Source organism: Rhipicephalus sanguineus, chromosome 7 (genome assembly GCF_013339695.2).
Source record: "Rhipicephalus sanguineus isolate Rsan-2018 chromosome 7, BIME_Rsan_1.4, whole genome shotgun sequence".
Lineage (NCBI taxonomy): Eukaryota > Metazoa > Arthropoda > Arachnida > Ixodida > Ixodidae > Rhipicephalus > Rhipicephalus sanguineus.
Genome location: NC_051182.1, coordinates 65,089,179 through 65,161,267, shown reverse-complemented (window position 1 = coordinate 65,161,267; position 72,089 = coordinate 65,089,179). Strand labels below are relative to the sequence as shown.

The 72,089-nt window shown below is 47.3% G+C and overlaps 1 protein-coding gene across 1 annotated transcript; it reads left to right on the top strand.

Annotated features, from left to right (window-relative positions):
* Positions 1-42,306: 42,306 nt before the first annotated feature.
* Positions 42,307-67,852, top strand: LOC119399477 (cytochrome P450 3A19). The gene is made up of 8 exons (XM_037666278.2): positions 42,307-42,422; positions 49,219-49,315; positions 52,213-52,276; positions 52,347-52,455; positions 64,434-64,525; positions 65,365-65,505; positions 66,202-66,364; positions 67,729-67,852. The coding sequence occupies exons 1-8, from the start codon at positions 42,372-42,374 to the stop codon at positions 67,816-67,818; spliced, it is 807 nt and encodes a 268-aa protein (XP_037522206.2). The 5' UTR covers positions 42,307-42,371; the 3' UTR covers positions 67,819-67,852.
* Positions 67,853-72,089: the final 4,237 nt, after the last annotated feature.

Here is a 72,089-nt window from a genome sequence, read left to right as displayed (position 1 = left end):
TGACGTCGTCACTTCAGCGGTGTGGCGTCTTCCGTTACGGCGTCAGCGAGAAAGGTATGCAGGATGGGAAGTAACGCGTTGACAACAGAGATTTTCCTTGACGGGATCGGTAGAGTACAGACCACACATCTGTGTTTGTCACGTCTGATCACGACCGACTGGAGGCCGGGCGTGATGAGAATGGTGCATCCTTCGTTTCTCTATCGACGATGATAACCGACGAGAAACTGCTTCATTATTTGTTTCCCTCTTGTGCGATCGGCTCGAATTGAAACGCGATCGCGATAACGAGTATGGAGGATGCCATTGACTCGTAGCCTTCAAGTTTTCTCGCGTAAGGGCGCATCCCAGAATGAGATTTTTATTGCTGTTAGCTTTTGATTACTCGCTCTTGTCTAGCGGTCTGCTATATACCTAAACAGATGCTTCTCGTTTCTTGGCAGGGTGTGTTTGTAGGCAGCGCGGTACTTTGGCGATGTGGAGCATCATCTGCGCCCTGCTTGTCGTAGTGGTAGTGTTCGCTTGCCACAGCCTAAGCCGCTGGCTGATCAGGTAAGAAATATGTTACGCTCTTGCGCACTCTAGGGAAAAAACCGCGCATTTGGGGAGTATTTCCATTTTGCAATTTTTTAAGGCTATTGCTAAATACTGCAAAAAAGGGAAGTGCTCGACCGCAAGTGCTTGGAAAAGAAACCTGAATGTCACTCCTTGTTCATGCCATTAAGAACCAAACGCTGTCTAATATCCTCACTGCAACCAACATACCCTATCAAGGCCCCCCCCCCCATCAAAACAAAAAGAATAAAACAAAGAAAAACGGCTAGGTAGCCCCAAGTGTTCGAATGTGAGATTGTGTTAAAAATCGCCTACAATGGTTTGTGTGCACTTTTTTTCGTATAAACGTGCTACTTCCAGTATATATATATATATATATATGTACTGAAGAAGCTTTTTCAATGGGCCAAACGTACTTGGGAAGAGAAGAGAAACATCTTAGCGGTTATCTTGATTTTATTTGCCAAGGTTACGACCGGTGAACCGGTCTTAGTCAAGGCTTATGAACATTATATATACATACAGGGTATGTCCGAAAAGTAATGTCATTGCGTCGATTAAAGAATAAGTGAAGAAAAATTGGGGGACCCTTAAGCTTCGCCTTTAAGAGTTGAACGCGATAGCGAAATCCGGCCCCTAGTGCGCACTTCAACCACTAAGTGCATACTTATTAATGTGTATTGTTACACTCACACACGCACGCACGCGCGCGAATTTTACAGGCTTTCGATCTAAAGCAAGAGTCGCATGGCCTCCAAGATATACGCCGCGCGCCGGTCCTCTCGGATGCCATGAAAAGTCGAGACATATTTCTCACAATGCCTCACAGATGGCAGCACATTATCTAGCGTTTGCTGCGTTGGCTTGATATGTTTTCCTCTAGATGGACATAGTTGTCCATTTTTAGAGCTGTTTGAAAGTTCGTGTGTGTATTTAGCGGCGATGGCTGCACTATCCCGGCGTTTTTCGACGTAGTTTGATGGCCTCGCGAATGCGCCTACCGTATGGGCTCGTTTTCGTCGTGACACCTGCCGAACAAAATGCGTTAAGGAGACTCCTTCTACTACATGGCATTTATGTAGTGTTTTTGTCCGAAGCAGCTGCAAGCAACATCGTGGCTTTGTGGTAAGACACCTGCTTGCCACGCGAACGGCCTGGGTTCGATCCTCATTGGGACCGAAGATTTTATCGTTTGTTTTATTTGCTACTTTCTCGATTTTTCGCTCACGGATGATTTTTCGCTCACAACCAACGGTGCCGACGCCGACAGCGGAATTTTCTGCGACACGAGCTCTCTAACGCTACCGCGTTAATAGTGTGAACGCTGACTATATAGTTCATCTTCATCTGTACAGAAACCATTGTAATCATCATCTTCGTTTGTCACGCGGGCTGCGCCGCTTTGGACATTGAAAATATAACCTTTCGATTACTGAACTGGGCGTCGTCTCATAAGTGGTGGAGAGTGCTGTGGTTCCCACGTCCTCTTGCTCTACCGTTCACCCCTGGAGCTCCGGTCTGGTCGACGGTTGTGCTCGCAAACGACAGTGATGGCACAAAACAACGCCTCCGCTGCCGCAACCGCTTCTGCTCAGCCAGTTGGGCCTAACTACACAGTGAGTACGTCGCAACGAGACCCTCCGGTATTTTCCGGCCTTCGCGGTGAAGACGTCGAGGAGTGGCTCGACAATTATGACAGAACCAGTGTTTGTAATTATTGGGACGAGGCCCACAAACTACGCTACGTTCCTTTTTACCTCAGGGAAGTGGCTAAAACCTGGTTCTACAACCATGAAAGTGACTTTCCTGATTGGGCAGCCTTCACGGCGCAACTCCGTCAGATATTTGGTACATCTGCAGGACGCTCTGAGGTAGCGAAACAGAAGCTCGCAACCCGCATCCAAGGGCCCGACGAATCATATACGTCGTATATTGAAGACTTTCTGGCTCTCTGCCGCCGTGCCCAAAGTGACATGACGGAGGCCGATCGCATCCGTCACATACTAAAAGGCGTGAACTCTGTGGCCTTCAATGCTCTCGTCATTCAGAGCCCAAATACAGTTCAGGACATAATCACCACATGCCAACGCCTGGACGTGCTCTATTCGATGCGCCTTCCACACGCCTCCTCTGACGCTCGTTTTGCTGGCGAACACGAATTGCGAGCCCTGATCCGCACCATTGTCAGAGAGGAACTTCACGGTCTTGTTCCGGGCAACACAGCCACTTCGCCTGTCCGCTCTCCTCCTCCCAACCTGCGTGAAATTATCAAGGACGAACTGGCATCGATGACAAGCGTCGCACGTGCCCCGTCTCCTGTACCCTTTCGCGTGCCTTCGTACGCAGAAGTTGCATCCCGGGCCCCTGCACCAATCCCATCTGCGCCTGCGGACGTTGGGTGCGACCATTTGGCGTCGATGGCAGCACAGGCACCACTGCAGCCACACTACCCTACCTGGCGTCCTTCGCGCCCCGTCTGTTTCTACTGTGGCATACGGGGCCATATATCCCGTTTCTGCCGCCGCCGTCAGCAGGATGAACGACGTGGCTATTCTGCTTATGAAAGAGACTTTGCCCCAAGATCTGATGCCTACGCTCCAGCACCGTATCCATCCTCCTCACGTCGGTCGCCCTCACCTCCGCTGTCCCAAGCCATGCCTCGTCCTTCTCGTTCACCTCGCCGCCGTTCTCCGTCACCATTTCGGCGTACGACATCACCCTTGCGTCCTGCTCCGATCTCTCTGGACAGCCACTCGGAAAACTAGAAGCTGCAGTTTTTGGAGGGGAAACTGCTCGTTATCGAAACGTCACAACTCCTCCGTCTCGCCCAGCAAATTTACTGCCTGTTTGTGTGGAAGGTGTTTGTGTTGACGCCCTTGTAGACACTGGAGCCGCAATTTCAGTCATTAACCGCGAATTGTGTTTTCGTCTACGGAAAGTGCAAACTCCTTATGTCGGTCCCATGTTATACGGCGCTAATGACAATCCGATTTGCCCGACCGGACAGTGTACTGCGCGCGTTCTCATCGACGGAGTCCGCCATGATGTACAGCTGGCTGTGCTTTCTTCATGCGCTCATCAGATAATCTTAGGCTGGGACTTCCTATCGGCTTCGTCGGCTGTCATTTCGTGCGGTCAACCTCTCATTCGTATTACGGACACTGAGCTTTCTTCTGCTGCCGATTTTTCACCGCCCAACCTTGTCACAGCTGCGGATTTTCTCCTGCCTTCAGGGCAAGAACGTGTACTTACGATCAGGTCACGAGACATTATAGATGGCGACGCGGTGATTATACCTTGCCAGCGCTGTATTTCTCGAGGCATCGCCATCGCATCTTGTCTAGTGCGGTTCACACGTGGTTATGCAAGCATCACCGCCTACAACACGACGCCAGAAGCCCTACTGCTGCCAGAGGGGACTACTGTTGCCAGGATTTCCGAAGAAGCACCGGTATGTGTCGTCACTGTTTCAACTGACTCGTCATTTCCACAGTGTACGCCCGCGGAAGGTTCATCGCGTGCTCTAAAGGCCACTTTGAGTGCAGATCTCAATCCGACCCAGACTGATGCCTTGCTGACCCTATTAATGAAACACAACACTTGCTTTGACGTTTGTTCCGATGGCCTGGGTCAAACAACAGTGGCCGCTCATCGCATCGACACAGACGGATCCCGTGTCATTCGTCGCCGCCCTTACCGTGTATCAGCTTCTGAACGCAAAGTTATAGAAGAACAAGTCAACGACATGCTCGCACGCAACATTATCAGGCCTTCGGCAAGCCCGTGGTCTTCTCCTGTTGTGCTCGTTAAAAAAAAGGATGGCTCGGTGCGATTTTGTGTTGATTATAGAGCGCTGAACAATATTACTCGTAAGGACGTCTATCCTATGCCTCGGATCGACGACGCTCTTGATACTTTACAAGGTGCCGAGTACTTTTCGAGCCTCGACTTGCGCTCTGGTTATTGGCAGATCCCGATGCACGAGTCCGATAAAGAGAAGACTGCATTTGCCACACCTGATGGACTCTTTGAATTCAATGTAATGCCTTTTGGCCTCTGCAATGCCCCAGCCACATTCGAACGAATGATAGATACGGTACTGCGTGGATTAAAATGGAAGACCTGCCTTTGCTACCTGGACGACATCGTCATCTTTTCGTCCAGCTTCTCACAGCACCTGGAACGGCTAGACGAAGTTCTGACCTGTCTAGCTAAGGCCGGTCTCCAGCTAAACACTAAGAAGTGTCGGTTTGCCAGCCGCAGCATCAAGGTATTAGGTCACGTTGTCAGCAGACATGGCATTGAGCCCGATCCCGACAAGGTTGCTGCAGTACTGCACTTTCCTACACCAACCACACCTAAAGACCTTCGCAGCTTCCTCGGCTTAGCGTCGTACTTCCGCCGCTTTGTGCGTGATTTCGCCACTATTGCAGCTCCTTTGCACAAGCTTTTGACCGCGAGCGCACCTTTTGTCTGGTCGGATGAATGCGAAACCGCTTTTCACACTCTCAAGCGATGCCTCACATCGCGGCCAGTGCTTCGGCATTTCGACCCTGCAGCGTCTACTGTCCTACACACTGACGCAAGTGGACATGGCATCGGTGCCGTCCTGCTGCAGCGGAACCACGCTTCCGAAGAACAAGTCGTGGCCTACGCGAACCGCACTCTTTCTCCTGCTCAGCGAAATTACAGCATCACCGAACAAGAATGCCTCGCCGTCGTGTGGTCCGTGCAAAAGTTTCGTCCTTATTTATACGGCCGGCATTTCACAATCGTGACTGACCATCATGCTCTGTGTTGGTTATCGTCTCTCAAGAATTTGTCGGGACGCCTTGCCCGTTGGGTACTGCGTTTGCAAGAGTATGACTACAGTGTCACATATAGGTCGGGTCGGCAACACCAAGATGCTGACGCTTTGTCGCGGTGCCCGCTCTCGCCAAGCGCCCAAGTGTCGCCTTCAATCTGTTCATCACCGACCAGCCAAGTGACCAAGCAGACGGCCGGTAGTCCGAAAGAGTCCGTTGCCTCAGTGGACTTTCTTTCATCCACAGATCTCACCTCGCTCCAACATGCAGATACATACTGCCGCACAATCATCGATCGGCTTACTGGCTTATCCCGTGCCCCCAACAGCCGCTTAAGACGACAGCTTGAACGTTTTAAACTTCGAGATGGAACGTTATGTAGGCAAATTTACCACCCTCTCGGTAACCAGTGGGTTCCAGTCGTCCCTCGTTCACATCGTCTCCAGGTTTTACAAGCCCTGCACGACGACGCGACAGCTGGCCACCTGGGTTTTCACAAGACTTACGAGCGCATCAAAACTCGGTGCTTTTGGCCTGGCCTCTCAACAAGTGTGGCCAAGTACGTCAGTTCCTGCGCGTCATGCCAACACCGAAAACGTACCACATCTCTTCCCGCAGGCCCTTTACAACCTCTGCCGTGCCCGTCCGCTCCCTTTGACTTCGTGGGCATCGACTTATACGGACCCCTCCCGCTTACGCCAGCCGGTCACCGCTGGATTGTTACTGCCGTGGACCACCTAACTCGCTACGCGGAGACGGCAGCTCTTCCCTCTGGTGCTACCTCGGAAGTAGCCGATTTTGTCCTGCGCGCCATTATTTTGCGCCACGGCGCCCCTCGTGTTCTCCTTAGTGACCGTGGCAAGACATTTCTTTCCCATGTCCTTGCTGAAGTCCTCCAGGCCTCTAACACCGTCCATAAGACCACATCAGCATATCATCCGCAAACAAATGGTCTTACAGAGCGTTTCCACCGAACTCTGTCCGACATGATATCCATGTATGTTCAGCCAGATCACAAAAACTGGGACACTGTACTCCCTTTCGTCACGTTTGCATACAATACTGCCATACAACGCACGACGAATTACAGCCCGTTTTTCCTCGTGTTTGGCCGTGAACCGACTTTTGTTCTGGACACCACATTTTTATCCACGCCCTCTGTTCCATCTTCGTCCCTTCCAGAAGAGTTCGCTGCTCGCGTCGCCCGCTGCCGTGAAATTGCCCGCGCCAACACTGCTACCATTCAGGACAAGAGGAAAGTCGGTTTTGACGCGAAACGTCGAGTTGTTTCGTTCCGTCCAGGCGACGAAGTCCTCCTGTGGACACCTGTTCGTACCCCTGGGCTCTGTGAAAAATTTCTTCATAGATATCTCGGTCCATACACCGTGCTGGAAAGGACATCTGCCGTGAACTATCGCGTCGCTCCAGCCAGCGCGGCTACTGATCGTCGTCGCCGCAGCACCGAGATCGCTCATGTCTCTCGCCTGAAACCTTATATTCGGCGTTCCTACCCTTAACCTGCTGCCCGCTTTCGCGAAGGGGGAAAATAGTGTGAACGCTGACTATATAGTTCATCTTCATCTGTACAGAAACCATTGTAATCATCATCTTCGTTTGTCACGCGGGCTGCGCCGCTTTGGACATTGAAAATATAACCTTTCGATTACTGAACTGGGCGTCGTCTCATAATGTATTGATTAGATCCATACAACACATAAAAAGGTTTCAAAATAGGCTCCTGCACCCATTCATCGCTTCCAGCGATATTTGCAGGCATCGAAGACGTCACGGTAAGACTCCTTTGGAATGTCCTTTCAAGCCTTTGTGCAAGCCTCTTTGACTTTGTCAACTGTCTCTAAATGATGTCATTTCAAAGGAGTTTTCAAGCGTGGAAACCAAAGGAAGCCTGGAGGAGTCATGTCAGGTCTCCAGGGTGGCTGGGAAACCCTTGGCACCTTTGAATCGACGAGGGAGCGGGGTTAAGACGAAGGCCGTGTGGACTGGCACATTTTCATCGATGATGGTCTTTGACGGCCCTCCAGCGAGGGCTTCTACGCTGACCTATTTACGACCTTCTAGAAAGGCCTTGTGCCGCCCGTACACCTGACGTTCTGACTTAATCTACTTCTTCCCCGCGTTCGCAGAAATTACGGGAAAACTAACCGCCATCTTTTGAGGCATATAATTTTCGAATTCAATACCTTACGAAATTAAATCTTCGCCATCGACACATATATTTAAAAACCTTCACAAGAAATACCGTCTAGACCAATTATGTGAGTAATCAAGCTAGCTTACTAATCTGCCATTCTTTATTTATTTTGATATAGTTTGCTCTTTTTTAATATTGTGCATGCTTGATTCGCTATCATTACCTCTGAATACTTGTTATTGTTTCAAGATGAATTCACCTTGCTTTTGTTTTGTAGCGGCAATTTGTATGTCGTTTTGTGTTCATTGTTTTTGTATATTACTTTTGTGTTCGATTTTATTGTATTCACTTTGTTTCGATGACTTCTTGATGCCTGCATCACGAACATTTTCACTAGCATTTTTTTCTTCAGCCTATACTTGTCAATCTTGCGTTCTCGCTAGCTTTTCAGTAAATGTTTTATCAATGCATTCGTTTTTCTCGTGCTGCATAGGACACTTAACATGCATGTGTTTCAGTATTAGGACGTCCCCCCGTCAGTTCTCGAAACTATGGGACCTCCGAATGTAGTACATATCATTAGCTATGTTACATTGTATGGAAATAGAGTATTGTTGTAACAGTTATCACCAAAAGCCCGCCCTTGTCATACGAAGAGTTGCACCTTAGGAATGACACTGTATCACACAACACTTGACACCAATCCTTTGTGCCAACGAGCGCCGCATTGTGGCTTCCACGCCAAATGAAAACGAGGTTCACGGAAACGTCTGTGCTTACTCTCCAGATGGTAGCATATATATATATATATATATATATATATATATATATATATATATATATATATATATATATGATGCGCTTAGGAGATAGCTGACTTTCAAATCAGCGAGTCATGGAAGCGTTCATGTTTTCAAAATAGACGCTCACGTAGATGGTTATGGCATATGATGTGTAGCCACTGAAGTAGGCGAAAACATGCTGTATAACTCAAACTATATAGAAAGACGGGGAATTTATCTATTTCGTATGCATTCTACTTAGGAGAATCTAAGGCGAGCAACACAGACAAAATAGAGCGGTAGCGGCGTTTACGTAGCCTGTCTCTCCTCCTGCCGTGATTGCACGCCCGAATTGATTCTTCGATCAAATTCATTATTGTGTTCTCTGTCTGTATGACCGTTCACGGTTCTTAAATCATCATCAATGCGTCGAATGTATGCTTTATCGTAAAAAAAAAATATCGGTGCTACATGGTGTAAAAGCACGAATGAGTTCGTTGTAAACCTAGCAGAAGAAGCTTGCCCTGCACATCCGAACATAATGACAGATTTCTAGTGTGTTATTTCGGTGTCATTTACTGAACTTAGTGTACTCGCAGCCGACCGTTTTATAGCCTTCGGCACACGTGTCGTTACCTTCTTCTGAAGGTGTGTAGGCCTGACGGCCACAGCGAGCGCAGCTGGCGAGAGGCGCTGTTGAAGGTGAAAAACTTACTCGATATTGTTAAAGGGACCTGAGTGATGCGAAACTCGGAAGGGAAAAGAAATCTGGGCGAAATAACATCTGATGCAAGTTTCAGAAAGGCTGTGGTAGAGTATGCAGGGCGCCGTAGGAAGAGCACACGAGGGAGTATTGGTGGGCTACTTACTAAAGCACCCTAAATAGATTGCACAGCATCTTGACACCGACAGAGTGATGAAACACAGGATACAGCGCCAGGAAGAGCGCGCGGCGAATGGGAACACTTCAGCCTTTTGATGGACGTCAACATCCAGTAAATTTGCACAGGCGTTGTCGCGGTGGTTACGCCAAAGTTCGAAGCAGGGGTCTCAAACACGCGACCCACACATTTTTTTGCTAGCGGCCTGGCCCGCATAGGACTGTCATGGCCTCATATTTTTTCTTAATAAGTGTGTTCGCGAGCTCGACAGACGTGACTGCTCTGAAGCATAGTTTGTTTTCGAGAGGAGCACTATTCCGTCACCATGTGTTAAAACACACCCATAAAACAAATGCTCTACGCTGCAGAATCGGCGTCCAGATTTCAGTCCATATTCATGCTTAAGACCAGCATGGATATATTTCTCGGAAACTGACTTCACGTTCCCTTCAGAAATGGCTCATATATAAGATATCGGAAAGACCTTCTTTCAACTGGAAATGTTGGCTAACAATTTGCACGCAAGCTACAGTGACGGAATGCTAACATTCTTTCTTTTTTTTTTTTTTTTTGCAGCAAGCGGCGAAGATGTTTCGATGCTTTCCACGGTACGGGAGTGCCAACTGTGCCACTACGGAGCCTAATCAACGGGAATACCTATGAATTTTGGAAACCCGTAAGTAAACTATTAGTTCACATGCCGCGAAACACGCGTTCCTAAGCACCAAAATTATTTACACAAGCGAAACGTGAAAGACCAGGCGGGATTTAGGTCGATGTGATTGGTTTTTATGAGTCTCTTGTTCCATACAGTTATTCAAAAGTTTACGTTCAGGGGTCGCAACAGACTGCTTGTGAAAAATGAAATATAGAAACAACAAAGTACCAGCCAAGATTCTGAAAAAAATGAAACTTCGGTTCAACTTGGCATGCATTAATTCAGATAGTTTTCAAGGAAAATCGTTTAACCAATTTGTAGTTTAATTACTGTCTCACAAAAAAAACCTTGAACTTTTGCATAATCGTGGGCTTACTACTTCTGGCGATGCCGAATTTCAATGGCGGCTACCTTTAATGAACCTTGGCGAAGTTGTGATAGGGCTCGTCGATGTGACGCGCACTCAATGCAAAGCAGGTTTTATACGCAGCTCGCTTCTCTTTCTAATTTCCTTTTGATGAATGAAGATGAAGTTTAAGCGCTCTCTTGTACGTTTACGCGTTTCAGACTACCATAAAAAGGCTCGATGAGTGGCTGAAAGAATACGGCGATGTATTTGGGTAAGTGACTGTTACTCTTTATGTTGAGGTGCTTATGCGTGAACTGTATTTCTAAAGCTTACTTGATGGTTTTTCATGACTTCCGCTTACGTATTATTTATATGGAGTTTAAATACGACTGAAAATTTACTAATGCTTTCGCTAGAACTGACAAGCAGGACAGCCCGAAAAATTTTCATGAATCAACATGCTGGTGCTAAACCGATTAAACAATGAGTGAAATAATATTAGTGGAATTGCGGCATGTGATTGTTAAATTGAGCTTGGTAAAATTCATAGGTCATTGTCCAAATGACCTTGGCTGTCTTGAATTTCGGTGTTTCTCAGAAGAGCCGCGTTAAATAAAAATTATAACTAATCAAGCGGTTAGCGATAAGAAGGAGAGGCCTGAGCGAACAGAACCTGATAAGGCCAGCCCATGCATTCTTGTTATGCCATTTCACGTGCGTAGCGGAAATGCACGCCTGGAAGAGGGTAGATCGAGACATGTCAAATGTTACGATAAGGAGGAGATTAAGAGCGCGCTCGGGCTATCAAACTACACACTCACTGTCCGACTTCTGCAGTTGGGTATTCATAATACCATGGAAAAAATTGCGGAAGTGCAAGAAAGGGCCCGGTTTATCAGACTCTCCGCACCAGGGCGTGTAGAGGACTCCTAACAGAGATGGGTGTCCCGCCGGTCAACATCGAGGACGCCTACCAGGGCCTTCAGGAAGAGTAGAGAGACAACACCATCATCTCCCCAGCCCCGCACGATATGGATGTCCAGCGTAATTCGGAAAGAAGAAAAACGAGGGCAGCGGCGCTCCTCCTCCGGGCGACAGAAGTCCCTGGCGACGGCTGCTTGGTCGACATTGTCCAATATAACAACAGCGACAGTTTCTCAGTAGTCCTGATCAACCACATGGGTTCGACCGTTAACATCGCTTCGGTGCGAAGCTCGTCGTCGTGTGCGGAGAAGCAAGTTTCCTTGGCCGTCATGGCCGACAAACATGTCAGTATCTTCAAAGACTCCAGGGCCGCCATCCGCGCTTTCAGCGTTCGCACCGTGTGTAAGGAAGCCTGTCGAATTCCCAAAGGCAAAATCATCGCCACGCACACTTTCACGTGGTTTCCCGCTCACATAGGATCCATCGTTGGAGGCTCCACAAACCTCACCGAGCTTGCTCACTCCAAGGCGCGGGGTCTCGCTTTCCGCGACCATGAAGAACTCCCCCGCCGGCCCGCAGTGGGGGAGAACAGAGATCAACCGACACCACATAACGACGTTACGCAGCACTTTTATCTCGGCCAGAGAGACTTCTTCCTCACAAGAAGTTATTTAGAGCGCAGGCATTGACTCTCAAATTATCGTAAACGGGCTCGTATCGCAGCCCCATTTTATTACCCAAGATTTATACCGACATTTATCCCAGTAGCTCTTCAAGGCACTGCAATGACTTCCCAAGCCTAGACCACGTCCTCTGGCGTTGTGCCTCGTTACGACGCATGGACTAAATCAATCAGTACAAGTCGCTATCTGCTTCAAGCGCCGCGATGCCGGGGTTGAACTGTAGACTGTGCAGAGGGCCCACAATTCAGCGGTCGGGCTTGGCCTGACTGTCCCATTGTGGGAGCCGCCCTCTTCGCGCCGAGTCGCGCGCCCCACAACATTCAATAAAGATTTGCATCCATTCATTCATCCAACCCGAAGGTGCAGCATGCCTTAAGAAGATATATGCATTCTGCGCGAGCATAAAGCGCGTCTGTTTTGTTTTTATAAGCCTATTGTTAGATGCAGTTATTCAAAAGTTGTATTTAATTCTTGTTCGTTGGTTTTTATGCCATTGATATTCACAGGGCGCAACAGACTGCTCAATCCATGCCAGATCATGGTAGACAATACACAATGTCCACTGCTGTGAACATGTTTGCCTGACTTAGAACCGATATAACATTAATGTAGACTCCACCAAAACAAACGGTTTTCAATGGGACATTGCAACGTGAAATGAAGCTACAATTATCGAAATAGGACAACGTTATGCTATGCTCTGATTGTCTCCGAGGCGAAGCCTTCCGCAACAGTCGCTTTTATTCCTATTTAATGTAAGCATCACTCGCCGTAACAGCATTGGTCGAATTTCTCGGTGACGCATTGGAGTCCCCGAACACCTTTCCCTAATAAAAACAGCGGAAGTGCAGCTTCTGTTGCTTGGCAGTAGCCGCCAATTTGCTACTCGTGCACCATCTACAACGCTTACGTACCCACATGGTGACCACACTCTGTCTTCTTGCATCGCTCCAGAGCAACATTGCAGATATCCAAGCACAATAGCTAGAAAAGCCGGAGAGGGTGTGGAGGAATGGTCTAATTAAAATATTCCAACAAGCTGAACTCCTACAACTAACCGAAATGCGTGTCATTGTACCTTAAGGGAACTGTATAGACACGTGTTTCCAACCACGAGTAGAACTTGGTAAGGTGGGAGAATTTTGTAGACGACATTAAGAAGTGCTTCGGCGACACATACGATAAAACACTTATGGGATGCTAAGCTTCGCCCTCGATAGCAGAACGCGATAGCGCAATTGATCCCGTTCCCATAGCCTTCTCAATCGCTAGCGACGCTTCGCTTCCCGGTAGGCACCTCAATAGTGCCGCGAGGAAAGGAAAGTGTGTGTATGTAATATGGCTCGTTTTAAACTACCCTAGAATGCCTACTACATGTAAAGCTGCGAACTACTCACGACGCCATAATTCATCATTTTGCGGCTTAGCGATGTACCCACAACGCGTCCGCAAGGCAACGCGCGAAACTACGGAGCCACATGCTTGATTGATAGTGTTGGCGATAATAATGACTGTTTTTATGCCTGAGGGCTTTGTAATGGGTGGGACTTTAGACCATCGACTTGTTGCGCCATTCACATGGTGTGACGCCTGCTGCAATTCTATGCTTCTGCCACGGAATATTGCATGTGCTAACGCTACCATTCGCACTGTATAACACCTGCAAAGAGCTTTTTTTCTGAGGGAGTATCAAGCACTTGCGTGGCACTGCGGTAGAACGCCTGCTTGCCATGCAAAAGTCTTGGGTTTGATTCATGCGCGGCCCCATGATTTTCATTATTTGCATCCATCGTGACTTCTCACTCATGAAAAACGCCCATTTTTCGCTCACAACCAACGACGCCGACACCGAAATTTCTGCGAAACGAGCTCTTTCATACTGTCACGTTAAAAATGAATCGTACGTGACACACACTGGCGAAACGTGATCCGTCGCAGGCGATACATGTACAATTAACATCCAGTATGCCCTGAACCTTTATAAACGCGTGAACCCGCTTATGACAGCCTGGCACAATGTTGACGACTTCCCCAGGGAATAGCTGAGGAGCTATACCACTCCTTTACACGAAAGGACGACTTGAAATATACAAACAACAAAACGTCCGAGGTGTATCCACAGGATATTACCAGCTCTTAGTGGCGTAAGGATTGTCAAAATTTGTTCCACTTCTATCATCGTCATTACCGCGAGCATGGACGTGAACGCTCACCCCCCTCAAGGGATCACCAGTCAAAGATACGACAAATAGTTCGCGATTAACTTTACAAATGGGAGGCTGTTTCTACACAGATCGTGCCTGTCTCCGGTGCTTTTCTTTGTACGGTGCATCGTTTGCCCTTGCGTCCATCAAGTCTATGGGCTATATTATACAGGAGCGCCGGTGCAGCAACCATGTTCTAGTTATCGATATCAATTATGAAGCGGCTCCATCAACAGTTCACCTTTGAGCAAATATCTGCAGCAGGGCTCGGTGCGTGAAGTTCCTGTGTGATTCCAAAATCGTCTCAGTGGTCATATATTTCGCTTTCCTTGGAAGGCCATCGGGCTTCGCTAGCACAACATAAATGGTGTAGCCAGAGGGAGGTTGGAAAGGGGGTTACCACTCTCGCCCGCATTATACAGCCTTGACACACAAAATTAAAATGTAAACAAGGTCACCCCTCCGCCCCCTTCAAAGTGAGATCATCGATGCGCATCTGAACAGTATGATGCCTGAAGGGCCACCCTGTATTCTTCGGCTTACAACTAGAGATGGATGATATCGATCTGCTCCAAACCACTACTACGACAACGATTTCCAGATAACATGAACCCGGAGTTCGCTAAGCTCCATGCGGAGCTTAACACCACCGACTTTCCGCAATGTGCCCGCCAGCAACGCTAGGCCGCCCATCCATCACCCCTCCGAGGTGCCCCGGGTTACTAGATGACCCGGCCGATGCTGGTGAAGTCGTCGGATATATTTAGCTGCACACATGCAAACTCCACCATTTTCTGTGCAGCAGAATAGGATTCATGTTCTCATGCCCAGGAAATCATTATCAACTTAGTAGACACGTGAGAAAGTGTTTCTGTTACGAGTTCTGCTTTCATGAACCTAACGCAGAAAACTGGGCGAGTTGGTAGGTATTCATCTTCACAGGCTGGTGCTCCGTGGATTTCACAGGCACCGCAGTTTTATTCCGTCACAAGGAGAAGATTACAAGGGAAATATGTGAGGCCTTCCAAATCGAAAAAGAACGACATAAATGTGTGAGCCAGACGTCATTGGCACTAACAGATAGAGAACTGTCTTTTCTTGGCCACACTGATTAGCGCCTTGCAAGGGTCAACAGCTGTGTTATCACCTCGCCATGATGTTAGGCTTTGAAGTGATGTGTGACGTACAGTTTAGTTATGTTTTCTTCTGCCCAGTGACGCGTGCGCGGGACTGTGTTATTTTCTTTTCTTCCGTTTTTCCTTGAATAAACTATAGTTGAAAGTTAGCGCTTGTGTTGGTCGTGTTCTTCTCCCTGTGTCCCCGTTGTAAGTGCGCGCTAGCCAGTGAAGATGAATTTCATGAACCTACACGACCCGGCAGTAATGTTTTCTTCGGGCAATACATGCAATATTTCCTGCAGTAAGTGGGAAGTTGTGCCAAATGGGGCTGTTTTCAGGAAGTGCTACTTAGTGCGCTAAAATGTTCAAGGCAGCGCTTGGAGTTCTTGTGAATGCCTCCACACGTGACTTGATCTTCGGGGGTGCTCTTCTTAAAAGAGCGTGGAGCCACTAGGGACTGCGGTGTTGGCGAAGTTTTATTTTCTACGGTCTCTGAGGAGCATACGTGTTGCAAAGAGCTATACTTTTGCCTGGAGCAGTCCATCTCCTGAGTGCTTGTCGATGTACGTAGCGTCAACGCTGGTAATGTTGACTTAGTTGAGCGAATTCGTCCTATACAGAAGGAAGGCGTACTTATAGGGTGTTGCGTGAATACTGTGAAAGGTGCAAATCCATTTTGTGAGTGATAAACTGTTCTTATAAGCCTGTTGTGCTTATTTGTGCAATACGGCTGGCTGTGTATAAATGGGGATGTTGGCAGCAATGTGCGGTCATTAGATTTGATAGCGAAGATGCATGTACCTGATGAACTGCTGAGTGACGCCCTGATCCTGTATCTTTGGAACAAGTCACTATCAGCGATCAGAGAAGCGAAAAACATTGATTTGAAATTTTTCCAAGCCTGCACCTGTTCTTCATATCCAAGAGTGAATGCCAAATTTTCATACTACCTTTATGTACTCGCCATTTGATTGATGACGGTTCCCCACAAACCATATGGTAGAAAACATATAAAGTATCACCAATCTAGTGTAAAATTATTAAGAGGAAAAGTCTTAGGTGCCAAGTCAAACGCGAAAACTGACCAGGACCGGCGGTCCCCATCAGCAGCGTCAACTAAATTGATGCAAAAGATTATCATGTGTTGACGCTACCATATGACGTCATCAAATTTGTGACGTCAATATGACGTCTCCATGACATCACTGTGGCGTCACATGTGTGACGAGATCACATGATATCATGTGGTCATGACATCACATGACCACATCACATATGGTCAAAGGCGGCCGATCGCAGAGCCAGGTAGGTGCAGAAAACTTACAATGCCTCCGGTCATGGAGGCATGGCAAAACCTCGTTAGTTGCAGAAAACTTTCGGAGGGGGCCGTGGGAAAATTATTACATCGACTGAGAAACAAAAGAAGATGGCTTTCGCCTTTGAGTCGCCTTAGGCGGACGCATAAATGACTCTGTGAGTTTTGCTTAACAGGTACAGGAACCGTTAGCAATGAAGGTTCTCGACTACTCATCCAGTTTGCTTTGCACATGTTATCCTTGTCAAGAAGGGTGGCTCCTGGATATTGTCAGCATGCTGTCCGCGAGTCAACGCTAGTATACAAAAAAATGTATATCCGCTTCTACACATTGGCGATTTCATCATTTGTCTAAGCCCTGCTTTGCAATGCTCTCCCGTGGACCGAAGAAGCGGATATTGATAAACCCTCATGCATCCGTCAGAAAAGAATAACACAGCACCTATAGCTCTTGATTATCTGTGAGTTAACGGCTTATTGTTTGGTTGGTTAATGCTACAGCTACATTTCAGTGATTTTTGGAGATTCTTCTCTGCGGCTTGAGACATGAAATATGTTCCTGTGATCTTTACGAAGTTTTAGATTTTGCAACTCCATTTGACGGACAGAGTAGTCGTCTTGGCGTTTCCATGTGTAGGAAGTAGTCCGCACATAGTTTCAGTTTTAAAAAGGGTCATTTTGCGCAACGTGAAGCTCTAATTCTCGGTCATCTACTGTAAAAACATAGCTTTATTTTTGTTTAATTTATTTCTACATACTGCAGCCCATCATGGGCTGTGACAGGAATGGTGACAGCGTTACATGTCAATTGCAGGCAGAAAATCATTTATTGAAAGCGCGGGCAATTCCGGGCGATTCATTCGAGCGTTTGAAGGAAAGTAGCTATATTTGTGCAAGTCAGTTGTAGAATGGAATGGCAAAGATTAAGATTGTGCCAACTACGACTGCATGAAGGCCGAGCAATCTTAAAGTATTAACTTAAGCGGGAAAAGCGTGGGGAGCTAGGGCGCGCAGGGAGTTGTCGACGTGTTGCCAGAGCGATAATGCTACATAATGATGTTCCATATCACTCCCATATAGTTGATAATATTCGCTAATGAGATAATGTTCCATCTCACCCCGATAAAGTCGCGGCGGTCGCTGACTGCATGCAACCGCAGGAGCTACAACAGCTTCCATTATTTCGGGGCCTGTTCTCATACTTCCAGCGTTTTCTCTTCCGAAGTTTGCTGATTTCGCTCAACCTCCTACATGACTCCTCAAGTGGGATTCCAAGAACGGCATTCGACGTTTACAGAGTTGAAGACTATGCTCACATTGGGGCCTGTTCATGGCGATTTGGATGTATCAGCCACAACCAAGGCGCATAATGATGCTCGTGAAATTGGTCTAAGGGCCCTCTTAGCTAAGCGTCAAGGGTCCATGGAAGGCATCACAACCTACGCAAACCATTGTTTAATTGCGCTGAACGCAATTACACTGTCAGTGAGGAAGAATCTGTCGTGATCGTCTTTGTTGCACATGCACATGTTTCGGCCGTCCACTTACACAACATTTAGAGGGTGTGATACTAGGGTCTGCTTTAAAGGTGGCCTTCGTGAAGTGGAAGCTTATTAAGGCCAAGACTATAAATGTCTCACGAAACATAATAAGTGACCGTCGGCGTCAACACAAACCATGCAAAAGGCCATCATCACGTGATGACGCCACAAGGCCTCATTATATGACTTCGTCGCATGGTGAAAGGTGGGCCGATCTGGAGGGACTGCAAAACAACGTGAGTTGCGGAAAGCTTGCAATGTCTCCGATCCCGGAGACAGTATAAAACCACGTTTGGTGGAGAAAGCTTTGGGAGTAGGGGATCAGTACAGTCGACTGAAAGGAAAAAAGATGTCTTTCACCTTCAAGTCGCCCTAGGCCAAGTGAATGTGTGACTTTTAATGCGAAAGCCTTAGATGCCCCATCAAACACTAAATGTGTGCGTCGGCGTGAACACGAATGATGCAAAAAATAGTAGTGCGATGACGTCGCTATATGACATCACAGATCGCCGAATTACTCACGTCACAGTGTCGTCACTACAATGTCGCATGATAACATCATGACATGAGATCGCCGCTTAGTCACAGTGTCGTCACTACAATGTCGCATGATAACATCATGACATGAGATCGCCGCTTAGTCACAGGTGGGTCGATCGCGGAGGCACGTGAGGTGCAGAAACGTTGCGAAGCCTACGATCCCGGCGGCTTTGCAAAAGCAAATTAGGTGCAGAAAGATTTCGGAGCGGGGGGATAAATGCAATGGAATGAAAAGAGAAAGAAAAAAAGGGACGATAGGTTTTGCCTTCGAGTCATCTTAGGTCATGCATAAGGAACCCTTTGAGTTTTTGTGTATCGCCGGTTCCTGTTCCCAAGGGAAAATGTGACGCTGAAAAATTCGATGAACTGTATGGCCGAAGTTGCGTGGCCGTTTCACGATCCTTCCACTATTTGTGCGCAGAAACTGAAATACCGCTGTTTGGAACGTTTCTTTTTCATCCGCCGCCGAGAACCCGCGTCATTGCCATTTCGTTATAAAGGGGGGAAACCGTTTACGAGCCAATTTTATCCGCGCAGTTCAGACGACGTTTCACACAAAGTGGCATGACAGACGTGACTGAACAGTCCACAACAAATTCAATGGTGTTAAACCAATCATGAGAGAAAGGTCGCTGTATTGGAGAGATTTTATTGCACACTGTGTACAGGATACTACGCCTGACTCATATATCTTTAATGAAAAGACAACGAAAACCAGAGTGCAATAAGCGTAAATAATGTCTTTCTGAGTGTCACTTCGTATTGTCCGACATTAGAAAAAAGCAAAAATGCTTTCACGAAATATACAAAACACCAGCACCACTCGAGTAACATTCCGTACTGTGAGAACTTATACTAGTGCTCACAAGACGTTTTAAAGTATTTAGAAGGGAAAGTGTTTTAAATATTGCAGAAAATGTCCGACATTCGAAAACATCAGAAATGCTTGCACGAAATATACAAAACACCAGCACCCCTCGAGTAACATTCCATACTGTGAAAACATATACTAGTGCTCACAAGACGTTTTAAAGTAGTTAGAAGGGAAAGTGTTTTAAATATTGCAGGAAATTGTTTTTGTGGGGCTTTTTTTTCGATACCTTGTTTTATCTTGGTGTATCACGCTCTTTGTCGCTTTCCCGCTATAAACCTTGACATAACTAAAATTTTTGCCTATTTCACAGTCTAGAGTAAAACTAGTGCAACATTATGCTGCAAGTCCAAGTCCGAAGCTTCAACCATTCAGGCTTGCGGGACCCGGCCTCATTGGCACGCACATTAGTGCAGCTCCTTGCCCACTTGCAGAGAGCACCAATAGAACCTAAAGTCTTACTTCTCATCAAAACTACTCACGCCCTTATGTACAAACATGAGCATGCCGAATCCCGGTCACGACTACTGAAAGTTAATGGGGCGCTATGTGAGAAGGCGCTTATATCAATATCGAATACACAACGGAAAGAACCCTAGGTATTCCAACTAAGTGTGCTGACTTGTACTTTAGCATTATTATAACTTAAGGTTCATTCTCTGTACAACTCGCCCATTGTGTTTCTTAAAGTGGCTTACACTGAACGGAAATGTATATCTTACTGGAAGCGTGGTCGTTAGCCGTTTTGCGACGTTATTGAGCGAAAGGAACAATTCAGTTAAACTGAATGATATTACCGAACACTCTAAGACACCGTGCGGACTTGCGAAAAGTTGAAGTAAAGTACAACAAGGAACAAATGTGTCCAGTTAGCTTAGGAGCCGTGTCCAGTTAGATTTCTTAGTGCACAAGCGGTTCGCAATAGCACACGCGGAACACTGAGAAAGTTTTGACACGTTGCGTGCAAATGTCCATATTAAATAACGTGACAAATTTATGACACATTCTATCAGCCCTGGTGGTTGTAAATAACATTTCCTCGGGAAACGCTATATAACTTTTGTTTTAGTTCGGCTTATTCTTGGGCAACTACAGACATTGAGGTTAATGGTCGTATGACCACTTTTTTGGTTTAGTTTTTTTTGCAATACAAAAGAGCAAAATGTGCATTGCCCGTGTCTAAGCTGTGCCGCGTGGCTGAGTGGCTTACCCGGCTCCTTCCTTACCGTTGAACGTTTTTGTGACATCCGTGGTCACTTTTCAAATGCCCTAGGTCATGTCCATATCCCCTTTCCAATGATAGTGAATTTACTCCATAGCTTCTTCATTGGCGACGCACCATTCATGGTGGTCAAGGATCTGGACATGATAAGGGATATATTCGTCAAGCAGTCAAGCAAGTTTTCAGGGCGTGGGGTAAGTTCAAAATTTCTTTCCGGTGTGTGAGTGTGTGTGTGTGTGTGTGAGTGTGTGCATATTTCATGTTTGCTTTTGTTCTTGCTCGCCCTCTGAATGTATCCTTTCCGACATTATTGTCTCAAACCTGTGCAAAGTAGCAAACCAGTTACCGGTAGACGTTAACCTTTGTGCCACTACTTTTCATCTCTCTCTCTATTTTATGCTTCGGTACCTCCTCTTAAGAATATTAGATCTACGCCCTGGGGCACTTCTCCATAAGAGTCAACGTATGTGGCCTTTTTGAAGTACCGGCGAAGCCTCACACCCTTTCCCTCTATTATTAGAAATGGAATAGTGTAGAGGAATGAAGACGGGCGATTTCACGACAAGAAACAATAAAGTGTATCATTCAATCGTGTCTGATAAAAGCCGCTGATTCCTCGCAATACAACAACCAAGCCCATACCATTCCACGTGGGAATTCCACTAAGCGCCTGGCTTACCCAGAACACCAAGTCCCTCTTTCTCCTAGTGGGAACCCGCTCTTTCCAACGCAACTCTGGACAGCCGAAGAAGAGTGACCGACGTTACTAGAGGAATCGCGGCATCAAATCAAGCACTGAAATAAGCGATTCACTCTACGGGAGTTTCACAAGCAGAATAAAGAAAATAAAATTTTCTACTACTGATACTACTTGTGCAATAAGCATTTATTTGGATCTTACATTGCAACCCAGATGCCTTCACATTTCTATGCTATGATTTTATAAATGCATAATGATCTCTGAGCTACTTCATCGTTTATCTAAGGCATGTCGCATGCAACGTGAAAGTTCCAGGTGGTTCTGTAGAAGGCCTGTCAGTTAACACAGGATAATTTTGTATGGGAACTTTCAGGTTTCCGATGATACGAAATATAAGCGGCATGAGCAATGAGCTTGCAAGGAATTCTTCAGAGAAAACAAAATGAGCAGCGACATTTCGTTTTTTTTTCGCTCCAGTGCACGTTTAATGTAATGTTTTGATAGACAACGCCTCTAGCGTGGATAATTAAAGTGCGAATATCAGGAGGTAGAATAAGCCGACATCTATAGGTTGGTAAAATGGACCACCTCAATAGTTATATTTGTCTTTTGCTTTGGGCTCACCCGGACTCAGATCCGCGAAAACGTTACCGAGCGTAACTCACCAACACACACGCACAGCTATCTGCTCCGTCGGGCTCAGTGAGACTCAAACTCACCGAAGCTCTACTCACTTGCCTCAGTCAGACTCAAGCTCAATTAGTTTCTACAATGTCAGCCTCATCATCGTCATGATCGTCATTACCATCACCAATATCATCGTTATCAGCCTGACATCGGTCACTGCACGGCAATAGCCTCTAATTTGTTTCTCCAGTTAACCCTGTCATGCACTTGCTGCTACCAGGTTATAGCAGCAAACCTCATCTCATGTGCCGTCCCAATCGCTCGTCGGCCCAGAAGGCAGTTAAAGCATTTTCATGATTTTAAGGACTACGGGCCTTTGTGAACGCTTGTGACTATTGTACAGTGCCACCGCCACATATGTGTCATCGCATTTATTGATCATTTCCATTTTTTTCTCGTTCCTCTCTCTCTCTGTCTCTCCCATCTCTCCACTCCCTTTCCCTTACCCCCGGCGTAGAGTAGCTCAGCGCACTGCTATCTGGTTAACCTCCCTGCCTTCTCCCTTTTATATTCCTTCCTTCCTTCCTCATCTGATCTGCCTACCTAACTTTCTGCCTCGCCATCGCGTGCTTGCCTTCTCTTCTACCTAAGTCTGCTATTTTCAACGACCAGTGGTAATATTGCCCCTAGCTACGTGCACTGCCCATTTCTTCTTGAGTTCGACTAAGATGTCCGTAACAGTCGACCTCGCTCAGCGTTGGACTCGCCACAGTTGTACTCATTTGGCCTCACTTGGACTCAAACGTCCCGTCGCTCTATTCAGCCGGAATTACTCCAACTCAAACTCGCAGAAATTCTACTTAGTCATCCTCATTTGCTCGGAGTCACTCACCGCAATTAAATACAGGTAGGTGCATTTGTTCAACAGACCCTAACTCATCGAGACATTGCTTATCGTAAATTATTTACATGTAGTGTCGTATACAATCAAAAAGACTAGTTATGGCAAACGTGTGGAAGGTACCAATGAAAATATAACCAAAAAAATTAATCGCTACAGGGTTAATTTGACATCTGAGCGCATTTCGTGATTTCTGTGCTATACCTATAAATGAACGGATGCGCCTTCATTTGTGATCTGTGAATTCCTCATGCCTTGTTCTGGGACCCCTATAAGCGTACAAGGTGCTACGGTCGAACATTCTCCGAGGACGACTCGAAGTCGAAAGCCGTCTTCTGTTTGTTCGCAGTGGTCCGCCCTTGTGGTCGGAGATTCTAATTCATGGGCCCTATGCGCAGCTTTTCCACTAGAGTCTGCACGAACTCTATGATGAAAAACACGGCAGATCCCACGCAGTGTGGGAATCGATGTAATGCGAAGTAGCCGGAAGAGAGCTGCTCCATCGCCTTGTTTGTCTGTGAGACAAGTGAAGTCATTCATGCCATGGCGTCGAGTTCACTACATGTCGCATATTTGACATGCATGCATGCATGTACAATCCGGTATATACCATTCGACTGAAACGTATATTCTAGAATAGGCAGTGCATGATGTATCATTTATGTTCATCATGCAATAGTGTCATGCCATACCAATATTGGTATATATCCAGTTAATAAAACGGCCGAAAGCACACCATGATACTGTCATATAAATTATGTCGTACATGACGTGTGTCTTGGTTTTCATGTTACCACCTGTCACTTATGTCGGTCATACAATCACATCGCTCAATACCAATTTTGGTGTTATCAAGCGGGCGAAACGCCACGAGTCCACCGTGTGCGTGGCATGTAAATCATGCCATACATAACGTGTAAGTCATTGTTTTCATGTTGCCACCTCTCATTTACGTTCGTTATACAGTCGCGCAATGTCGATCTTGGTGTATATAAAGCCAGCTAAACGGCCGCGAGTGTGCCATGAGCATGGCTCGAAAATCATGTCGTACATGACATGTATTTCATGATATTCATGTTCCCACCTCTCATTTACGTTCTTCATACAGTCTCGTCGCGCAATACCAATTTTGGTGTATATCTAGCGAGCGAAATGGCTGAGAGTGCACCATGAGCGTAGCATATAAATCATGTCGTGCAGGACTTGCGTGTCAATATTTTCACGTTACCAGCTCTGATTTACGTTCACCATAGAGTATCGTCGCACAATACCAGTTTTGTTGTATATAAAGCCAGTGATACGGCCGCGAGTGGGACATGAGCGCGGTATGTAAATCATGTCGTACACGACATATGTCACGATTTTCATGTTACCATGTGTCAGTTATGTCCGTCATAAAGAAATGTCTCATCATACCAGTTTTGGTATGCACCCATTGAATTAAACAGCCACGAGCGCCCCGAGACCATGTAATGTAAATCATGCTGTGCATGACATGCGTGTCATCATTTCCAAATTAGGACCTGTCACTTGTGTTTGAAATACGCTATTGTCATGCCATCGCAATTTTCGTATATATCAAATTAACAAAAAGGTCCAAGCGCGCCAAGACCGTTCCATGTAAATCATGCTGTTCATGACATGCATATCATGATTTTCATGTTGTAGCCTGTCATTCAAGTTCGTCATTCATATTATGTTATTCATATTATGTCATTCATATCCATATTCTGTCATTCATATTATGTTATACCGGTTTTGCTATACATGCCATTAACGAAATGGCCCGGAGAGCTCAAAATCGTTGGCGGCTAGATAGATAGATAGATAGATAGATAGATAGATAGATAGATAGATAGAGAGATAGAGAGATAGATAGATAGATAGATAGATAGATAGATAGATAGATAGATAGATAGATAGATAGATAGATAGATAGATAGATAGATAGATACGCTCAATGTCGCTCATTTAAAAGATCGTACCACGACATGGCTACAAACGCGAAGGGAAACGAGACGCACGTCGTGTCTCCTCTAGCCTGGCCGTCATTTCTCACGGGCTGACCGGGGCACGCTGTGTGACAGCGTGGCGAGCGTCGCAGAGGTATTTTAGATGCGAAGCATCTTATGGCGGAGTTCAAACCGGTGGTGGTGGTGGTGGTGTGCGGCGTGACCACACTTACTGCGCATGCGCGAATCCTCTCCACACAACTCCTCTCCCACTTTAACCCTCTCCTCCCCCACTCTCTCTTCCCCCTCTCCCCTTCCCTTCTTCCACTTCCTCCCTCTCCACTTTGCCTCCCCCTCTCCATTTCCCCTCTGAAACGCGGGCTCAACATGCCGAAACGCTGCTTCGCTTCGCCTCATGGTCCCCTTTAGCGGATATGGTGTGATTTTTAGTATGGATGGATGCTATGTGCAAGGCTTAGCATAAGGCCGCCACCTCGCGGTTTGTAGGTGCTGACAAAATTGCACTTCTTTTGGGAACGGGGCGAATTGGACGGCTGTAGGAACGGAGGGTTGCCGGAGCAACTCTCGTAGCCCACGACCCTCAGTTGGCTCTTCTCGCTCTGCGTAGCACCACCAGTGAATGGTGCATATAAACAGCTCACCGATAGACAACCGGGCCTGGTTGTCTAACGCGCAGCGAGGGGACGTAGGTTCGAATTGCTGGTGGCGCTTTGATGAAATTTTTATGCTGCAATATATTTCTTTGTTATATATATATATATATATATATATATATATATATTGTATGTGTATGTGTGTATGTATATACATATGTATATATTTAGTTTTGTGAACAATTATGCATGCCCGTCCTGCAAGGACAACAATGTGGTCTGCAGTATGTAATAAATAAATAAATAAAATATATCAATACTATCGCCATAAAACTTCCTGGTGAGAAACGCTGAAATATGCAGCGGTATATTGCGTCAACAGTTAACAGTACGTACGTTTGCAAGTAGAATGTGTTAGGGAAAGATAGTGGGTTGCAAGCACTGGCATGGCACGCTTGCACGCCATTGTGATATGTTAATATGGCAGCTAACATCTGGAACGTTGCCTGTCTCTCAACCACTTCCCGCTTGTCTTTATCGTATTTTATGCTATCGGTATTCTCCATATCACAACACTCTTTGAAGCATTTCTTTTTTTTTCTTTCCGCAGCACATGTTTAACATGGATGAACAGCATCCAATCTTCGCCAGGTACATGATCTTTGCGAAAGGTTCTCTATGGAAGAGTACTCGAAACTGCATGTCGCAGTTTTTCACGTCCTACAAGCTGAGAGCGGTGAGTGAATGCGCTGAAGTCATGGTGCGCATATACTTTTGATGCAGTGAATTGCACTGTTTGTTTTTGAGGTCCGGGTTTGTGTGAAGCCAGAAATAGGAGCAAGGGGAATTTAAAAGACATTTGCACTATGCCCAGCTTGGAGAAGATTGCCGAGCGCAAGCCATTCTCCGAAGTCAAATCGTGTTCCGCAACGACGTTCTTTTTCTTTCAATATAATTATGCCGCGTATTCCAAGGAATGTGTCCAAAATTCTCGAAAATCAGGGAAATGCGATAGTTGTTCGATGCCTTCACAATTATTTGTTCTGTATTCGCAGGCATCCTAAGATGGTTAAAGACATCATTTGGGACGGTAATGAGGAAAATTAAAATAATCACATTCTTACTTAGTGGAGAGAGAGAGAGAGAGAGAGAGAGAGAGAAATGTTTTAATGCAAAGCTGGAGATGTTTGCCTGGCTATTCGCCTGACATGCTACTCCAGGTGCTGGGTGATGATTATGCACTGATAACCACACACACATACATTCACTACAGTGTCTACGAAGTTTCGGTCAGGCTTGTTGCCCGCTAGAAAATCAGCAGCGCTTTCGTGGCGCCGCACAGGTGCTGCTTTGCAATAACCCAGAATGTGCCACAGTTCTAAACACGAGTTCCGTTGAAGGTCCAAGGCCGCCTTCGGGGATCGTCTTTCTGATGCGTACCGCCTGACGTAGAGAAGAAGCGATATCTGATCATTATAGTGGCGTAATAAAATTCAACCAAATTCAACATAGAAACCGAAACTGAACCACCGATGACTGAGCGAAACAAGCTGACGACCAGTACTACATGACTGTTCAAGACAATGATTACAGAGGTGTTGTTCCGCATTCGATAGCGTATGTGTGTCATGCCTGCTATGATTGCAAGTGCAGCCCGCACACCCACACAACGAAGTCGATTGATGGTTGATATAAGGACGCTCACTCATTCTGGACGTCTCAGAAGAATATAGCAGTTGCGCTTTCCACGTTTTGGTTACGGTTTCGCCGCTGAATTTGAGTGAATTTCATTACTACGCAATAATTACTAGCGGCCGCTTTGTCAAAATCTCAAAGCTGCAATGGGTTCTTCACATGAAGGACTTCAAATCTCCTTTTTGACATAAGCCCCTAACTCCACTAATCAAAAATTTAATTAATTTAGCTTTCTGCATTACTGTCCCAAAGGATTTCTTAAGCCACCTGAAGGTGTCCGCGGCTACAGAAGATGTAATTGTGAAGGCATAGAACAAATATCGAATTTTCCTGAGTTTTGAGAATTTTGGACAGATTTCTAGAAACAGGTGATATAACAGAATTTGCACAAAAATAATATGCACATAAAGGTTTGACCATCAACAAACCATACCGCGGTTCCTTGTGTAGTATTGACGGAGAGAGATCACAAAATGAGCAGAAAATTAAAGATTCAAGTGAAATATAGTAAATAACCTAATGAAGTATTGCACCAATAGGGCGACACTGGCGCATCTTCTCTGCGAGTGTCCAGCACTAATTCGCAAAACTAGGGACGCGGCCTCCAATGAGTACGTTCGGGTGCGTTGGCGGGCCGCGCTGCTCCGCTCAGGACTAGACAACCAACCATGGGCGACCCAGCAGGCCAAGGAAGCTGCTGAGAGCCACGGTCTCTCGGGCGGCTCCTAGGCGGGAACCGAGCCCGGAAACCTGCAGGAACTGATTAAGTTATTCACTCACGGACCATTCAAAAATTAAGCTCAAGGAAAACATCGGCGAAAAAAGCCCTGTTATGCAAAGTACCAAATATGTAGAGGCGTACAATTTGATAAGGGAATCATAGGCGTGTGCATGACTTTCCATCTTTGGGGCGGTGTCATATTTCACCGCACCTGCCCCCCCCCCCCCCCCAATGATGGAGTTCAAAACAAAACAAGCGCCCCAATGGATGCAAAATTGGGAATGAAGCGATAACCTGCTTGTCACGGCAGCCTGCCACTTAACCCCGGCTTTCCGTGGCAACGACGGTACTTTGGATCTTTGGATGCAACATCAAGTGTCTTTGGTAGCCGTTATAGTAAAAAAAGATACAGAGCAGTAGCGTAGCCACAGGGGGGGGGGGTTGCCCCGCCACGGTTGCCCCGCCATGGTTGGTTGCCCCGCCACGGTTGCCCCGCCACAGTTGTCCCGCCACGGTTGCCCCGCCGCGGTTGTCTAGTGGTTATGGCTCTCGACTTCTGACCCGAAGCTCGCGGAAACGAATCGCGGCCGCGGCGGCTGCATTTTCGATGGAGGCCATACTGTTTGAGGCCCGTGTACTTAGACTTAGGTGCACGTTAAAGAACCCCAGGTGGTCGAAATTTCCGGAGCCCTCCACTACGGCGTCTCTCATAATTATATCGTGGTTTTGGGACGTTAAACCCCAGTTATCAAATGAATATCACTTCATGTCACTTGGCTGTCATCACAGGTAACTTTATCACATTTTAGTTGATACCAGCTCATTGCGGTATTCTGGCCAACAAAAAAAAGCGGATGAAGCGGCACGCAAAGGACTTCAAAACCAAAATATAGGCGAGCCCATTTCACTAAATATGATACTTCCCAGCTGGCTAAGAGACTTGCTTCCGAAGAGAACAAGAGGCTCTGGAACCTTTCGACACATCATTATGCTTTCCCCTACTCTATCGACACACATCTAAGAACAAGATTCCCATGCAGAATTCCTAGGCATCTCGAACCTTTGTACCATCGTCTTCGACTAAACAGTGCTTATGGAAACAGTTTACGACACCGCTTCGGTCAAACCAAAAGTCCATACTGTAATAACTGTGGCTTCGTAGAAACTGTCGAGCATATTTTGTTTTATTGCCGAGTGTATGCCGAAGAGCGTGTGCTCTATGAACATTGCATGCATATGCCGACCAAAATATCATTTACTGCGTCTTGGCCTTTTACCCTGCGCCACGCAACAGAGGCAAGCGATGAACCCACTACTCAGATATTTAGAGAGCATCGGTCAGCTCGACAAACTTTAATGGCACCCTGAAAGCACGTAATAAGTCACTGTCAGGAGACGTCCCCGCCCAATATACAAAAAAACTCAGTTTGTGTTTTTACCTCCTTTTTATACTATTTTAACATTTTCTATTTTTTTCTATCTCTCTCTCTCTCTTTGTGTCTTTCAGTCCCCAATCCCCTTCCCCACGCAGAGTAGCAAGTCAGCGAATATAAACACACCGGCTAAATTCTCTGCCTTTCAATAAAGACTTCTCTCTCTCTCTCTCTAAACCCCAGATATTACAAACATAACAAACGTTGCAGTTTTGGATTCCAAAACTACGATATGATTATGATAGAGTCCGTAGCGGAGGCCTCCTGAAACTTTGGCACTCTGGGATTCCTTAGTTTCCGGGGCCCTCCAACAAAATGAAGCCAGGGAAGGTATAGCGGCCATGATTTGTATTCTTCAACTGTAGTGCAGTAATTGCGATATAAATGTCAACAAATAAAGGTGGCCGAAAAGCCTACTTGGCACAGGTTGGGACCGAACATACAACCTTCGGATAACGCGTCCGTAACTGAGCTACAGCGGCGGTCGTCCACCCGTCCACATTTCTGGCTATTCCTGTGCACGTACACGTAGCAGTTTTAGCCAAGTAGCGGCGTAACTCAGCCGCTGAAATTTCTCGCTCATACATGCCACAGGTGATGCCGTCTCTGCTGCACGCCCAACAGCAGTTCATCGATATCCTCGGTGAGCACGCCGACAGGGGAGTCGAGGTGGACATCACCAGCCTCTGCGAGCGCTTCACCTTCGACGTGATCGGCAAAGCGGCTTTCGGCATCGACACGGACGTACAGCGGAATCCCGATAACCCTTTGTTCAAGGACGCACTCGCCGTCCTGCCGAACATCACTACCGGCTTCTTCTATCACCTTGGCCGTGAGTAAAGAGCACGCAGGGAATCAGCGGATACAGCTACAACGGAGCAGCCATGCCAAATTAAAATGAGACAACACAGCGAAATAATTTCGTGGATCAACAATCCTGCCAGTTTTTCACGAATACACTAAGAAAACACGCAGAAACCGTGCTAGCCAGGAAAAGAAAGTGGCGAAGTTATGCAGTCCTTCTCATGTCCCTGTGGACATGATGAGGACGTCCCCTTGGTATCTATATTCACGGGATGACTGTTAAGGCTGTTTGTTTTGCTGTTGTGAAACTTCATGATCGTATAATGAACAGGCGCTTTTGTGGCACATTAAAAGAGTAATACTGTCCAGCGAAATTGCCCCGTATAAAAATGAGAAAAGCACGCTTGCCGCCGCATCTCGCTTGCTACATTTGCAGGGACAGATATTTAGCGTTTCTCTAGCATATGTAAATATTGTCACGGGGTCGTGACGTCGACGAAGACAACAGCTGGCGTGGTCAAGATGAAACTCTTATTTGGCCGAACTTAAGAAAGGGAAAATAGACAACCACCCGTTTGTAGCACGAAGCCACAAGGAAATCCATACGGATTTCTCAGAAATAAAGCCTCTAAGTTGCCGAAAAATTCGTCCTGGTCCGTGGATCGAACCCGGGACCAACGCCTATCCGGGGCGGTCGCTCTACCAATTGAGCTAACCAGGAAGCTAGCAATTGGCAGCGCGAGGGCGAATCCATCGACAACTCGAAGCAACTGGACACATATTGCAAATCAGTTCTGCGGAAACCCGCAAGGTGTCGGAAGGGTTAAGAAAGGGAAAATAGACAACCACCCGTTTGTAGCACGAAGCCACAAGGAAATCCATACGGATTTCTCAGAAATAAAGCCTCTAAGTTGCCGAAAAATTCGTCTTGGTCCGGGGATCGAACCCGGGACCAACGCCTATCCGCGGCGGTCGCTCTACCAATTGAGCTAACCAGGAAGCTAGCAGTTGGCAGCGCGAGGGCGAATCCATCGACAACTCGAAGCAACTGGACACATATTGCAAATCAGTTCTGCGGAAACCCGCAAGGTGGCGGAAGGGTTAAGAAAGGGAAAATAGACAACCACCCGTTTGTAGCACGAAGCCACAAGGAAATCCATACGGATTTCTCAGAAATAAAGCCTCTAAGTTGCCGAAAAATTCGTCCTGGTCCGGGGATCGAACCCGGGACCAACGCCTATCCGGGGCGGTCGCTCTACCAATTGAGCTAACCAGGAAGCTAGCAATTGGCAGCGCGAGGGCGAATCCATCGACAACTCGAAGCAACTGGACACATATTGCAAATAAGTTCTGCGGAAACCCGCAAGGTGGCGGAAGGGTTGCAATATGTGTCCAGTTGCTTCGAGTTGTCGATGGATTCGCCCTCGCGCTGCCAATTGCTAGCTTCCTGGTTAGCTCAATTGGTAGAGCGACCGCCCCGGATAGGCGTTGGTCCCGGGTTCGATCCCCGGACCAGGACGAATTTTTCGGCAACTTAGAGGCTTTATTTCTGAGAAATCCGTATGGATTTCCTTGTGGCTTCGTGCTACAAACGGGTGGTTGTCTATTTTCCCTTTCTTAACCCTTCCGCCACCTTGCGGGTTTCCGCAGAACTGATTTGCAATATTGGCCGAACTTGTGGCCGGCAAATGGAAAACTACAGCAATACACGCTCTACACTGATAGCGGAAAACTGGGCGTCGGCCGTCTAAAAACTGACCAGCGGTGAAGCGCGTCAACATTTATACATGTTCCGTCAAATATTCTAGCATAATCGTTGGTTGTCGCGCAAGCTCTAGAATAAGCTCGAGTGTTCGCGTCTTGCGCGCAATCTTAACAAAACGATCTACAATAATCGCCAAGCTTCTCGAACAATGAGGCGCGGTTTGCGCTGAGCGTTGCTGACAGTCTTTGTCGGCGAAAGACCGGCGGTGGCCAACGTGACCGGCGGGGACGCCAGCCAGCCTGAACACGTGGTTTGGCCGCGAAGCAGAAGAAACGTCCGCACTCAACAAGTACTCTCCACGCACTCTTTTATTTACACATCGCCTGTGTAAAACAGGAATGCTAGAGCGGCTCCCCATGACATTCGTACAGTGCATTACTGAACAGAAACCGAAACACAACAATGAGCTCGTGCAGAGGGCACAAAGGAAGGCAAGTTTCGGCGCAGTCGCATTTTCAGCGCAGCTTAAGAAACTAGGGTATCTAGAATTACGTATCTATGTATTTTCTAATAAAGGAACACACCACCTAATATTTACCTAGTGATGTTGCGCCTCAGATATGCGTAATGTTTGCTTTTTGATCAACAATGTACACAAGTATGAACCTAGCCAGCCGTTCAAGATGACTGGCCCTTGGGCAAGTGGTTCAACTTTGGCTGGGTGGCTGAATCGAGCGACGTGCCGACAAACAGAAAGACAGACAGAAAGACAGACCAAAATTTCTGCGTTTAAGTTCCCCAAGAAAGACTATCGTCTTTAAAACTTTCCCACGCGCGTTAGACGGCTAGGCCACGAAGGGTGCCGTCTTTCAGCCTGCTAACGGGGAGCTATATATATACACCATTAACTTCAGCATGCTTTCTCGGTCACTACCGAGATGGCGCGAAGTGCGCGCTGGGCGCGCTTTAAAGGTCGTCGCCCCGCTCCTGCGACCGCCGTTCCTCTTCACCCTACAGGGCGTGGTCGCCTTCGTGCGCTTATCTAGGGGATAAAAGGAGGCGGGCAGGGGGTGGAGCGGGGGGTTGCTTGTCTTGTGCTTTCCCCGCAATGTCCGCGCTGAAGTCACAGAGCGTAAAGTCCCTGAAGTATATAAAGTAGCGCCAATTGCGTCCCTTCGCCTCTGCCTCCTCTCTTAGCAGCTGCACCAACGCCTCTAGGGTGTCCTCCGGGAAGCTAAATGTTTTACCCGCTGTAGTGAAAACCTCTTCTTTCTACTGTTGTACCGGTGGTTGGCGCCACTGGCACAGCAGTTCGGCATCCTGAAGCATCCAGAACCACCGTACGAACTGACTCAAGCGCGGTCGACCACGTACCGTGCATCGATGAAGTAAACAACCCAGACGAGGACAAACAAGATGGCGCTCGGACAACCATCTAAAAAACGCCAGGCCTGCGCTGAAACCGCAGCACAGTCACAGCGAAAGCTGGAAGAGCGGCGTTTCTAGAGCCCGTTAAAGGGTCCCTCACCAGGTTTGACAATTTTGAGCTAATGAGCGCAATGCATACACTGGGCGTTCACGATCACGTCTGCCAAAATTTGCAACGCTACGCGCCGCGGAAATGGGTCAAATTTCAAGGTGAACGCTGCTTGCCCTTCCTCTCGCGGGCGCGCGCTTTAGAGAATGAGGGGATGACGTACATGAGAAAATGGCCCTACGTAGATGGTAGTGCTGTGAGGTCGCTCCTCTACGTAGACGACTGTGCTCTGACGTCGCCATCAGCAGCACGTGACACTGCGATAATTATTTGACACGACATGTGCAGTTTGTGTAATTTGTTGCTTGAATAGATTAATAAAACTTGAGAGAAATAATGAGACACACAAAGGGAATCTGTGCGTCTTTTTTTTTTTTTTTTAATTTCGAGAGTTTGCCCAACGGCATACACAGTTAAATATACAGGTAGAGGCCGGCTTCCGCTATATACATCAACAATGCTCTATGGTGGGGCCCATAGAGCCACAAATCATAATCTGGTGGTCTTGTCGGATGAAGGCCCACTGTTCTCAGGTAGCGCCGCCGTATCTGATTCAGGCCAGGGCATGTCCACAACAGGTGCTTGATTGTAACCGCGGACGCTTCGGTGATACAGAATGGGCAAGTATCCCCAAATGGTCCATGCAGATGTTGTGGCCAGGCATATGTGACCGACGGAGTAAGTGCCGCCCCCACACGAAGTCTCCGCAACACCACCTCCTCCTGGCGGTAGCCCGCCTGGGAGGTTTGAACCACACGGTGGAATTAAATCTCGTGTGGTGCGGCGGAGAATCTCCTTGCGGTGGAGGAACTCACCCCGGGGATCACTCGGAAAGGCGCTTCTAGAGTACGTGGCAGCTCACTGTGGGTGGCGGTGTCAGCTTGTATGTGAGCAGAAATGGTGTCCCGTGGTATCCACTGTATCCTTATCTGGCCAGGCATCTGTGCAGTTATACGCTGTATATCACCTGCGAAAGTGTGCGCGTTATATACCTTGCGGAGCTCCTTTATGGCTGATGTAGAGTCTGTGCGTATTATAGTAAAGGATGACGACGATGCGGAAGCCGCGCTCACCAACTTTGTTGCGTCTCGTATTGCCAGAAGTTCAGCACTGACCGATGGAACCGGAGCTCTCAGGAGGCACAATCGATTGACACACAGGTTTTGGTGCCCCGGCACCACGATTGACGTAACCACCTGCGTGTCCGTGCAGCTCGCATCAGTATAGGCCACCAGTGATCCTGTCATTTTTTTTTTTTGAATTGCAGCGAGATGCGGGGCTAATGTGCCTCCCTTTCCCATGCGTTCCTGTCCCCGCGGTTAGCGCATCGAGCAGACGACAGCCCTGGAAACGAAAGTAATGTTCTGGCGCGTTCGAGCGCTCATTATGCTCATTTATTCTACCGCGTCCAAGTAAACGTTAATGCGGCACTGGCTCGGATACCGCCACTCTCGTGCCCGTACAAATGTCTCAACTTTCATGCCCGTCCCGCAGAAACAGGCACTACACCACAGAGAACGCCGACAAAACGCCCACGGCCGCTGCATAAAAACAAAGGTAGCGGCCGTGCAACGCCGCTCGCGTGCTCGGGCTGGCTCGGGCACGTGACCATGCATGCGCATGACGTGTTCATGCGTATGTGTCAAGTGAAGAGGGCAGGGAAGGGATTTGGCTTGCTAAGGCTACACGGGGCGAGTAGCAAGGGTTTGAATCTCGCCTCCTCGCATCATGGTTTCGCACCGCTACAAATTATTGTTTTTCTCAGCTCGTAATGAAGCGATTTGAAAAATTCTTGCGGCATGCTGCTCTTCATTCGGCACGCAACAACTTCCAGCGTCTAACTAAAATTTGCTATGTGGCCTGGTGAGGGGCCCTTTAAGCCCTCTTGGGGCTACAATACAAGTACACTAGAAAGGCACCCTCTACGTCATAAATCACAATTTTTGTGAAGTTGGGAAGCACCTACTAAGCCATTATTCGTCATTCTATGGAGAAGCGAGGCACCAGCTACGCGTCTATATAAGGCATTATGTGCACTTTGTTGACGCGACGACTGATGACGATGAAGAATTATGGCTCAGCCCTTTTTAATGGGTTGGAATCTTTAAACGGCCCACCAGTTTGTAATTTGCATTGGGTGACGCCCGATCGCTATTTCCCTCTCCCGCCATGCTGTATAACATACGTTGACGTGGGAGAGAGACGGGGGGGGGGAAGAACTTTACTGAGACCCCGAGGAAATGGATCATGCGTTTGTGGGCTTCCTTGACAACCAATACAAGTGCACTTGCGAGGAACCCACTACGCTATAAGTTGTTGTAATTTTACTGAGACCCCAAGGAAGTGGATCATGCGCTTATGGGCTTCCTTGGCAGCCAATACAAGTGCACTTGCGAGGAACCCACTACGCTATAAATCATTGTAATTTTTTAGAAGTAGGCCAGCAGGCACTGTGCCATTTTTCGTCATTCTACGGAGAGCGTTGGTACCTGCTAAACCCATGTAAGGCATTATGCGCACTTTGTTGATGCTGTGCCTGATGACGATGAATAATTATGGCAGAGTCCTTTGTAATGGGTTGGAAGCATTCAACAACCTACTCGTTGCGCAATTCGCATTGTGTGACGCCTGGTTACAGAATTCGCGTTGTGCGACACTTGGTGCTTATTTGACTCTTCTACCACGCTATATTGCATATGCTGATGAGGTTCCTTCCCGACATGAAGCCTGTATAGGACCTTTTTGCAAAGCAGTTTCAAGCACCGGCATGGGTCAGAGGTTGAATACTGGGCTCCCACGCAGAGGGCCGAGGTTCGAACCTCGTTCCATCCTGGAATTTTTTTCTTATTTCTTTTTTTTCTTATTTCGAGCGATACTGGTTACGGACACCGGCGGCGGCGGCGGCGGCGGCGGACAACTACGGCGCCAAAAACGGCCGGTGAAATGATCTCATAACAGCTTTCGGTGTAAAAGCTAGTGCGCCACACTAGGGATTTCCTAGCGCCGCCGAGTTTGTAGTGGCGCTGCCATCAGCAGCGAGCACTTTTGCGCACTAAATGTTTATGTACCGTACAATTTTATGCTGTTGGATACCATGAAAAGACGCCATGTGCTTCGCTATACAATAAATTGCCGTATTTATCGCTATTATGAGCTGGATCGCCAGGTTCTTAAGCTGAGGCGAAGTTACGCGCCGTAAAGCGTCGTGGAACGCGAAGGGGAACGCTACGCGCGTCGTGTCTTCCCTCTAGCCTGGCCGTTATTTCTCACAGGGCGAGCGGGGAACGCGGTCGACAGCCAGGCGAGCGTCGGACAGCTATATTTAGGGCCACTTTTTCGTGCGCGTCTCGAGGGCAGTTTTCAAATTGAAAGAACATTAGGAGCGCTGCGTCTGCAAGTGTCGACAATGGAGAATCAGACGCTCTTAGATATTTATTGTATATATACTTGATCAATATGTATATAATTGTAAATTGTGTATACAGTTGATTACGCACCAGGACGAACCTGTTCGCGAATTCTTTTTTTTGTTAGAACTGTTAAAGAGTGGAATGGATTGGCTGCAATGCAAGTGTGCTGTAAGAACGAAGAATTGTTAATGTCGTTTCTGTAACCCCCCCTGCTGTAACACCTTTGGGCAATGCGGGGTAACCTTTGAATAAAGAATAAAGAATAAAAAAAAATGTAAATTCATGAAACCTTGTGTATCTATGTGTATATAACAACGTGTGACACGTCTTCATATGATGGTAGAGGACTTGTACGGAAGGTTCACTGGTTTTCCCAATCTTCTCCGAGCCAACTCCTCAATCATCATTCACTTCGTGGATGTGGCGTGATTTTTTTTCATACCCCTTATATTACGGACTTTTCCAACTGCGTCACTAGGAACTGCAGCGCCCACGGGCGCTCTAGCGGAAGAATCGCACAAGCCTCTCTTTCCTGCCAAGAGCCATGCTCTGCGAGCTTCGCAGCTCAACTAACTTCAACTGCAATCTACAAAGCGCACGAGTGGGGATGTGCCTGTACACTGACACGAATGGCGCTACTTTAGTAATTTTGAGGGACTTTAACAGAGCGTACGAAGGTCAGTTCGCTCGCTGCAGCTGCCGTGTTTGCGAAAAGAGCGCGCTGTTCAAACATAAATAAGTAACAACTGTGACAGTTCGCGCTCGTCCTGTGTGTACCGGTTCGTTAATTTTGTGCGTCCTGCGTTATGTTTGAGCAGTGCGCTTCCAGTGTCCAGCTGTGACGCATGATATTTGGCGCTCGTCCTGTGTGCGTTGTTTTCGTGCGTCCTTTGGGCCCGAGCGACGCGCTGGCAATTTCCAGCTGCTTTCTGTTCTTCGCGTTACATTCCAATTTGTTGTTATCGCATTCATTGCTTCGCCGTTGCGGCGAAACTGTGACTTTTCCAAACCAAATACAGCATTTGATGTCACAGGTCGAATATAAATAATTGTTCAATATAAATATTCCTGTACATAAAAGCATGAAAAATACAAATGTATACTGTGGCATCGGATACTACCACCATCATCACCAGCAAGCAGCGCGGCTCGCCGGCTGCGTGTTCGGCTCGTGACGCTCGCGCTACGAGTGAATTCGGGTTTGCTTTATTCCATGCTGATGTGGAATAAAGTGCCACAGATGTTTCGTTAATTGAGTGGCGTGCTTTATAACAGTGGCGACGAAGACAACGAGGACTTCAACGAGTCCTGGACCCGCAGAGCCATGAGCGTGGGACGGCCGCCAGTGTTTGAAGGAACGTGGTCAACGTTCCGAGTTCGCCTCGAAGCATACTTCGAAGCGCAAGACATACGGACGCGACGAAGCGACGAGCGGTGTTAGTGGCCTCGCTACCGGACAGCGCGATTCGAGTGATCCACGGACGTTTCCACCCGAAGCAAATCAATGCACTCAACTACGACGACGCCGTAAAGCACCTTGAAGAGTATTACGCCCCAGAAGTCAACGAAATAGCGGCAAGTTATGCTTTCTTCACGCGATCACAGAAAGAAGGAGAGAGTGTACAGGAATTTATTACAGAAATAAGGCGGCTAGCAGAAAAGTGCAATTTCGGATCGTCTCTCAAACGCATGCTGCGAGGCCGAATCGTGTGTGGAGTCTTGGATGAAGATGTGAGACGACATCTGCTGATCTTGAGGAAGCTGACGCTTACGGAAGCAGAGGATTTTGTTATCTCAGCCCACAACGCTGCCGCTAATGCTAGAACCATGCAATCTGCGGATCAGAGTAGCATCCACTTCATGCGGCCGCAGAACCGGCCAAGAAAAGGGCAACCGAAGGCCGAAAGCATGATATCTTGCCAGAGGTGTGGTAATGAAGCTCACTCGAACGAGCAGTGCTATCACGTCCATACGATATGCCGCCGCTGCGGTAAACGAGGGCATCTCCCTCGAATGTGCCGAGGACAAACACAGTGGAAGCCCCGTGGTGCTTGCGCCCTGTCGGCAGCATCTGATGACAGCTCGGGAGATGAGAAGAAACTTTACACACTAGTGGCTCATTAAACGAGTGATGGCCGCATGGTTAAGCCAATTTTCAAAGAAATCACTTGGGATGGTGTGCCTGTTACTATGTTGATCGATACGGGGTCCCCCGTGAGTGTTATCTCAATGAGCCTTGTAAAGCTGAATCAAAGCAGATGGCCGCCTCCAAGCAGCACCACTCTCAGACTGTCGTGTTTTTTGGGAAAGCTCCATTGGTTGGAGAACTGGACATGAAAGCAACCTGTGTGGGACACGACGTACAGGGCACCCTGGACCAGCGGTGTGCGGAAGGAACACGATCAAGGCGTTTAACAACTGTGGTGTGGCCATGATGATTCCAAATGTCGTCCCAAACCTCAACACGCGCAAGGAAAACCGCACAAGCCAGCAACTTCCGACCTTGCTCAAGGAGTTCGAAAATGTGTTTTCGCCAGGTTTAGGACTATACAAAGGTCCAATTGTGAAGCTGATCTTGAAAGAAACCGCACGCCCCGCTTTTGCAAAGCACGTACGGTGCCATATGCTTTGACGACCAAAGTGTCCGATGCTTTGGAACGATTAGTGGCAGACGGCGTTATATCACCGGTTATGGCAGCAGAATGGGCGACGCCGGTGGTTCCAGTAGTTAAAACTGATGGGTCCATTCGACTGTGTGGCGATTTTCGGCTGACAGTGAACGTGGCCACCGTGACTGAGCAGTACCCATTACCTCGTGTGGACGACATCTTCGCAAGACTGAATGGCGGTGAAGTATTTAGTACACTGGATTTGACTCAAGCGTACAACCAGCTGCCCCTGGATGACGAGGCCAAGAAGCTCACTGTCATAAACACTCACAAGGGCCTATTTTGCTTCAACAGGCTTCCTTTTGGAATTAGCTCAGCTCCGGCCATCTTCCAGAGGCATAACGATTTCCTGTTCAAGGATCTTCCGGGTGTACAAGCCTATCTGGATGACATCATAGTGGCCGAAAAGCGCAATGACACTTCATTGCTAAAGCAAGTCCTGCAGCGCTTACGTGACTATGGGCTCAGGCTAAACATTAAGAAATGCAAATTCAGACAAGAAGAAGTCACCTTTCTTGGGCATCGAGTCGATGCTAATGGGCTCAAACCGAAGGAGGACAACATTGAAGCAGTTCTACAAGCACCGGTCCCCAAGTCGGGGAGCGAACTGAAACCTTTCTTGGGCTTAATCAACTATTATGCCAAATTTTTGCCGAACCTTTCCACAGTACTGACCCCATTATACAATTTGCTAACTAAGGGGGCTACGTGGAAAGGGCAACAGGTACATCAGAAAGCGGTTCGAAAGGTTAAGCAGGCCATACAAGCGTCAAAGTTTTTTACACACTTTGACCCTAACAAACCTTTGAAGTTGGAATGCGATACTTCACCTGTAGGAGTGGGGGCCGTACTTTCCATCGCATCAATGGCACAGACTATCCGATAGGATTTCGCTACAGAACTCTGTCCAAAGCAGAACGAAACTACTCCCAGCTAGAAAAGGAAGCGTTGGCCCTTGTATTCGGCGTGACGCGATTTAAGGACTACTTATATGGCAATCACTTTGTTTTGGTGACCGACCATAAACCCCTGACGGGTTTGTTTAACCCAGGAAAAGCCATTCCTCCCATGGCTGCGGCAAGGATTCAGAGGTGGGCACTTCTCTTGGACAATTGTCATTACACATTGCAGTATCGCAGGGGAACAGAAAACTCGAATGCTGATGCCTTAAGTCGCCTGCCATTACCAAACAAACTACATGATACCAGCACACAAGATCAGCCAGAGTATGTCCTGTACCCGGAATGCTTGGAGAAAAAGGCGATTAGTGTCAGAGACGTGGCACATTTTACAGAAACGGATCCCTTGCTGCAGCAAGTGACATTTTGGATCAAGAAAGGCTGGCCGAAATTCTTGTCTGAAGAGCAGATCCGCTTCCGGCCATACTTCAGTAAGAAGGCTGAACTCACATACTACCAAGACTTAGTCTACTGGGGACACCACATCGTGCTTCCCACCACTCTAAACCGACGTATCTTGGACTTGCTCCATGAAACGCACCCAGACATGGCGACCATGAAGAACATTGCAAGATCCCTGTTTTGGTTTCCGGGGCTAGACGGTGAGATCGAGCGATTGGTGCGGGAGTGTCCTGCTTGCGTACAGGCTGCAGCGATGCCTCCAGCGCAAACACTTGTACCATGGCCCACGACGGGAGAGAAATGGAGCCGGCTGCACGCTGACTATGCAGGTCCTATTGAAGGACACATGATACTGGTAGTCGTGGATTCCGAAACGAAGTGGATAGAAGCAGTCCCAACGAAATCTGCAGCAGCAGAAGTGACAGTGGAGGCTCTCAGGGCGATATGTGCAAGGTTCGGTCTACCTCGTACTCTTGTGAGGGATAACGGACCTCAGTTCACGGGCTTCCACCTCCGCAATTTCCTGGCTCAGAACCAAGTAAAACTCTTGACTACAGCGCCACAATCATCCACAATCAAATGGTTTAGCGGAGCGGGCCGTAAGAACGTTGAATGAAGGCTTGAAGAAAAACTATGAAATTCCGCTACAAACTCGAATATCAAGACTTCTGTTCCGTTACCACCGCACGCCAGTGGAGGAGGGAAAGTCACCAGCGGAGCTCTTGCTGGGATATCAATAAAGAACAAAACTCGACTGCATTATGACGACCACCGAGGCTGTGAAAGCAAAGCCGTGCAATGAACGTGAACAGCAATGGCAGGCTGGACAGCGTGTTTGGATTCGAAAGTTTCAGCCACGGAAAAAGTGGATACTAGGTATCGTGCGTGACCAGCAGGGAAAGCGCATGGTCACAGTGTACACGACTCAGGCAAAGGAACGGCGGCATTTTGACCAAGAGCGACGGCGGGACATTTCGGTCGACGAATCGTGCGACACCGACACGCTATCGCCCCTTCAAGAGCTTTCGGGCGAAAGCGCAAGCGATTCGCTGACTCCGGCAACTCAACGTTTGCGACACTCAACGCGACAGCGCCGTCCTCCAGATCGTTTGAACTTTTAAGAAGGGAAGAAGCTGTGGCATCGGAGACTACCATCATCGTCACCAGCAAGCAGCGCGGCTCGCCGGCTGCGTGTTCGGCTCGTGACGCTCGCGCTACGAGTGAACTCGGGTTTGCTTTGTTCCATGCTGATGTGGAATAAAGTGCCACAGATGATTCGTTAATTGAGTGGCGTGCTTTATAACATATACATGAATATGACAGCGCTGAGATGGCAATATTGTTGTTGTGTTCATGATGGTCGCTTTCTGTTTATCGGTGCATGAGTTTGCAGAATTGAGTGCAATTATTCATGAAGAGTCTTCTCAATCAGTATTACTGGTTTACTCGTTTCGTTTAAGTTTATTGAGAGCTCGAGACATGACTTGTTCCCTTGTAGTGATAACCATCTATGTACTGTCAGATGTAATAAAACAAATGCTTTCAACTGTGTGCAATTCCAGAGAATCTCTACCACTGGCCACGGCTGCTTAGGACGCCTGCCAAACTTTTAGGTGCCATTTACGCCAATCCTCTGGCTGAAATGACTAAGAAGGCCGCAGAAGTCATCGAGCACCGGAGAAAAAACCCGCAAGTATGTGTATATTGAATTGCCTTCACGAATGTGATGCTTTCGCATTGGGCATAATTTTTCGGGGTGGTCTATTTTGACAGGTGGGACGAACTGCGCTAAACGGTGCTTTTCCTTGATAATCTCGCTATCGCCTGGCGCTAATACCCCTATCATCTCCGATTTTTGTAGAACGAAAGTGTGGGACACCATGCAAGGTTCTTCCAACCGTGTTTTGCAAGTCCTGTTTCCTGTGACGTATAAATCTCCGTGCCGTCGATTATTAGCGTTTCAGTACTTCAGCATGTGAACCAGCATGCTCGTAGGCAACAGCTGCTACGTGAGCTGCTAAACTTAAACTACTACGTTTGCAACAACGCGCCCCATGGTTCTCTCATCCAAGATCACAAGGTGCGAACAGGACAAGCGCTTTGCAGGAGCTTGTCCTGTGTCCTTCATCTTCTGTGTGTTCTCCATCGTCTTCATTTTTTGTCCAGTATGCATCGAGTCCAACTTGCCCACCTTTATAACTTACTGCACTTCCCGTGTCATGCTATACGTGTTTACTAACGTGCCAGTGAGTCAACAAACAGCGACAAGTTGAAGTCTTTCTTTCTCATTAGGCAAGGTGAACATACGGAAATGTGAAGCTGTCATTTAAAGATACGCATAATAAAGCCACAGAACTGCACATATGTAGGCACTCTATGGATGAGGAACATGCCCGAAATCCTGCATTGGTTAATTATATTTATCGGAGGCGCTGTTATTGATGCTACACTTAAAATAGGCAGAGAAGTCACCAGACGCTCAGCCCTACACAGATTTACTAATACCACAAATCAAAAATAACGATAGCGAAATGCAAGAAAAGTGATGGCTCATATGTGACCTAATGGGTTCATGCACGATGGGTTGCTTCTAGTCAAGTACCGCCCAGTAGCAATGGGGGATCGCATTAAAGCTTTATAATCATCAATACATTTGGAGCATTCTAATGGAACCCACTGAATTCACATAGGCAGGCAGCCAGACCATAGCGAGCGCCTGTTTTCCAGAACGGCCGAATTTCAATATTTATGGGAGCCTTAGCTACCATTTCTGGACATAAGGTGGACATGGTCCGATCATACTCGAAAAACAAAGGATGGGATAGGTACGGGAGCATTACAATCACAGGTGACATTCTGATGCTAAAAAAGACACGCATAATGCTAGTTTATGAATTTGTGAAGAGTAAATAGCGCAGAAGCGCTGGTCGAATACTTGTCGCAACCCCAGGACAAAGCGAAAGTTGCTGTTCACCAGTGTCACCGAGAAGGATAACAGAGACGTACGATATCCGCATGTAGTCCTTCGTCGAAATAAGCCTCCTCGGTCAATGTCGATGAATATATTATGTTTATATCATACATATCCATGCGGGCTAACGAGATCTCGGTATTCATGTAACGTTCTCCCGAGGTATGGTTCACTTATGCCACGCAGCATCGCATTCATGCCACACCATTTGTAGATTGCAACGAAACTCGCATTTGCATTCTCAACCTCATAGCGCAAGTTCACAGTTACATTGAACTTTACAATTGAAAAAGAGCTACGTAAGGTAGGCGCTATGTTTCCTTATCTCAATGTTTATTTGCTTTCATGCGCATAGTTCCTGCTAACTTCACCTGATCAAGCATTGCTAATGCATGGTTGTGATTCAGGCTGTAAGGAGCCAATCACCTCGGTGGTGACAAGTGAGCAAATTATAGTAATAACTAGCTTTCTCAAATATCGCCTTTATTAGAATGATACTTCAAAATATATAATATGAAGAGCATACGAGCGGACGCAAACTGCGTTTACTACATCACTGTGTTTCTTACGTTCATTGTTTCAGGGTATTTATGGCTCATCTAAGGTAGCGTTGTCAAAATGGTTTTCAGTTATCTATGAAATATGTATACGCTTTTTAAGCAAGAATTTTATGTAGTTTGCTGGGAAGTCCGTACGCTATAGCTTGGTCATTGAAGACTGGACGATCCGCTTTTCCGCTCTCTGGCATCTGCGATGACACCTGCGACATTGACCTCTTCTGAATTTGTAATGTCCTTAGTTCGACAGGGAGACAGAAGCGATGGTCCGCTGCCTGCAAAAGGGTGGACTTAGGCACCAAACATTTAAAAATGTCCTTATTCCTGAAGAGCCTGTGGCAATCTGGAGGAGAGTTCACCGATTGCTGGTTGCCTTCCTGCGTGACACAGGGCCGCTAAATCCTGGGTGACACACCCTAAAACTCATGAGATGCCCAGACGGAACAATTGCCCGTATATATGCTAGGCTAACCCCCTCTACTGCAGCGTTACAACCACCACCGCCACCACCGCCTGATGCATCTACTGTTGCATTATGTTAAAGTCAGGGTGTCGAACCGCACGCGAACAGAGAATCATACCAGGAGAGGCATTTTCGGAACCTTCGTCAATCCGAACCGGATCTGAACGAAAAGAAAGCACAGGTCATTGTTTCCGAACAAAGTGGTTCAAATCATAACCGGCAACAGTTGTTGCTGCAATAGACATGGACATACTCAATAAAATGAAGGCTTATCTAAGAGATTCTTGTGTACTGGTGCTGTTTCGTACACGACCGGGCTGCTGGAAAAACACACGGAAGGTCACTTAATGAAAATAGATCCCTAGTGTTGAATAAGCACCTCTAGCCTACTTTTAGTCGATCGATTAGTTTTTAACAATTTGTTATTTGAACAAGCTAGACGTATTTGTGGTCGACCAAACTTATGAGCGTTGCCGTCGTCTTTGCTTCACCGAGCGCTGTGCCTCCTGCTATCAATGCATCTAAAATGCACTACTCTTCTTTAAATCTTTGATTTCAGTGTGCTCGTGCTGCTGTTTTTTCATAGTCGCGATGCATGTATATAAATTACGTAACTCTTTTTTGAATAACTTCACAAACTTAAGGTTTAGATTATTTCATTTCAATCGATATTCTACAGTCCTTTGCCTTACTTAAGTTGTCTTTCGAACAGCGTCGGCACATTCGTCCTGAGAACATCCGCCGAAATATTTACTGTTTTACTCATGAAAACTAGTATAAAATGCAGCAAGTTGAGCTCAGCGACGGACGCATCGAAAGATCGCACAGACTTGCCGTGCAACACAAGGCTCATAAGATGACCATATTTATGCATTATGGCCTATAGCCGCGGAATTTTTCGCGTACGTAACGAATCTGTAATTTATTTCCTGCAAATTATTTCGCTACAATGGCGAAGCAATTTATCCGATAGCAACGCAAAGAAATAGTCTACGAACTAAGACTAGCAGCTTTAGGGACGTTCTTCCGCTTTGTGCTGCCGTACATCAGGGTCATGTAGGCAAGCCTCCGCCGTTGAGCTTCAGCACGTCTCATACGCAGCTGTACGTTGTTCCAGCATGCCCACAAGCATGCGCGTGCCCTTGTTCTTCAGCGGGAATACAGTCTTGAAGACGCTGTTTGGCCGGCATTATGACGACACGCGAGGCGCGTGGAACGAAGCATGTGTTCGACGCTCTGATCCTCTTGATAAACGTCCCCGCGAACTAATGGAAAGAACATTGCGCCATCCCCCGGGCAGTGTGTAAACAACTTTCTGCAGCATTGACGAACCTCATAGACGTTGGCGAGGGGGCAGGGGACCCTAGCTGAGATTGAAGCACATATTCGCGAAACCAGGAGTTTTCTGGTTTTCTACTTGGAAGAGCAGAGCTATCAGTGTGTTATATTGACCACTTGTTCTGGCATCTGATCTGTGGTCTAAACTGCTGGTCATTCGGTGTGAGCAGACTCGGCGCGCATGATATTGGAGGTCATGTCATCTCAAATCATGAGCAGTAGTTGAAGTGAGAGCCCATGTAATGCACTCGCTGACGGTTGAGTTGCGACAGTGTTATTACAGCCAGAATTCCTGACCGTCATATGAGCTGTACCTATGATTGCCTGTGCACGCGTGGCACCGCGCGTGTCAAAGAAATCCGTATGTTAAAGCCCAGATACTACTATAAAACCGCGAGCGAATGTGTGATATATTCTATGCTGCTGATAAAACAGTGAACATGGCTTTGCTTAGAGAGAGAGACGTTTATTTACAGAGAGGCAGAGATGTCGGCCTGAGCGATAGTATGCTCTAGCCTGCTACTGTAAAGGTGGTGGGGAGGCGAAAGAGTGATGAATGACGATGGTGAGTTAGTAGAGAGGTGAGTATATACAGCCTCGTAAAGTTGGCGCTGTGCTATAGCCGCGCCTCCAGTCCAGTGGCCTGTAGAAAAGTTGTGACCGCTCGTACAACCACAGTTGCACTGTTGGCGTCATGCCAAAGGCCCAACACAACCTCATCAGTTAATGGCCTAACCTAAAATCGTTCCGTCGAGGAAACCAATTTCTGTCGGTCAAGTGCATATGCTGGGCAGGTAGAAAATATGTGCTCAAGTGTTTCTGGCACTTGAGAGTGATCACAATTGGGACCGGTGTCACTGCAGTTCATGAGATTTGTATAACGTCTTCTGAAGGCACCCCAAGACGAATCCCGTGAATCACACTTGCGATATGTCGCTCTAATTTACAAGGCATGCGGAACTTCATTTCCGGGTCCCATTTTTGCAATCGCCGGTGTCGTCGCTCCGGTTTGGACCAGCGCCCAAGTGTAAAGCTGCGCATTACGCACGGAAGCAGGGCGTTCGTGTCTGGTCGTGAAAACGCAATGCGCACTTCAGGGATACTGTTTAAGGCTCTTTTGGCTTCAGTGTCTGCCTCCTCGTTTCCTATCGCGCCACAGTGCGCAGGAATCCACTGGAAAGTGATGAGGTGGCCATTTATTGAAGAAACCTGAAGACGCTCTGCAATTTCTATAGCTGAATTAGGATATGGGCCTTCTCTCATGACGCAATTAATGGTTTGCAAAGCGGGTTTGGCATCGCAGAGTGCCGTCCATGTACGAGGTTGCTCTACAGAAATGCATCTGATTGCCTCCCGGATAGCAACAAGCTCTGGGGCAGTTGATCTGGTCTTGTGGCCTACTTGGAACCGTCGAGCAATAATCGTTTCCGGGATGACAAAGGCTGCAGCGCAGGTATGTAGCGTGGTAGAACCATCGCGTCCCCATCGTATGATGAGCGCCCCGATGTACCTTTTACGAGTCACGAGCTTGACGCCGCAATTTCCGTTTCCGGACGCTCATCGGCACCAGGACAAGACGGGATGGCTTTGCTTAGTTGTGTAATGTATTTCCATCATAATCATCTCTTATCCTTGTGAGCGGAACTAAGACTTTTTATATTTAGCGTATTTTTCACATAGCACAATCGTACTTGAGAGAAATTAGTTCTACCGAGGCATGCATAAATTATGTGAGAAATGAATATACCTACTTTAATTAGTTACTAGAGTCTTCGTAATTATTCTTCAACCAAAAAAAAAAGTAAAGCGACCCTACGACTAAGATGTCTCAGAGTGCCACTCGCAATGACTGTGTTGGCAAACTTGTGATTAACCGTTAGCCATGACCCGCGTGGTGGTCTAGTAGGTATGGTGCTCGACTGCAGGCCCGACGTCGCGGCATCGAATCGGGGCCGCACCGGTCGCATTTCAATTTAGGGGAAATCGTGGAGACCTGTGGGCTTAGGTTTAGGTGCACGTTAAAGAACACCAGACGGTCAATATTTCCGGAGCCCTCCACTATGGCGTCCCTCATAATTATATCAGGGTTCTGGAAGTAAATCCCCTAGCAATTATTATATAACCGTTAGCCATGTTCTTCTTTTCCTTCTCAGTTGATGCATTCATCCCTGCCGAAAGGGCGCAGCGTTCAACCATTTGTTCAACATAAACGCGTGTTGTTAAATCGCTAGTATCAACCCGTGCATTCCAGCGTTCTCAATAAGTTAGATACTTTATTGACATAATACCTCGAATTTGTCACTCGAATGTCGGTTTCAAATGCAAGGTCTATATCGTCGAGCAATCTAGCTGCATGGCTGCAGGTTCCTTCATAAATGTGTTATAGTTAAAAAAAGTCTATGCTATGAAGCATCATTCTAGAAACACAGCGACGAGGGAGTTAGACAAACAATCAGAAAGGACGTTAAGGAAAATCTTTGGTAGAGAATGCGAAGAAAAAGAGCATAAACAATCGATACAGCGTTTTTTTTTATTCTATGGACGCTCTAGGCGCATTTTCATCGTCACCTTCACCGTCACCTTCCGCATACAGTCCAAATCTTCAACATCGCCCCGCGCATCGTATCTTCTATTGCGAGTGAAAGTGTGCGAGCGTTGCCGACGATCGTTTGCTGAAGCGGCGAGCCACAGCTCGGCCGTCTTTTGTCGCGCGAAAGGTGCGTGGAGAGACGTCGGAGGGCGGGCTACGGAGCTGCGACAGCAAACGCTTAATTTGACCGGCCGGGTGTGATCGCCGTTCGTTAAAGGGCATGAGCAGATGATGGCTCATACCTTTGCACGTGTTGTGCTTTCATAGCAGTTGCCGTTAATGTCATAGACAGCACGAAGATCACTTCGCTAGCTGCAGCGGTCCTGTTCACTTCCTCACACCGGCATCTTTTGTTGTTAAGCCAGGTCACATGCTAAAGCAGCGAGCATTACTTCAAATAACCTTCGAATTTCTTGCTATGGCACTAATTGCTTCGCCTTTGCGGCAGTACTGCTGATATGATGACGTGTCGGCTGGTATGGAATCGGAGCGATAACCACCATTCTTCTGAATAAATTGTAACATCACTGTGCATGTAGCGTAATTAGTAGTTGTGCCATTTTTTTTCAGGTTCGAATACCGGACATGGCCCAAATTCTTTTGGACGGTCTTGTCGACGAGGCAGTTCCTGAAGTGGTCAAACACGAACTTCGCGCAGATAGCACAGGTATCACGTAAGCCTTTGACTTCACGTGCCAAGCGTAATATCATTTTACAAGTTAGGCAAATGAATCTTCATTTTTGAGAGAATCCTGCGTCGTAATAATGGATGTCACCCAAGGCATATAGCTAATATTTACTCGTCCCCTACACAGAGCATATATATTTACTGTTATTGGTTCAAATAAATATATAATACATCAAGTGTTTCGTCAAGTGTTCACAATAACGAAAAGAAATGAATGAAGATGCAGTGATACAGCTTCTGTTGGCTTCTTCGGCCACCCCATACACAACAGTCCTCTAATGTGCTTTTCAGTGCGCCGAGGTAAACCACTGGCCCCTATCTGACGTGGTGATGTTAAACGCGACATTATCGATGCAATCCCTGGCTTCAAGCTCAAGTATGCAGTTCTGGCGTCACTCAAGTAGCTGTGTGGCGCCGCGTTGTTTGCTCGCCTCATGACCGCGGTGATGTTAAAGAGCCCGGGTCTCAGAAAGTGCGGTGTCACTGTTGGCATCGTCTCCATAGGTTGGTAGCACACAAAAGCTGATAAATGTGCTGTGGCGACTGTAGGTAGAAACCACTCGGTAGAGATTTTCATGAAAAGTATTACATGACTGGTTACTTTAGATGATTTGTGATGCTGGCGCTTCTATAACGTTAGTCGGGGTTGCAGCATTGGCAATATACTATATTACAATGTAATACGCGTTGCGTATGCACTTCTATGAGGCGGCGACCGAGATTCTACCGTAGCTCATCCCCTCACGGTATGCGCAAAAAACTGCCTCATACGTTTCGATATAATTATTTGTGTTCTATAACGTGCATAACGGAGTTACGTTGGACAATAAGCCATGCTTTGCACGCCAGCGTAGTCGACGTGGCCGCTAAGCCCATGAAATGCGCATAAATACTGAATTTACACAAAGAGGTCCACCGATTTTGTAACACTTGGCTGATTGCGCAAATGTGTAGCATACGCAGTTACTCGCTGACTCGTTCGCGCGAAATCGATTCCGCTGGTTATGGAATGGGTGGGAACATTACTGCAATAGCAATTATATGGATACTCTCTCTCGACTGACTTTCACCATCACCGTTGGCGTCGGCGACGGCGCCATTTTCCGTCTAAAATACAAATTGATAACATCACCCTGCACATCGTATGTTCTACCTACGAGTAAACGCTCGCGAGCACTGGCTACGAACAAAGCTGAAACGGAGATCAAACGAGCTGGCCGTCTCCATCGCACGAAGCGCGCATGCGAAAACGTCGCCCCGCGCGCGAGGCCTCCGTTGATCGTTTATGAAGGGTAGAGGAAACACCCCGCCCGTCTTTCGTAAGAAGCATGAAGGCATGCCAAGGGAGGCACGAGGGGGGGGGGGCACCTCTTGCAGCGCGCCGTCACTGGCGTGCGCGTAGTCTTGACAGGCATCAGGAGACGGCTCGTGAACTTTCTGTGCTTCCAGCCCTGATTTCGCGTTTAGAGATTTGACAGCCCGCAAACCACTCCGGTCTCTGGAACGGCCGTATTCACTTAAACCAGCGTTTTGTTGATTTACGCGTGATCGGATACAAAAGTGTTAGCTGCAAACCTTACAACGTATAACATTAAGACTTGTTGCTATCGCATGCATTGTCTCGGCTTTAAGTGAAAGTGTGATGTTTTTTAATAGGCGTGTTACTTTTCCTTGTCTGAGACTCGTTGGAAAAACGTAGGCACGAAATAAAGTGGCGTAAAATACCGGTAATATCATCAGAATGTTAGGAAGATAACTCGTGAGCAACTAGCCGAATTTTGGATAGATAAATTCAACCTGTGCCTTAGCATTTGGTCCGACCTACAATAGCGCAAATTATGCTGGTAAAGTGGGTTTGAAAAATTGTGAGGTAAGCGAAAAAAAGTAGGCAAGTTAGTGACTGTGGATGTTGAGGACTCGACAAATAAGTCATTAACTGAATTTGTGGTAGCTATGGTACTAGTAAGAGCGCTAATGCTGTGCGACTGTTCTGTCACTAGCGCGTCCTCTTGATGAAGATGAAAAAGTATTTAATGTCGTTCCAGTTATATCTGCAGGAACTCCAATTTTAGAGCACTCCATGTTGATAGTAGGTACTTTTAGCCTTTTTAAGTAAGACGTTACGTTTGTGAACATAGCGTAACATGGGCCCTTGGAGCGAGGTTAAATGACTGGTGTTTTATTGTTTTGTAAAGATTAACTTTCTTATCTGTACTGCGACGTAGTCATCTATGATTACCATGTTTCTAGGGGTGAAGTACCAACGCGATATGCAGGGTACCGGCGAGTAAGCATTCAAAACATGCGTTAGTTTCTGTTACATAGAATTAAAGCTCTGTTAACGCAAGGTTTACGGAGAATAGCCGCGCAGTTATTGCGGAATGCCATTTCTAGAATTCTCGCAGAATGAAAAGAACGCCTATTGGTCATTTCATTTTTATATAGGGTTTGAGTATTTCAGAGCATAGAAATCCAACAGTGGTGTACTGGATAAATATAGTCCAAACCAGTTTTTTAAACAGACATGCGCTATAAGCACATGACCAATAAGGATTATTATTCCTGAAGGAGCAGGTAGGGTCGAAGGTTACCCAGAGGAGATTCCATACGATGCCCAATGAAGCACGTGTTGTACTGGATGCACGAATTACTGTTAATATTTTTAATTGTGATAACAATGTAGCTTACAATGCTTGCATTATAAGTTATGAAATATAAGGAATAGATTATGCTCTTCCAGTGCACCAAAACAGTCATCGTAAAAGGATGATGGGGAACGGTAAATGAACCAATAATTCGTTATGTTGGCTGCAATGAAGTGAAAGTCGAGCGAAATTTATTTTCATTTAGCCATGTCATCTTTGTTTTCTCTAAAGCTCCTCTGCCACCAGAGACACTCTACCAACTGGCATCGAATTGCATGGTGGTATTCATTGGAGGGTAAGCGGCACTCTCAGGGAATGTGTCCCCAGTTATTGACGTAATTTGTGTTTCTTTTTACTCTGCGTAGGTACGACACCACGAGGTTGGTTCTGACTAACTGGTTTTACGTTATGGCTAGATATCCGGAGGTGCAGGAGAAAATGCGTCAAGAAGTGCTTGAGGCTTTCGCAAAAGAGGTGGGCTCTCATTATAACATTCCTTTTTTTTGTGTGCGACGTACAGTCCCGCTCAATATGACTTGCAACACGGCAGCGCGTGGCCTCCCTATTTCAAACATTGCGCATGGCTTCAACTTGCCCTGATTTCCGCATCTAATGTCTGTTCTCAAACTTGGGGATGGTCCTAAATGGGAAAATATTGTTTAGTTGAGAAAATAGGGCTAAGTTGAAGCCATGCGCAATTTTTCAAATAGTGAGGCCACGCGCTCCTTTGTTGCAAGTCATATTGAGCGCGACTGTACACCCTTCCTTGAGACAAGCCTACAGCAGCCGCGTGTAACTAAGGAACAGATAAGGTATTGTGCTAGATGGTATTCTACTAGGTATTCTACTAAATAGATAACGTACGTTATGACGTCGCTCCGTTGGCCTTAAATTCATTTACATTGTATCGCGAGTAGTGGGTGTTGATTGGTTAACTAGGTTTTGAATATCGAGAAGCAGCAAAGAGGTACTGCGATATCACGTAATGAAGTGCTCCAGAATAACTAGGAACGCCAGTGATTGCAAAATGTGCGCCCCTGGAGAAGCACGTAAGCGTTTCTGCGCTTCGCCCCAGCGGCATTGCTGGCAGTACATTACATTGCAGTGACCGTGCGTATGGCGTTAAGCAATATTTGGAGGCCCTTATTACTTCCTGGTATTACTGTGCACACGGTGATGCTAACCGCTATGATCGTGGGCGTAATAAAACAGCAAACCATATCTAAAAAGACGCAAGGTAACTTGCACTTTGCAAGCTATGAAAGCAAGAGAATGATATATATCGCAGTATGCAGTCTGTCAACATGGAATTCGAAGTAACTGAAGGGTATAGTTTCGAGATAGCGGCCAACTTTTAAAAAATCCGGCAGATCCCACGCACTATGGAAATCGATGTAATGCGAAGCAGCCAGCAGAGAGCTGCATACATCGCCTTGTTTATGTTTGAGGAAGATGAAGTCATTCATGTCATGGCATCTAGTTCACTATATATCCCGTGTTTATCATGCATGGACGTATGTGAAGTCTTTTATATAATGAAACGTACATTCTGGTATATACAATGCATGACCGGTCATTTATGTTTGTCACGCACTCATGTCATGCCATGCTAATTTTGGTGTATATTAAGTTAACAAAACGGCCGGAAACGCACCAAGACTGTCATGCAAATCATGCCGTATATGTGACATGCATGTTATGATTTGCGTTTAAGGACCTGTCACTTATGTTCGCCATACAGTCACGTCACGTATTACCAGTTTTGGTGTATATCCAGCTAGGGAAATGGCCGCGAGCGGAACATGATCGTGTCAGGTAAACCAGGCTGTACATGAAATGCATGTCATGATTGTCATATCACTACTTGCTATTAGTGTTCCTCGTACAGTCGCGTCGCGCAATACCAATATTGGTGTATGTCAAGCTAGCGAAACAGCCGCGAGCAGCCGATGAGCGTGGCTTGTATATCAAGCCCTACACGACATGCATTCATGATATTCATGTTACCATTTGTAATTTATGTTCGTCATACAGTCACGTCACAAAATACCAGTTTTGGGGTATAGCAAGTTAGCGAAACGGCCGCCAGATATCCATGAGCATGGCGTGTAAATCATGCCCTACATGTCATCATCTTCATGTTATTCTCTGTCGGTGATATTCGTCACAGAGTCATGTCGCACAAAACCAATGTTGCTCTGAGTCAAGGCAGCGCACGGTCGCGAGCAAACCATGAGCTTAGCACGTAAATCATGCCCTACACGACATGCGTGTCATGATTGTCATGTTACCACTTCTCATTTATGTTCGTCGTACAGTCACGTCATGCAATACCAATTTTTTGTTTATCTAGCTAGCTAACCAGCCGCGAGCTCACCATGAGCGTGGCAGGTAGATCATGCTGTACATGACATGCATATCATGATTGTCATGTTAGCAGCTGTGATTTATTTTCTTTGTACGGTCACATCATGCAGTGCCAAATTTGCCACATGTGGAGATAGCGAAACGGCCGCAAGCGCACCATGAGCGAGGCATGTATATCATGGCGTACATGACATGCATGTCATGATTTTCATGAGAACACCTGTCATTTATGTTCGCCATACAGAAATGTCTCGTGGAACTAATTTTGGTAATTATTCATCCAATTAAATGGCCATAGCCCCGTGACCACGTCATGTAAATCATGCTTTACATGACATACGTGTCATGATTTGCACGACTGTACCTGTCATTTATGTTTGTCATACACTCTTCTCGCGCCATACCGATTTTGTTATATAGAAAATTAACGAAATGGCCGCAAGAGCACCAACGCCGTGGCATGTATGTCATACCGTTTCAGTACATGCATGTCATGATTTTCATGTTATGACCTGTCAATTATGTTCTTCATAGAGTCACGTTATGCCATACCAATTTTGATATACATCGCATTAACGAAACGGCCACGAGAGCGCAAAGACGTAGGCGGCTAGATAGATAGTGTAGTAAGAGTCTATATGTGTGGTAAGAGACTATGGCCCACAAGAGGGTACGCCGAACCAGAGACGACGACGACGGTGTGCGCGAGCGAGACGCTCGCGAAGCTCGAGAGCGGCAGAACGTCGCCGGGCTGAAAGAACGCGGCCAGGCAGCCAGAGCGCCGGTCGTTGGGCCGAGAGAAAAAGGGACCGAGCTGGTGCGACCAGGCCAGCCGGGACGAGCTTGGTGTGTCCCGGGAACGAGCAAGCGTGCGGGCCAGGAGCCGAGATCGTGGCCTCGGTGCCACGTCCAGGCGGTTCCGGCACAACCCGAGCGACCCCGTTCCGGAGCCGAGATCGTGGCTTCGGCGCCATGTCCAAGCGGTTCCGGCGCAACCAGAGCTGAGCCTTTTCCAGAGCCGAGATCGTGGCCTCGGTGCCACGTCAGGCTGACTCCGTTCTGGAGCCAAGATCGTGGCCGTGGTGCCACGTCCGAGTTCGCCGTCGTCAGCGTGGGCCTGTTAGTACCGCGACGAGCGGGTCGTCGTCTGCTCGTGCACCTTCGCACGACTTCACCACGCACCTGTCCGCTTCGTGCTGGCATCATCGCTACCTGACTGCGGTATGTGAGTGATGTTCGACGGGCCTAGTCGTCAGGACGCGCCGATCCTCTTGCGTGTGGGTTATAAACTCTGAGATTTAGGACCTAAAGGATATTTGTATTGTTGAGTCAGACCAAGCGTGTGTAACTGTGTGTGTATGTGTCAAGTCGATAAATGTGTTTCTTGTTCGTGCCTTGGTTTTCCTGCATCTGAGGGCCCAAGAACCACCACATTTGGCGAGCCTGCCAGGATGGCACATTAATATTACAGCCATTACTCAGATGCGGGGCTAGGCCATGGACAAGGAAAAGTTTATTGCACTTGGCCGAGAACTAGGGCTCGAGAAGGCTGAGCTTAGAGAATGGGTAGAGAAAGAGTGCGCCCTAGCTCGCGATGAACGCGCACGGGAAAGAGAAGAAGCGAAGGAAAGCGCCGAACGACAGCGACAACTTCAGGAACAAGAGCTCAAGATTTTGGAGCTGAAGCTTTAACTTCAGGAAAGCGCGGGACGACAGTCAGCCGAGGCTAATGAACCAGGGGGAGCTACCTCGAGCGTCACCACGAGGACTACACGTGCACCGGAAGTATATAGCCCTCATAAACTGATACCGCCCTTTGACGGAACACGGGACGATCTCGACGCCTACCTACAGCGGTTTGAGCCGGTCGCGACTTGTCAAGGGTGGCCACGTGAGAAATGGGCTTTGTCATTGAGCTTATTCATGACTGGAGAGGCTCTGACTGTGATAGGCCGGTTGGATCCGACAGCTGCATTAGATTATGACCAATTAAGAGCGGCGCTACTGCAGCGGTTTCGGTACACTGCAGAAGGCTATCTGGAGAAATTCCGCAAAGCGAAACCCGCGGATAATGAGTCCGGCCTGCAGTATGCTGCAAGACTCTCGGGATATTTTGACCATTGGATGGAAATGGGCAAGACAGAGAGAAGCTATTCTGGCTTAAGGGAACTGATCATATGTGAGCAGTTCATGAAAGGTTCCCCAGCACTCAGAATTTTTCTGAAGGAAAGACAGTGCCAGTCACTAAGTGCAATGTGTGATACCGCTGACAGCTTTATGGAAGCGCAGGCGCTCTCTAACTTGAATAAAGAACACGCTCACAAAGGGACAGGGCCATCTGAGCTTGCAAAGAAGTCCGAGGCAGCGAGGAAGGCAGGGAAACCTGCGAACCGGTGCTTCTTATGTGACAAGACGGGGCATCGCGCAGCTGACTGCTGGTCACGTACCAAAGGAAATACGCCGGGCCGATGTGGTAAATGCTATAGGACTGGCCACAGCAGCGAAAACTGTAACCGTCAATTTCATAAGAACCAGGCGTCGTGTGTCCTGTCGGAGGAAGGAAAGGACCCGACTTCTCAGCAGCTCAAGGATGGATACGTGACGCTGCAAGACGGTGAGACGATATCCATCGTCACTGCGACATCTAGTCGGCCTGTTACGCCCGGCAACGTTGTGAACGTGCCTGTCATGAAGGGGTTCCTGGAGAAGAGACAAGTTGACGTGCTCCGGGACACCGGCTGCAACACCGTTGTCGTGCGACAGGCCTTAGTACCGAAATAGAAATTTACTGGAACATCGAGTCCAGTGTATTTACTTGATCGTACGGTGAGGTACCTTCCAGAAGCCAAGGTATTTTTGCGCAGTCCATTTTTTGTGGGTGAAGTACTCGTAAAGTGCATGGTGGACCCACTGTACGACGTGATTTTAGGGAACATCAAGGGTGCGGTATTGCCAGACGCAATCCCACTTGACGCTGATACTCGTAGGAAAACCGAGAAGAAACCGACCATCGACTGCGACAAGAAGAAGCCAGCGATGGAATCCGGTGACGTTGCTGCCTCTCAGGAGAAGACAGCGGTCGAAGAAGTTGAGAACATGGCCCAGGAGAATGTATTGATTGGAGGTCCCGACCCAGAAAAAACAGCTGTTGTAGGAGCAGGCCGAACGAAAGTGGGGAAAGACACGCCTTTACCCGTGATGTCTCTGCCGTCTTTGCGTGTAGAAAGCGAAATACTACAGCAATATCAGGCAGATGATGAAACACTACGAGCCTGTTTTGAGGCAATTGGTAAAAGGATTGTGTTGAACGACCGGGAAACCATGTTCTTCCTACGTGACGGAATTCTCTTCCGCAAACACAAGTTGTCTTGTGGAAAGGAATTGGAGCAACTAGTGGTGCCTCGTCAACTGCGCGAAACTGTCCTTAAGTTAGCGCATGAAGGCATTCTAGCCGGCCATCAGGGCATCACAAGAACAGTAAGCAGAGTTACTGGGGACTTCTACTGGCCGGGTGTCCAATCTGATACGAAGCGGTTTGTGAAGTCGTGTGACGTCTGTCAACGCACAGTGCCTCGTCACCTGGTGGGACGCGCTCCCTTGGGCACCATGCCTACCGTCGACACACCATTCTCCAGAGTTGGTATTGATATAGTTGGACCATTGTCGCCAGCCTCTGACAACCGCAACCGCTATATACTGACCATGGTAGACTTTGCGACGCGATACCCAGATGCGGTTGCGCTACCATCAATCGAATCAAGACAAGTCGCAGAGGGCCTTCTGGAAATGTTCTCCCGCGTCGGCATTCCAAGGGAGATCATTAGTGATCGCGGCACATCGTTCATGTCGGCCGTTATGAAGGAGTTTACACGTCTGTTGTCTGTGAAACAACTGCCTACCACGCCGTATCATCCGATGGCTAATGGTCTAGTTGAACGTTTTAACGGCACACTGAAGCGCATGATAGGGCGCATGTGCCAAGAGCGTCCGAAGAGCTGGGACCGCTACCTCGCACCACTTTTGTTCGCATACCGCGAACTTCCACAGCGTAGCACTGGGTTCTCGCCTTTTGAATTGCTGTGTGGTCGATATGTTCGAGGACCTATGGCGGTCCTGAAGGAGCTCTGGACGAACGCTCGCCTCGACAGTCAGACCAAGACCTCGTATACATATATGATGGAGCTTCGGCAACGTCTGGAACAAACATGTGCGCTGGCACACGATGAATTAGAGAAGGCAAAGAAGTTACAGAAAGGCTATTACGACAAGAAAGCGAGGAAGCGCGACCTTTCGCCGGGAGATCGAGTGCTGATATTGCTACCAGCTGACAGCAATAAGCTGCTCCTCTCCTGGAAGGGGCCTTTCTCAGTGGTGGAGAAACGAGGTGAACTCGATTACCTCGTCAACCTCGGCAACAAGTCTACGCTCTTTCATATAAATATGTTAAAGAAATATGAAGAGCGCAAACCACCAACCCAACAAACTATCGCAGCAGCTACAGCAACTACACAGCCACCAGATACGGAGGCAAACGAGGACTTTTGCGACGACGTACCACATGTTCCATTAGATCAGGCGCAACACTAGACGGACGTTAACATATCTACGGAGCTCAACGCTAACGAGCGACAGCAAGTCACGGACGTTCTTGAAAGCTTCAGAGATATCTTCTCCGACGTACCGGGGAAGACAGAGGTGGTTCAATGTGAATTGAAGCTCACTTCGGAGGCTCCGATATAATTACGACAATATCCATTGCCGTTCGCTGTGAAAGATGCCGTGGAAGATGAAATAAAAGACATGTTGCGGCTGGGTGTGATTGAAAGATCCACCTCGGCCTACAGTTCACCTATAGTTGTCGTTAAAAAGAAAGATGGCACCATGAGGCTGTGCATCGACTTTCGACAACTGAACAAAGTTATACTCCCGGATTGTGAGCCGATTCCGCGCACGGACATGATGTTTGCGAAGCTCACGGGATGTAACTATTTCTCACGTTTCGATTTCACCAAGGGCTACTGGCAAGTCCCTATGGCCAACCAGTCCAGAGAGCTTACAGCTTTTTCATGCGAATCCGGCTTATACCACTTCAAGTATATGCCATTTGGCATCAAGACTGCGCCAGCGGTATTTAATCGGCTAATGCGCACCATAACCGAAGGGATTCCAAATGTCTTGTATTACTTTGACGACGTGCTCATCGCTACCAAGACTTGGGAAGATCATCTGGAAACGCTGACGAGATTTTTCGAGCGTGTCAGAGCGGCTCACCTGACTATTAAGCCAGCAAAATGCGAAGTCGGCTGTCCTACGACCACTTTTTTGGGTCACGTTGTCGGCCAGGGCTTACTGCAGATGATGAAGGGAATCACTGACAAGATCCAGGCGGCAGCACAACCACAATCCAAGAAAGAACTAAAAGCCTTTCTCGGTCTTGCGGGCTACTATCGCGACTTCGTGCCCAACTATGCCGAGTTGACATTTGGATTGACCGAGCTCACGAAAAAAGGCTTTCCCAATAAGCTGGTATGGAATAAAGAAAGCGAACAAGCGTTCCAAGACGTGAAGAAACGTTTATCCACGCAACCTGTGTTGCGATCTCCTGACTTGCGCAAACCTTTTGTGCTGCGGACTGATGCATCGTGACGAAGCTTAGGGGCAGTATTACTCCAGGAGCATGATGGTCGTCTGCATCCAGTATCGTATGCGAGCCGGAAATTACTACCCCGTGAATCGGCCTACTCTACCATCGAAAGAGAATGCCTAGCTGTGGTCTGGGCAATCCAAAAATATCACGTTTTTCTATACGGCCGGCCTTTCGTATTGCAGTGCGATCATCAACCACTGTCCTACATTCAGTCGGCGAAGCATCTAAACAGCAGGGTTCTACGATGGAGTTTGCTCCTTATGGAGTATGACTTTCACGTTGAATACATTCGTGGTGCGGACAATGTCGGCGCTGACTACATGAGCCGCGCGGATTTCAGTGACCCATGATTTATAGTCGTTGTACACAACTTTTCTTCAGTGTTCTCTGATTGTAGTGCTATTATTCTATTATGCGTGTGCTTAGTAAGTCTGCATCTGACTACAACACTGACTAGTGTGTACAACGAACTGGAAGTTGGGGGAAGTGTAGTAAGAGTCTATATGTGTGGTAAGAGACTATGGCCCACAAGAGGGTACGCCGAACCAGAGACGACGACGACGGTGTGCGCGAGCGAGACGCTCGCGAAGCTCGAGAGCGGCAGAACGTCGCCGGGCTGAAAGAACGCGGCCAGGCAGCCAGAGCGCCGGTCGTTGGGCCGAGAGAAAAAGGGACCGAGCTGGTGCGACCAGGCCAGCCGGGACGAGCTTGGTGTGTCCCGGGAACGAGCAAGCGTGCGGGCCAGGAGCCGAGATCGTGGCCTCGGTGCCACGTCCAGGCGGTTCCGGCACAACCCGAGCGACCCCGTTCCGGAGCCGAGATCGTGGCTTCGGCGCCATGTCCAAGCGGTTCCGGCGCAACCAGAGCTGAGCCTTTTCCGGAGCCGAGATCGTGGCCTCGGTGCCACGTCAGGCTGACTCCGTTCTGGAGCCAAGATCGTGGCCGTGGTGCCACGTCCGAGTTCGCCGTCGTCAGCGTGGGCCTGTGAGTACCGCGACGAGCGGGTCGTCGTCTGCTCGTGCACCTTCGCACGACTTCACCACGCACCTGTCCGCTTCGTGCTGGCATCATCGCTACCTGACTGCGGTATGTGAGTGACGTTCGACGGGCCTAGTCGTCAGGACGCGCCGATCCTCTTGCGTGTGGGTTATAAACTCTGAGATTTAGGACCTAAAGGATATTTGTATTGTTGAGTCAGACCAAGCGTGTGTAACTGTGTGTATGTGTCAAGTCGATAAATGTGTTTCTTGTTCGTGCCTTGGTTTTCCTGCATCTGAGGGCCCAAGAACCACCACAGATAGATAGATAGATAGATAGATAGATAGATAGATAGATAGATAGATAGATAGATAGATAGATAGATAGATAGATAGATAGATAGATAGATAGATAGATAGATAGATAGATAGATAGATAGATAGATAGATAGATAGATAGATAGATAGATACGCTCAAAGTCGCAGAAGTTCGCGAAGAAATGCTTCGCATTTAAGATAGCAAGAAAGCGGAATGGGTGATAGAACCAACAGGGGTGCACGATATCCAAGCTGACATTAAGGAACCAATATGAAGCTGGTCTGGCCACGTAATGCGTAAAACGTTCAACTGGTGTTCAGCGAGAGCAATGGAAAGACCCGAAGAGACGGGAAACAGAGCCTAGTACGTCGGCTAATTAGCTCTCGTGATGAAACTAAGGAGTTCGCAAACATAAAGTGAGATGAGCTCGGACAGGACAGGATAACTAGTAGATATCTGGGAGATCCCTGTATCCAACTATGAGCATAGAGCAGGCAGCGGGTGATGATTGAAAACGCACTGAGAAGCTAGAAGTGAGTCACATGGTTTTGTTAAATGAACGAAAAAAGGGGAATTTAAGGCATCGTTTTCTTAGGTTAGACACAATTTCGATGTTTTTGATGAAGTACTTAATATTCTTTACTCAGCATTGACAATCGTATGATTTCGTTGCAAGCAATGCCTTATGGAGTTTTCTTAGCGTAAACACGTTGTGCTGGTTTCAGCTGTATATCTCTAGAACTGTTCCTTATTTTATTTTGAAATATTGCGCGTTCAATGAGGAAGCTCGTATCCTTCATTTGAACACAAAAGCGTTTTATGCCAGGGTCCACCACGGCTCCACTGACGCATTTTCGTCACGGATATGACGTTGTAAAATATAAAGACTAACATATGGCAAAGAAAAAACTAGAAGTAAAAGTTCCGTCACGGGGAGTCGAACTTACGACCCTCGATTCCCAGCGCGCAGCCCGAAACTACTCCGCCAGAGACGGCACGTTCTTCGTCGTACTAACGGCGTTCTTTTATATACACCATTTGCCGGTGGCGGTACTCAGAGATCGGTGGCACATCAGCGTGTTTTCGTTATCACTAGCGAGATGGCGTGAAGAGCACGAAGGGCGCGCTCTAAAGGTCGTCGCCCCACGCATTGAGATGAGCATGCGCCTCTACAGGGCGTGGTCGCTCGTGCGCGCTCTTATCTTGTCCGTCTTGCGCTCTCACCGCAAGTTTGCGTTGATGTTACAGAGAGCACGAAGGTCACTTCGCTCATTGCAACGGCCACTTTTGCGAGAGGAAATATGTTACAACTGTGGCAGTTCGCGCTCACCCTCTTCATACTTGTGCGTTGGTTTCGTGAGTCCTCCTTTGTATTTGACCAGCGCGCTTTAACTGTCGAGCTGTGACAATTGTTAGTTCGCGCTCATCACGTGTATGTTCGTTCGCTGCGGCCTTTCTGCTTGAGCAGTGCGTTGCAAGTTTCGAGCTGCCTGCCGTTCTTCGCGTGACATTACAACTTGATGCTATAGCATTCATTCCTTCGCCCTTGGGGCGAAACAATGCACAACAAACGCTCAACTACGTCTGTTAAGACACGTTTTATTTTCGTGTTATACCGATACCTATGACAGAGGGATCAGCCATGCTTTTTTTTTCATTTGGCACTGTAGCCTTTCTTACTTTTTTGTATTTAGTACTAAAATAGGCTGGGGTGTAAATTTAAATATACCTTTTCTCAAAACCGGAAAACGGTATGATCGTCAACATTATCATGCTAATTCCACATAGCAGTGCCACTGATCCGTAGCTATTAGAACGGCTTGCTACAGGTACACCACAAGGAAAAAAAAATACAGTCCTCAGTTATCACGTGTCATAAGAGAGATTTTTCATTTATTATTTTTTTCCTAAAACAACTCGCGGCTCTCTACGAAATATGGGGTTCAGACTATTGGGAAGGGATTGAAGTATAATCTGACTTGAATCAGGTCGGATAGTTTTCCGAAAAGAGATACATTAAGTTGGGAAATTTTTCTGGAAACTGATCGGGAGAAAATTGCGTTTTTGTTTAAAAGCACGCGAGGAACGTGCTCACAGCTTAAACCAATGACTACTTTACAAAAGCATCCCTGATGGGAAAATTTGCAGCCGGAACCTACGAAAATAGTAGGAAATCTACCTATTTAACCAATCTAGTCATATTTATTATAAAAACAGATATATGCAGCACGAATGATGGAAAAGAACATGTCTAGAAACCCTCGCATCCATCAGAAGGCGCTGTTTTTGGCGCCATTTCGAAATACCTTTGAGCACTTCTACATGGTCGCCAATGTCGGCTTTCGCTCGTCAGGTCTGCATTATTTTTTATTAATCAAATCAAAATCGCTTTTTGATCAATCTACCCTACCATACCCCCTTAATAGGCACCTTCATTTTGCAACATGAGAGTGGTAAGTGTTGCTACAGTTTAATAAAATTTGTTGCGGGGCTAGTTGGTGCATAGTTAAAGTATAAGACGGTGGCGCAAAAAGGGACAAGGACGAACCAGGAAGAAGAGGCGTATACAAGCGCACACTACCAACTGGTTTATTCTCGATTTCGGCCGTCTGCGCATGTGCGTCATGGCACATATATTGAGTGTCTTTTCGAGAATAAACCAGTTGGTAGTGTGACGCTTGTATACGTCTCTTCTTCCTGTTTCGTCCTTGTCCCTTTTTGCGCCACCGTCTTATACTTTAACTTTGCTACAGTTTCATTGCGATACTGATACATCTGACATCGCTTAAGCGAAAGCAAGAGCGCCAAGACATGAAGCACAAGCAACGCAGTTCATTATATTTTTTCCGCCGTTTTTCCTTGCTTTTCGCCTGCGTTGTTTTTCCGTTTCTTCTTTACGCGCATGTGGACATCTCGCTCAGTATGAAAAATTGTACGTTCCAGTTCCTATGACCTCACTAATTAGGCTATTGTATCCTCTACATAATGGCGTATGTAGTAGCGCCTACACTTTTTATATCGATTGCTCAGGAAAGCATAAAGCTTCGCAGAGGATCTACAGCAGTTGTCGTGATGTTTTGTTATCTCTGCTGATCTCAGCGTGGGTGTGTCAGTAACGTATCTTTTTATGTTCCTGCTGCAGGCAGGCCAACTATCTCTGCTCACTCTGACTACACTTCCTTACTCGAACCAAGTTATTTGCGAGACGATGCGTTTGTACCCACCGATCATCACGTAAGAATTTTTAATTCCCTATTTACATGTCAGTGTTTTTAATGTGTTACACAATGCTTAGCTAAAACATACGTTTTGAAAATTTTGAAAGGTATGAAATAGGCAAGTCGAACTCGAAATCATCGATAATACGACGCAGTTTGTTAAACTTTACTTAACACTTGTGTAATTGACTTGCACTGAGTAAAAATTCCGCATATAGCAGGTATAAGGGTGTAAATTAGTTTTACAACAGTAAAAGAAGAATGCCAGGCTTATAAGATGTGTTCGGATGACTTATTCCGCACTAATTCCGCACTAAGGTGCAGTGAAGTTAATTTTGGTGACCACCAGGACCGGCTTTGAGATTAACCCAATTTCAACCGTGCTAAAAACGAAAGTTTAGTTCACAATTTGTGTGGATTTTTTATTGGACAGCTCTGTATTGAATTTCGTAACAACCCAAATATGTGAGTAATGAACTCTATGGTCATGACTACCCGTGCTGACAAGGCAAGAGTCAGAACAAACTACACGACAAAGGCCCTATCTACCAACTGAAAGTAGAGAGAGCGTCTTCTACATTCTTCTGTATATTGTCTTGTTTGCGCAGGCCGCTATGAGTACATTCCATCTAGCCCAATTAGCTGCATTACCTAGAGTCTATTGTAAAATCGACACAGCTTATCCGTAGTAAAATGGGCATAGGATACAGAAAGTAATACCTGGTAGATAAATCAGACGCAGGGCTTTAAAATAACCGAGTTGTGGTACAGATAATTTCAATAGAACGTACGTGTGGCAGCATGCCCTTTGACTGCATATTGAAGCTGATAAGTTTAAATTGATCGCTGGCATAGATTTACCACACGGTGCGCGGACGAAGACTATCGTTACGGAAAGTATCTGATCAAGAAAGGAACCTCTGTTATGGTGCCTACGTACCAGCTGCACCATGATCCAGAGTACTGGGATGAGCCAGAAAAGTTTGACCCGGAAAGGTGAGAACAAGCGGGTGATCTTCAAAGACAGGCTACTAAATATGAGTATTGCTCGTACATATGCTGCAATGAACCTTTGACAAGAACTAGGTGCACCAATGCACAAGCGAGACGAAAAGAGGGGCCACGATTCTGGCGTATCTGCCTAAAACTAGCGTCTTCTAACTGTATGCCAGTGTGGCGCGAATTTTTTTACTGCTGACAAAAAAATTGACAAAGCAGTTTTCACTATTTATGCCATTTGTTTCCTTCATTCTAGGTTTAAACGTACGATATTTGCGTTATAGTGCTGATATTCGGTCACTGTAAAGCCAGCATCTCATCGTCAAGTACTGGTTATATTAAAGGAGGCAGTAAATTACACAGGGCGTCCCAGCGATCTTAGACCAAAAAAAACATACTAAGTGGAAATTTTAGCATTTGAAGTGATGAAAACATAACAGCTCCGTCAAATGCAGTATTAGGAGCTAAGAGGCACGAAAAACACTTTATACGCAAACAGTTTGCCATGGTGGTAGAGTACTTCAGCCTTCATCGTATGCGTGGCGCTGGTAGTGAAGGAAAACATGTACAAATGCTTGCTATTTTTATTTTATTTCCGTCCCCAGGCAAAGCATACCCCATAGCATACCCCATGAGAATGAAGTCCGATCAGCTCTGTCTGTCATAAACTATCTGAATATTTCCTAATTGCAGATTCAGCTCGGAAAACAAGCACTCCAATAACGCAATTGCCTACCAACCTTTCGGCCTCGGGCCGCGCACATGCCTTGGTCAGCGCCTAGCGCTTGCCGAGCTGGCCTCAGCGACTGCGCACGTTCTGCGACACTATTCCATTGCTCTGGGCAAGAGCCAAAAGGTACGTGAACAACGCGCACTTCAGATAGGCGACGATGATTATAATACTATACAGCGATAAATACACGTGGTATGAATAATGCCTTATTTTCGAACTTAATAAATAATTCAATTTTAAACAGCGGAATGAACAACTTTGTTAGTGCAAAGCAGTTTTCCCGGCGAAGGTACAGCGGAGCTATTTAAGGTCGAAGTTTCGTGGAAAATCTTCATGGAGTGTCCCACTGCTCATAGCGGGTATGCGCCGCTAAACAAAGGTGTCCATTAAATAAATGTGTCCAAATGGGCCAATAAACAAATAAAGAAGCTGTTTAAAGCTACAACATTCGGCGATGGCTAAAGCCGTTCGCTCTGCGGAAGATTAGATAGATAGATAGATAGATAGATAGATAGATAGATAGATAGATAGATAGATAGATAGATAGATAGATAGATAGATAGATAGATAGATAGATAGATAGATAGATAGATAGATAGATAGATAGATAGATAGATAGATAGATAGATAGATAGATAGATAGATAGATAGTGCCCAAACCAATGGGCAAGCAGCCATTCCCACTTGCACAATATTTGCACACGACATTTTCGCAAATTGTGTGCACCTGAATCACAATATATATTTGCTGGACGTTACATGCGTTGCAAGGATTGCTCCGTTACGTTAGATAGAGACACCGGGCCCGATGGTCACAAGGAGGCAAACCACAAGAGAGACAAATCAAGCATTGAATTGGCACTACGGCGCCAGCAGCTCCACTGTTTAACCAATCTACGCGACGTTATATCAGTTAGGCTGCTTGAATTTTGTTTCATCATCCGTGAATATATCTTATTTTACATAATTACATTGCATTGTAATCAGTGTCATTCGTTTTGCGTAATTGCCAATGGATTCTTCCGGTTACATACAGCTACCCGAACACCCTTTTTGTCTTCCATGGTTGCTTACTGACTGCGAAGTTCCTGACCCACGGGGTCGCTACATCTAATTCCTGCACAACAGCCATATTTTGATTGGGCAAAATAAAAAAACACACTTTACAACGATCCAAATTAAGAACACCAGGCAGTCAACATTAGACGAGAAATAGCGTTGCAGCGTGCCTTATACCAACACCGTGTTTTGGCAGCATAAAACTTTAAAATTTTCAAAGTTTTTGATTGTCTGGCACATGCGTAAAACATTTCAAGTCCGAAATACTTTTTCACATAAAGCTAAGCTAATAATTTTTAAGCGAGCTATACCCTATAACTCAAAACTAATCGCCCGGGGGAATGTCGTGAGGCAATATTCTTTGAATTTATAGTGCTTGTAAATGTTCTTTATGGGTACATGTATTTTGTTCATGCTTTTTTCTGCAGCGTGACCTAGAGATGGACACCTACTCCATTATGGCAGCACCTAAGGAAAAAGTTTTCATACGGCTGCGTAGGCTCCAGCAAGCGCAGTAACCCCCACTGATACATCTAAGTAAACGGGTATTTTGACGGTCAAGACGTTCTTTCTTCCTTGCTGCAGTTGTACAAATAAAGGTGACACTGCGCTCTTTAACATCGAAGCTGTATGCCTCTCGTTGGTCTCAACTTTTCATGCCGTCAGCACCTAACCCCTATAGCGCACGTGTGCCGCAGAAAATGGGCAAATTCAAGTACTGACCACAGTCAGTGGCCACAGGAGCGCGCACCTCTGCTAGCAGGTGCGCGCTCCTTGCGTTTTCGCCTAGGACGCTGAGGAAGGGCATTCGGAGAAGTGGACAGACGAGCCAGCGAACGCAGTGTGGCGAAGGAAAGGGCAGAACGAGAAAACGCGTGTAACTCCGCTAGCGTTCGCTGTTGACTCGTGCACGATCGCAACGCCACAACTAAATTTCGACCTCTGGGTGGTTTAGGTGCCTTGTAACAATTGAAGGCAAGCTGCATATCTATCTTTGCAATCAGGCATAGAACATAGAGGCCAGTATCTGTTTACGTAAAGAAAACAACAAAAGAAGCATCAAGACCACATTCTGGATGATAAGGCAGCTGTGAAGAATTGAAACACCCTCCCAAGCATCCCCGGTAAAGATTAGGTTGCAGCTGCTGTGCACTTCACTCGAGGGCATCGAATACCGCCAGACGGCCTTTCCATCTGCTGTATCACGCGAATTGCGGAACTGCGCAATTCGCGTGAGGGGAAGAGGGGAAGGGGAGTGAGAAAGTGGAGAGGGGGAGTGGACAGGAGGTGTGTGGAGAGGGTATGCGCATGCGCAGTAAGGGTGGTCACGCCGCACACCACCACCACCACCACCACCACCACCACCGGATTGAGCTCCGCCTTAAGATACTTCGCATCTAAAAAAGTGCAATTTCTCACCAGACACTCTAGGGGAAGGAAGTGCTGTATCGCGCGAATTGCGGAACTGCGGCTGAGCGCATCTGCACGGCGCGTGCACATAGGTTTGAGTAGACTGAGGAAGACGACGATCGCAGGTCTTTGGAATAAACATTGTTTTACTTGTGGTTCTGGCCTGTGTCAGCTACGTTACTTCAGTGGCGACGAGGATGGGATATTACTCCGGTATAATCTTCGGCTGAAGGCGGACGACCAGAAGACATGGGATCTCGCCCACCAGCTTTCGATGGAGCAGCGGGAAGCTGGGGTACGTACCGCATACGTCTTGAAGCCTTCTTCGAGGGACATGAAGTAACGGATCCCGGGAAGCGCCTCGCCTTGCTGATTTCTTCGCTGAGCGACAGCGTTGTACGGATATTACAAGGACGTAATCCAAGCACCCCGGTCAACACCTTAAGCTACGACCAGGTTGTGGAATGTTTCGAAGATCAGTATAACCCGCAAGCTAACGAAATTGCAGCCAGTTATGCGTTTTTCATGCGGAAGCAAAAGGAAGGCGAGAATGTGCGAGATTTCATCGCGGAACTCAGGAGGCTAGCCGAAAGCTGCAACTTCGGTAGTATGATGGACCGTATGTTACGAGATCGCATCGTTTGCGGTATACGGGACGACGACGCACGGCGTTCTTTGTTGACGCGAGCTACGCTGACCTTGAAAGAGGCCGAGGACTTCGCCAGGGCTTCCGAGAAGGCACAGGAAGACGTCCGTGACATGCAGGAGACTGGCGTGGGCAACGGAAGTGGTATCATGAACGCCCTGCTGCGACTACGACGACGTGAGTCCCGGGCGCCGAGCAGCAACCTGGAAAGCAGTCGCCCACTGTGCGAACGTTGCGACGGGCCGCATGATTCCAACGTGTGCCGCCATCGAAACACCAAATGCCGTATGTGCGGGAGGAAAGGTCATCTGGCCAGGGTATGCCGCAAGAGTCGTTTTCGGACGTCAGGTGCATATGTCGTGGAAGAAGATGAAAGTGAGAGCGAAGAATTTATGCTTGCTTTGGTGGCACACAGTGCGACCGACAGGGACGTCTCGCGGCCTCTCGAGGTTTTGACGTGGGGAGGGCAGGAACTGAGCATGATAATCGACACGGGCTCGCCGGTGAGTGTGATTCCAGTGAGTGTATACGAGAGACACAGAAGACGGTGGCCAGCTCTCGCAAAAACTGCCCTGCGGCTATCATGCTTTCTTGGACCCCTGCCCGTCATTGGCAAGTTAACCATGGACGTGAAGTCTGGGACAGTAACCGTGACCAGTACGTTAGTGGTGGTGGGCTGTCAAGGACCACTCCTCGGCGGCCGGCGTACAATCGAGGAATTTGGAAAGGCCGGCGTGTCTCTTTTGGACGCCAACAGCGCTGCGTGTGTAAACTTTATTCAACAGAATGCGCAGTTGAAAGCCCTACTTGACGAATTTTGGCAGCTGTTTGACAACAAACTGGGTTGCTGTGAAGGGCCTCCCGTTAAGCTACACATCAAGGAAGGCACTCGGCCTCGTTTTTGCAAAGCACGGACCGTGCCTTATGCAATGCGTGCCCAAGTCTCAGCAGAGATTGATCGCCTGGTGGAAGAAGGAGTGCTTTCCCAGATCAGCGTCTCTGAATGGGCAGCGCCGGTAGTCCCCGTGGCGAAAAAGAACGGTGACATAAGACTCTGCGGGGACTTCAAGTTAACGGTGAGTCCGGCTACTTACTTGGAACAGTATCCTCTGCCGAAAGTTGACGATATCTTCGCAGCGCTTGCTGGAGGTGAAGTCTTTAGTACGTTGGACCTACGTAACGCATACAACCAGCTTCCTCTAGACGCCGAAGCTAAAAGAATCGCAGTGCTGAACACGCATAAGGGACTCTACTGTTACAATCGCCTCGCTTTTGGAATCGCTTCAGCCCCAGCTCTGTTCCAAAGGCGCATGGAATCAGTCCTCCGAGGTCTGCCAGGAGTGAAAGTCTACCTAAATGACATTATTGTCGCAGAAAAGAAGCACGATATGTCGGTATTGCGACAAGTGTTCCAACGATTGCAGTACAGCGGCCTGAAGCTGAATAAAACCAAATGCAGATTCCGAGAAAAACAAGTGACTTTTCTGGGCCACCGCATCGACGAAAAAGGCCTGCATCCTTTGCAAGACAATCTCGGCGCCATACTAGGTGCACCGTCGCCAACTTCGGTGAGCCAGTTGAAATCTTTTCTAGGCTTAATCACGTATTACTCCAAATTCTTGCCTAACCTCTCAACCATGCTAGCACCACTGTATGCATTGCTGACCAAGGGAGTTGCCTGGAAATGGGGACAGGCGCAAGAAAGCGCATTTCAAGAAGCCAAGAAGGCTATGAAAAAGGCAAACTTTCTAATTCGTTATGATCCTTATAAGCCACTTCGGCTTGAATGTGACGCTTCCATGTATGGTTTGGGTGCTGTGCTGTCTCATCGCATCAACGGCAAAGATTATCCGATAGGTTTTCGATCGAGAACATTGAGTGCTGCAGAGAAAAACTACTCGCAGTTGGAACAGGAAGGGCTTGCCTTAGTTTTCGGTGTGACCAAGTTTCGAGATTATCTTTTTGGCAACCGGTTTACGCTGGTCACTGATCACAAGCCATTGACCGGGCTTTTTCATCAGGACAAGCCCATTCCACAAATGGCAGCAGCAAGGATCCAACGCTGGGCATTACTTTTGTCAGCGTATCAGTATGAGCTCGAATATCGGAAAGGACAGCTGAATGGTAACGCCGATGCTTTGAGCCGCTTACCTCTGACGAATCAAGAAAGCGCAACAGAAAGCTCTTCGGTAGAATACGTGCTGCACGCGCAAGCTTTAAACGACTTTGCTCTGTGTCCCCAGAAGCTAGCAGAGAACACCGCTGAAGATAGAGTGCTTCGTCAAGTAATGACATGGATTCTGCGGGGTTGGCCAGGAGAACTGAGTGCGGGACAACAGTGTTTCCGTCCTTTCTTCACTCGTAGGGATGAGCTGACAGTGAGCAACGGATTAGTTTATTGGGGTCATCGTGTCATTCTGCCGGAGAGAGCGCGTTCTTTCATGTTGGAAGAATTGCACGAAAGCCATCCGGGCATCACGGCAATGAAGAGCCTCGCACGCGCGTTGTTTTGGTATCCGGCTCTGGACCACGATATAGAGAGTCTGGTAAAAAGTTGTCCACACTGTGTGCAGTGTATGCCACTACCTGCGGCTCAGGTTCCTTCAAGTTGGCCTGAAACTGACAAGCGCTGGTCTCGGCTGCATGTCGACTTTGCTGGTCCTGTGGAAGGTCACATGATCCTTGTGCTGGTGGACGCAGGTACGAAATGGATAGAGGCAGTCCCACTCAAAA

Excerpts from the sequence above, each read along its gene's own strand:
- LOC119399477 (XM_037666278.2), top strand. The coding sequence starts at position 42,372 with ATGACTAAGAAGGCCGCAGAAGTCATCGAGCACCGGAGAAAAAACCCG. Across the intron at positions 42,423-49,218 it reads ACCGGAGAAAAAACCCGCAA|GTTCGAATACCGGACATGGC; the intron begins GTATGTGTATAT and ends ATTTTTTTTCAG. Across the intron at positions 52,456-64,433 it reads TTGAGGCTTTCGCAAAAGAG|GCAGGCCAACTATCTCTGCT; the intron begins GTGGGCTCTCAT and ends TTCCTGCTGCAG.